This window comes from Melitaea cinxia, chromosome 4, assembly GCF_905220565.1.
Source record: "Melitaea cinxia chromosome 4, ilMelCinx1.1, whole genome shotgun sequence".
Lineage (NCBI taxonomy): Eukaryota > Metazoa > Arthropoda > Insecta > Lepidoptera > Nymphalidae > Melitaea > Melitaea cinxia.
In genome coordinates, this window is record NC_059397.1 from 7,802,238 (window position 1) to 7,853,837 (window position 51,600).

General features: G+C 32.4%; 7 protein-coding genes across 7 annotated transcripts in view; 3 read left to right on the forward strand and 4 right to left on the reverse strand.

Annotated features, from left to right (window-relative positions):
• Nucleotides 1–359: 359 nt before the first annotated feature.
• On the reverse strand, nt 360–10,496 carry LOC123670093 (histidine--tRNA ligase, cytoplasmic). Its single transcript, XM_045603601.1, has 9 exons — nt 10,215–10,496; nt 9,842–10,114; nt 8,958–9,170; nt 8,540–8,761; nt 8,013–8,219; nt 3,749–4,043; nt 3,392–3,492; nt 1,446–1,628; nt 360–1,006 (listed from the first exon to the last, which is right to left on the reverse strand). Exons 1-9 carry the CDS (start codon nt 10,305–10,307, stop codon nt 767–769), a joined length of 1,827 nt encoding a protein of 608 aa, XP_045459557.1. The 5' UTR covers nt 10,308–10,496; the 3' UTR covers nt 360–766.
• Nucleotides 10,497–11,609: 1,113 nt separating this feature from the next.
• On the forward strand, nt 11,610–15,993 carry LOC123670293 (vacuolar protein-sorting-associated protein 36). Its single transcript, XM_045603800.1, has 7 exons — nt 11,610–11,705; nt 11,776–11,971; nt 12,056–12,417; nt 13,066–13,230; nt 13,356–13,456; nt 13,645–13,759; nt 15,775–15,993. Exons 1-7 carry the CDS (start codon nt 11,610–11,612, stop codon nt 15,943–15,945), a joined length of 1,206 nt encoding a protein of 401 aa, XP_045459756.1. The 3' UTR covers nt 15,946–15,993.
• Nucleotides 15,994–16,025: 32 nt separating this feature from the next.
• Nucleotides 16,026–17,825, reverse strand: LOC123670094 (piRNA biogenesis protein EXD1-like). The gene is made up of 3 exons (XM_045603602.1): nt 17,172–17,825; nt 16,984–17,100; nt 16,026–16,904 (listed from the first exon to the last, which is right to left on the reverse strand). Exons 1-3 carry the CDS (start codon nt 17,757–17,759, stop codon nt 16,662–16,664), a joined length of 948 nt encoding a protein of 315 aa, XP_045459558.1. The 5' UTR covers nt 17,760–17,825; the 3' UTR covers nt 16,026–16,661.
• LOC123670095 (vacuolar ATPase assembly integral membrane protein VMA21 homolog) lies at nt 17,799–18,308 on the reverse strand. Its single transcript, XM_045603603.1, has 2 exons — nt 18,153–18,308; nt 17,799–18,050 (listed from the first exon to the last, which is right to left on the reverse strand). The coding sequence occupies exons 1-2, from the start codon at nt 18,171–18,173 to the stop codon at nt 17,799–17,801; spliced, it is 273 nt and encodes a 90-aa protein (XP_045459559.1). The 5' UTR covers nt 18,174–18,308.
• A 4,667-nt stretch (nt 18,309–22,975) lies between these two features.
• Nucleotides 22,976–26,000, forward strand: LOC123670294. The gene is made up of 6 exons (XM_045603801.1): nt 22,976–23,023; nt 24,827–24,927; nt 24,995–25,106; nt 25,173–25,259; nt 25,478–25,576; nt 25,652–26,000. Exons 1-6 carry the CDS (start codon nt 22,976–22,978, stop codon nt 25,961–25,963), a joined length of 759 nt encoding a protein of 252 aa, XP_045459757.1. The 3' UTR covers nt 25,964–26,000.
• A 2,630-nt stretch (nt 26,001–28,630) lies between these two features.
• LOC123670298 (cytosolic carboxypeptidase 2-like) lies at nt 28,631–34,764 on the reverse strand. The gene is given in 17 exon segments (XM_045603805.1): nt 28,631–28,931; nt 29,010–29,190; nt 29,676–29,854; nt 29,927–30,075; nt 30,163–30,345; nt 30,440–30,517; nt 30,595–30,721; nt 31,270–31,589; nt 31,665–31,824; nt 31,893–32,008; nt 32,458–32,622; nt 32,718–32,976; nt 33,059–33,205; nt 33,279–33,511; nt 34,053–34,205; nt 34,279–34,454; nt 34,566–34,764. Coding segments are annotated over 17 exon segments (3,126 nt in total).
• Nucleotides 34,765–41,157: 6,393 nt separating this feature from the next.
• LOC123670535 (glutamine-dependent NAD(+) synthetase) overlaps nt 41,158–51,600 on the forward strand; it is a 12,691-nt gene continuing 2,248 nt past the window's right edge. The window contains exons 1-10 of the mRNA XM_045604026.1: nt 41,158–41,375; nt 41,810–42,065; nt 42,143–42,288; nt 43,144–43,393; nt 43,479–43,683; nt 44,704–44,850; nt 46,446–46,594; nt 48,442–48,597; nt 49,474–49,688; nt 50,352–50,574. Of these exons, the coding sequence (XP_045459982.1) occupies nt 41,230–41,375; nt 41,810–42,065; nt 42,143–42,288; nt 43,144–43,393; nt 43,479–43,683; nt 44,704–44,850; nt 46,446–46,594; nt 48,442–48,597; nt 49,474–49,688; nt 50,352–50,574 (1,893 nt within the window). The 5' untranslated portion in view covers nt 41,158–41,229. The remainder of the gene's footprint in view (nt 41,376–41,809; nt 42,066–42,142; nt 42,289–43,143; nt 43,394–43,478; nt 43,684–44,703; nt 44,851–46,445; nt 46,595–48,441; nt 48,598–49,473; nt 49,689–50,351; nt 50,575–51,600) is intronic.

Consider the following 51,600-nt stretch of genomic DNA (forward strand, 5'->3'; position numbering starts at 1 on the left):
TTTTTTTTAAACCCTCGCCCGCCGTGCTTTCGCACGGAAGGGCGGAAGGGCTGCACTTCCCGCAGAGCCGAAGCCAAGCGTTACTCTAACCTCAAAGGTGGTAGGTTAATTTTTTCCGATTTAAAAATTGAACCTCAAATCTTCAACCACGATATCTCTGTAACAACGGCGTTTACACGAAAATAGTTGTCCGGGGGGGGGGGGTGCAAAACCCACACAGCCTTACACCCCCCACCCCCCCTTTCCCCCCAACACCATAAATTTCTTGCCGGCGATGTACATAATTACCTGGAAAACAATGTCATTATTTTTGTTATCCACAATTACAAATTACAGGAACTTAACAAAAAAAAAAATGATTCAACAAAAGCTTCATTATAAATGCGCATATAAATAAAATAGAATTGTAACATAGTCATGTATTGCTATCATATTATTTACGACCAAAATGTTTGAACGAAACATTGTTAAAAAGGATTTGATAAAGACAAGAAAATAATTAAACTTACTTAACTCAACCATGTATCATATACGAAGTATAACACAATTCACAAATACTTACAACATACCTAAACACGCTCGAACTATTCCAGACATTATCAAATAAATAAGTTAGTAAGTACTGACAAAAACAAAGCAAGAACAAATATTTAGGTTAAACAAATTTCGAGACAGATTGAAAAAATTAATTTTGAAAGATCCTCACTTTTAAAATATTTGTACAAATATTAATTTATTAAAATAAAAAATTGTTTACAAGTAAATATTATTTTGGTAGAGGTCCGTTCATGTCTTTTATGTCTAATACTTCAATTCTTGACTGAAGTTCTTGTACTAAGTTGTCTCTAGGGACTTCTTCCTCTTGTCTCGTTTTAATGTTTCGAATTTTAACAATACCACGTTTCAGTTCCGACTCGCCGAGGATTACTGCTAATGGTATACCATTTTCTTCACAGTGTTGTAGCTGATTTAGCATCTTAGGATTCTTTTTGTAGGATTGCTCGGTCTGAAAATGGTAACATTTTTCTTAGACTCTTTTTAAAAATAAACCTTCGTATAACTAAATTATAACAACACATACTTTATTTTTCAAGTTCAAATACTACATTAGTTCCAAAGTAGGAGAGTTTGTTCGTTTGTTTATTGGGATTTTCTGATCTTAAAGGTTGAGAGTAATTTTTTGTTCAACTAAATCGGCAAACGATCGTAGGACTTACCTGATGGTAACCGATTACCGTAGCTTATAGACATTTGAAACATCAGAAGCATCACAAGCGCGTGGCTGACCTTCCCCCAATTGCCACTAGGAGCTTTAGTCACCTTACTCGTCACAGGAACACTTCATGAAAGCAGTATTATTTCGATCTTCCTTAACGTTGAGGTGCTCCAGATTTTGAGCAGGATATTTCCTGCTGTGCCCCACCTTAGTTAAAAGTTATACTGACCTTGATTCCGGCGTTCCATAGCTCGGCGCAGATACGCAGTCTCTCATCGAGAAAGTTTTTCTGCGCGGACGCCACATAGACATCAACATCGCTGGTTCGTACGCTAATGTCTCCGGCAGCTAGCTTCGCCTCCAGAACAGAGAAAACACGCTCCACACCGATACTAACCCCCACACAGGGCACCTAAGACACACAATCCGAGATTTTTGACAGACTTAAAAAAAAGGAAGTCTCTCAACTCGATTATATCTTTTATGTGATTTTGATTTTTTTTTTTTTTTTTTTTTTATCTGGTGCTGGTGATTATTTTCGTGCGGAATATTAATTACTTATTAAAAAACATTAGCTTAGTTGTATTATATTACTTTGTTCCCAAATTAAACAAGCTCACAGTACTCTTAAATTTAACCCTCCCGATAAATTAAATATAATAGATATGTGTATACTATTCAATACTAAGGAATTACTATTTAATATTGTATGACTTTTATTTTCAATGTAAATTAACATTAATTATATAAAAATGCTCCTCCTTTTTTGAACGATACAATATACATATATTGTATCGTTCAAAAAAGGAGGAGGTTACTCAATTCGACCGTATATATATAACGCTTCAGCCTGTAATATCCCACTACTGGGCATAGGCCTCTTTCCCCATGTAGGAGAAGGATCAGAGCTTAATCCACCACGCTGCTCCAATGCGGGTTGGCGGATATATTGCCTACTATGAGTAACGATCGCTATCAGGTGTACATGGTAATAACCGGGACAGACGGCTTAACGTGCTCTCCGAGGCACGGTGGGGAGACCCTCAAGGACAGACCCACAGACCACGGCAAACATCTGTATGGCCAATATAAATGTTTGTCATGTGCAGGGATCGAACACGCGACCGCCAGCGCAACAACCACAAACCAGTGCTGTGACAGTTGCATTGCGCCAACGCTTGAAAAATATATACAAAACCATAAGTAAATCAAAATATAAGATTCATAAATTAAACGTTTACTTAAAAAAAATTACTTTCATACTGTTCATTCATTCAAATATTGAATGTCTTTGTACAATAAAAATACAAGTATTTATACAAAAAAATGTAAACCTTAATAAAATTAAATGAAATCTATAGGTACTAATATTGTAAAAAAGCAAACGTATGATTTTTTTGTTTGATTGTGATAGATAAATAAACTTATACCTGGTGAACAGACTTAAAAATTATTTAACCAAATGCTACTCACTAAGTGACATGGGTTATATTTTAGAATAAGAAAACGAAGCAGCCAAAATCGTGTAATCCACACGGACGAAGCCGCGAACGGAAATATAGTATAAAATATACTTATTACTCGAAATATCGTAATCATATTGTAACTATATTCTTTACATAACTTAATGATATATTTGACCTTAATACAAATAGATAAGTTGTTTAGACAACTTTAAAGTAGAGCTGTGCCACTATACTGCATTTGCTATCGATAGCAGTAGGTCAAGGTCAATAGTATTAATTTATTGTAACTATAATAAAGATAATAAAAATTGAGAAGATGTTTATAATTATGATATTTATTTTCTTTTATTTATTTATTTATTTTATACTTTATTGTACACCACAAATATATTACAAACAAAGCATAAATATAGTTACAGATAGTAAAGTTAAAATTTATATCAATATTATTAAAACTAGCTGTTTTTATTTAATACATTAATCAAAAGCATTTATGAATGCAGCAATACTGATTAACAATATAATTACTCAGAGGAGCAATTGCGCCATTATTTGAGAATGTGCTGGAACTAATTGACTTTCATTTTGTGACAGATATTTAAATATTTAGTACTTTAACGGTTTATGGGACAAGTTCTCAATATTTTGGTATTAACAGTAACCTAAGGATTTTTTTTTGTAAGAAACATGAATGAATCGTGTTTAATACCTGTTTATTCTTTGAGTCGAACATGCCAACAAGATTATCATATCTCCCTCCCCCAGCGATTGATCCAATTGTTTGTTCTTCATTTCCTATTTTAATTGGGTCTAAAACAAAATGAATTTTATTTAGAATCCAATTATTCTTTGAAATAAAAAATATTTAATAATAAATAAATCACACCATCATTATTAAAAAAGAACAAAGATGTTACATAATTGTTCATTTCTTTTTAAATAAATATTTTATATTTATATCAAAATTTTAAAGCATTTTTAAAACAAACTGACTTGACTTGACTGACTTGCCAATTTAATCAAATTAAGTAAAACATATAATGCTAAATATGCACAAGCTACTTACGTGTTAAAACAGCTTCATAAATAACACCAGTATAATAATCCAAGCCTCTTGCAAGGCTCAAATCAAACAATATTTTATCTTTTATTCCGAGAAGTTCACAATAATGCAGAAGTAGTTTTATTCCTTCGAGACCTTCAACCGCTCCTTTAGACTTAGTTAATTTTTCATCTTGTAAAAGTTTTTCAACTAATTCAATGCCACCATTCAATCGCACATATTCTCCAATACGATCGGCTGCATCAGGTGCAACACCTTTTTCATTGATCATTTCTGTGCGAACTTCTTCCCAGGGCGCCTGTTAGGGAAATTAATTTGATGTTATATTGCACAGGAAACAATATAAATAACACAAAGAGATATAACACCATTAAATATTACTAATTTTTTAATTTAAAACATTTGCAAATAAAAGCGAAACCACATATTAAGGGTTTACATATCGATGCCTAACAGCCAAAAAGGGTTAAGCGACATTTTTTGAGAAACTGAGTTATACAGGATGTGGCGTAAATAGTGGTCCACCGTTAAGGATTCGATAAACCAGGTAATTTACTATAACATATTACAATTTTATCCATTTTTACCCAAAGGTTCCGGAAATATTTTTATTTTTTATTTTTTTACGATATTTGTACCCCTTGTTACAAATTTGGTTGTAGTTTTAACAAATACCATTATTTTTTCATTTTGATTACTGGTAATTACTGCTGAACACTAGAGCTATCGTTAAATAACACGTTTTTAATGTAAATTTAAGGCTTTTGAAGAAAAAAATTGGTTTTACTCTACTTTAAACCCAAATTTTTAACATATCATGCTAATTCAAGAGCGATTTTTGTAAAAAAAATGTACTAAGCTGTCAGTGCCCATTCATTTAAAAATATGCCTACTAAATACCAATTTCAAAATGGTATCATAATAGCAGATCCTTTTGTTTAACAGAAAGATATCCAATTTTAATTGAAGAAAGGAAGATTTTCATTAAAATACATTTTAAAATTTAGTTGCGTTAATACTTATGATTTTTGTAAAAAAAGTAACTATACTGTCAGTGCCTATTCATTTTAAAATATTCCTACTAATAACAGATTTTAAAACGATTTGCCATCCCATTAATAAAAAAAATTATTGCAATTTTAATTGAAAAAGACTTAAAATAAAAATAAAAAATTACTACTGTTACAGAGTGATCTTGGCCTAACTTGTAAATTAGAACAAGGCATTAAAAAAAATAAGTCATACTGTCATCGTTGATTATTATTCTTTGCGATGATTACAAACACTCTAAAAATTACACTAAATGCTCGAAATGCCCCCATTCGCAGCTATACATGCTCTGCAACGTCGAATATACAGTGTTTGTAATCATGTCAAAGAATAATAATAAACGATGACAGTATGACTTGTTTTTAACCGACTTCCAAAAAAGGAGGAGGTTCTCAATTCGACTGTATTTTTTTTTATGTATGTTACATCAGAACCTTTGACCGTGTGGACCGATTTCGAGAATTTTTTTAATCGAAAGGTGGTGTGTGTCAATTGGGCCCATTTAAATTTATTTGAGATCTAACAACTACTTTTCGAGCTATATCTAATAATCCGTTTTTACTTGACGCTTTTTTCGTCGACCTACGGTGTATTATACCGCATAACTTTCTACTGGATGTACCGATTTTGATAATTATTTTTTTGTTGGAAAGGGGATATCCCTAGTTTGGTACCATGATAAGAAAACTAGGATCTGATGATGGGATCCCAGAGAAATCGAGGGAAACTCTCGAAAATCCGCAATAACTTTTTACTGGATGTACCGATTTTGATAATTTTTAATTTAATCGATTATCATGTGGTCACATATAAATTTTATTGAAATCTGATAACTACTTTTTGAGTAATCTTTGTATAACGCATAGTTACTTGACTATTTTTTCGTCGATCTACGTTGTATTACTCGTCGATGTAATTGAAGTCGATTTTTTTTTTCGTTTGTGAGCAAACACAATTATTTTTTAATGCCTTGTTCTAATTTACAAGTTAGGCCAAGATCACTCTGTAACAGTAGTAATTTTTTATTTTTATTTTAAGTCTTTTTCAATTAAAATTGCAATAATTTTTTTTATTAATGGGATGGCAAATCGTTTTAAAATCTGTTATTAGTAGGAATATTTTAAAATGAATAGGCACTGACAGTGTAGTTACTTTTTTTACAAAAATCATAAGTATTAACGCAACTAAATTTTAAAATGTATTTTAATGAAAATCTTCCTTTCTTCAATTAAAATTGGATATCTTTCTGTTAAACAAAAGGATCTGCTATTGTGATACCATTTTGAAATTGGTATTTAGTAGGCATATTTTTAAATGAATGGGCACTGACAGCTTAGTACATTTTTTTTACAAAAATCGCTCTTGAATTAGCATGATATGTTAAAAATTTGAGTTTAAAGTAGAGTAAAACCAATTTTTTTCTTCAAAAGCCTTAAATTTACATTAAAAACGTGTTATTTAACGATAGCTCTAGTGTTCAGCAGTAATTACCAGTAATCAAAATGAAAAAATAATGGTATTTGTTAAAACTACAACCAAATTTGTAACAAGGGGTACAAATATCGTAAAAAAATAAAAAATAAAAATATTTCCGGAACCTTTGGGTAAAAATGGATAAAATTGTAATATGTTATAGTAAATTACCTGGTTTATCGAATCCTTAACGGTGGACCACTATTTACGCCACACCCTGTATATATAGTTAGAATCGAATACAACTATATATATAAACTATATATATAACTCAGTTTCTCAAAAAATGTCGCTTAACCCTTTTTGGCTGTTAGGCATCGATATGATCCAAATTAATTTAAAAATTAATCAGCAATTCACTGTCCATCACTGCTGATCATAGCTTCCTACTATTAATAAGATTCCCAACATTCACAATCTTGGATCAATGTAGTGTCCAGCTCATCCACCTCAAGTCACTATTCCAATATTAGTAGCCCAACAACCACCATTTCTTTGAATTATGTACTTTGTCATGGCTACTTCACCTCCAGGACATCTTGAGCTCAGTTACACCGGTTCTTCTACAGATCTTATTCCAGATTCAATAGCGTATAATATGCACGCTGAGGCAAGCTCTCTCCATAGCCAACTCAATATTCCAGAATTCCTTTAAAGAACCAGTTAGCCACTATATTTCAGAAAATATAGCATCTCTAGCATTAAGAACTTTCGAAGACTGACCTTGAGATTATTACTACAGCCTATTGCAGTCCACTGCTGGACATAGGCCTCCACAAGTTCGCGTCAAAAATGGCGTAAACTTATGTGTGTTGCCCATAGTCACCACGCTGGGCAGGCGGTTTGGTGACCGCAGGGATTAAAAAAAAATTGTAATTTAGCTGTCCGAAAACTCAGTTATCCAAAATCCAGTTAAGCTGTAATCTGCGTTTTACTTCTATGTAGAAATTGGTCCTATCTAGTGGAATTGTTTGTACCAGATGTAATATAATTTGCCAATTTTGACGCCGGTTTTTCTCAAAAATTATTAGATGAGACGAGTCATAAGCAGGAAGCAGTCTTAGACTTGCATATGTTAATTTTTGGCCTTTGAAATTTTTTTAAGGTTATTTAGCTTAATTTGAAGTCCACACAAATAATTCAGTAGCTTAAAGACTTTCAAAACAGAAGATAAAAGTGCCGTGCACTTCATATTTTGACGTTTCTCTATATATTTTGATGTACAAGCACTTCAAAACTTGGATACTGTCACAATCAAATTCGCATCTCTTTAGTGACCTCATCATGGCATAATTTTTGTCCCAAAGCAATGGCTTGATAGATGCTATCAAAGTGGCAGTTTATACTATATATATGTTATAAAATATGAACTGTATGTAAGTCTTTTCGAGCATCTATTGTTTTTTACTGCTAACATGTATCTTCTACATGTAACATGTAGGAGATCTATGCCACCACTTTTAGAAACAGGTTTTAGAAACCTTGCTTTTATAAAAAACAAGACCTTCAAGGCATGTAAGGAGTATCTCTGATATAATCCACTCATGAATAACGGAATTGAACAATAACACAAGCTAAAGTGGTTGTCTTATTGAATCCAAGATTATTTGGGATTCTGTCATTACCTGCATTGTAACTAATTTAAAAAATATTATCTAATTCGAATTGATCTGTTCATTATCTATAAATTATGATACATTGATGTATTATTTTTAATTTCGAAATGAACAGAATAGCTCATTACCTTATCAAGTTTGTCAACAGTTGAACAAGTGGAGCGGAACTTATCATCTGGTACACCACAAGCGTCAAACATCCCATCAAGCAATCGTCTGTGATTAACCTTGAGGACATACTTTCCAATATCTAAGGCGTCCAATATCTCAGTGACTACTTTAAGACATTCAGAATCCGGCACCATCAAATCATATTGACCAGCAATATCAAAATCCTGTAAAATTTATGCTTTAAATTATTTAAGAAATATACCTATTAAGTTTTTTAAGATCTATTATGAACATGTATTATTTTTGAGAAATCATTTACATTTTTTAATATTTTACTTAAATGCATCCAAAAACCAATATTAATTATTTTATTAGTTAAGCGTTTTTCATAAGTTAATCTAACTTATAGAGTTTAAAATAGAAATTTAATTTAGTGTTAACTGATTTGTGTAATTTACTATTCAGTAAAACATAATTATTTTCTCTACAAAATTAACTTTAAGCTTTAAAATAACTTTAATTATTTTTAATAACACTGTCTTACACATTGATAGAACTCCCTGTACCTCCCCCTTGTCATAGCTGGATTATCTCTCCTGTACACCTTAGCAATGTGGTACCTTTTCAGAGTATTTATCTTGTTCATGGCCAAGTATCTGGCCAAAGGTACTGTTAAGTCATATCTTAGAGACAAAATCTCTCCACCCTGGTCTTTTAAATCATAAATCAGCTTTGAATCTTCACCATACTTTCCTGTTAGGACATCCTGTAAAAGAAAAAAAATTAATGAGGCCACTTTTAAGGATTAAATTCTAAGGTTTTATAGCAGATTCATTTTCCATAAAAGGGTTTTCTAACATAATAAATTGTATATAAAACCCACTAGTAGATCCAAAGGACAATCAACAAGTTATTCTCCATATAGTAATATTAATATAATATTTTAAGCAATTAAAATATACCTTCAATTCAAAAACTGGAGTATCAATACATTCAGCACCATGTCTCTTAAACACAGTGATAATTTTTTGCAACACATTATTACGAATTGTCATCTGCTGAGGATTGTAGTCCCTTGTCCCTTTTGCAGTCTTAAGAACAAACTTTGATGGTGCTGCATCTTCGGAGCCTAACTGAGCTTTTAAAGCCAGTAACTTTGACACCTCCTCTTGAATCTAGAATTTATTTAATTTTTCTTACACGTATCATTGATATACTCATTTTGTACTTTTTAAAGGTAAAAATTGAAAAAAGACCTTACAGACATCAAAAGGCATTCAGCAATCAGTTTATTACTAAAGATTAGTTTACACTGAGAAAAAACATACCTGAATTCAAAATGGGGATCAACTAAATCAAAAAATATAATAATAATAATAATAATAATAATATATATAACAAAAACAATAAAAATGCCAATTACAAGTACAAAAAATGTGCAATAGATATTAACAAAATAATACGACATTCTGTAATATAAGCCACAGCCGCCTGGTACCTTGAAATAAGATGTTGTTGCAATAGTTTTTGTTATACTGCTTCTTTCAATCGAGTTGTGCAACCATAGCTTTGTTGTGCTACTTTTTACAAGCTTCAATGCTTTATGCATAATGCTTGAGTTTTTTCCACTTCAAAAACTTCACAATATGATTCCTCGTCACCACTGTTTTTTTGAAACATTTACAAAAAAAAAAGGACTGTTAATGATTTTTATTAAAAAATTTTAAGCATGACAATTAGTGGTAACAAGCAACCATATGTGGAGGTTCATAGATCTCATAAACTAAACTAATAGCTTGCTCATAAAAGTGGTGCATACAACAGAAACTTATAACAAACTACCAACCTGGAGATCGATACTTTTTTCATTATTTATTTTACTTATCATACAATTTGAATATCTTTCTGGTAGTTGAGATCTCTCAGAGTCATTGAAACTCCGCATATGGTACCACCATCTCTTTATGTAAGGGTATTTTTGAAAATCTATTTTACTATCTAAACTACTATGTGTTTCTACGTCAATTTTACAAGGCATGTAGCCACATACGTAACTAAATTGAGACAGATGTTTATTTAATTGCTCGAGATCTCCATAGGGATTTTTGTTCGTCTTAACCTATAAAATGATGACCTATGTTAACTTTAATATGACGCAACTTACGATTAGGAAGGAATACATTGTATTGCAGACATTTCGATCATAATCAAGTGCTTACCTTATCATTTGATGCCTTAGTTGCTTTTAATTTTCTTACAAGATCACCCTGTTCTTTGATTTTTTGTAATAAAATTTCTTGAGACTCAGACATAATTGAAAAAATTAAATACAATGTGCAAAAATTATATCTAATAACCGCCACACACTCAAGGCTGAATTCAGCAATAGCAAAGGTAGCAATAGTGCTACTAACGTTCTAACAGTGAAATAATTGCAGGTTAACTTTTCCTCTCACGTCTAAACTCAAACCTTTCATTTCACTCATAAATTGCTCCAACACAAAAGTGATTGTCAAATATTCAAATGTCACTGTCGCTTGTCAAGGCTATTAAGGAGTAAATATTTCATATTTTGAAATAAATAAAATTAAGTTGTAATAGTTTAGTTATTAATAACTGTAGTCTTAGTATAACATTTACGGTCTTACTTATAAAAATCTCGCTATGCAATACTTAGCCACCTAACCCACCCCAGCCTGCAAAATAATGATACTTGTAATAAAAAAAATACTAATCGATAGATTTTCAATAGCTCAATTCAAAATTTCAACTACGTTGTCCTTTTAAATTGCTCGACTTAAACTATTTAATTAAAAATCAATAAATTCGTTGAAAAAAAAAATCATTTATCAATATTTTCAAACTCCTATATCTTTTGATGTATACAATATTTTAAATTGCTCAAAGTGTTAAAAAACTGCTCAAGTTGCATTTATAATTGCTCAAGTATAGTTTGGAACAGATCCACTTTCTTTAATTTTTAAATAAATATAAATAGTTCGAACAAATTTAACGTTTATATCATAAGCCACTATACACGCAAATTGGCACTATATACGCAAAGCGTATGGAGTGCCACCTCATAACTTTTAACTTTAAGAATCATTAAAATCGGTACTCCCAGTACCGATGTGTATTAGATATATATTTAATTATATAATATTCATTAAAATCGATTTGTCATTTTTTATTACGAAAAATTGATTATTATTTTAATATTTTCAAATAAATCGTTAATTATAAAATCGTTCACTTGGAAAAATAAACAATTATTTCAAAATTCGATTAATCTCACTTATTACTAATACCATGGAGCATAGACTAATACTAAACCGACTTATGTCATTATGTCAATTTTAAAAATGTCAAGACAGTGTTCATACAATTCATACTCTTTGCAATTCATAAATTAGAATTACAGTAAAGTTAGATTAAAAATTTTCCTTTCTCATAACTTCGATGAAAAAGCTTAAACTAAAGAATCTGTAATATAATATTACGTTAGATATATGTAACAAGAAATAATGTAACAAAATATTTTAATAAACTAATTTAAAAATCATTGATTGCTAAAAATCATATATTAATTTGTTCTATTTAAATAAAAGATTGATATGGATAGATTTGAATACATAGAAGCTCGCTTATTCGAAGGAGAAAATTATATTAAACGTGACAAAAATGTTAAAATCTATGACGGAGACGATAAGGTAAAATTATCGTATGTTTATGGGTATACTTAAATATGTACGTTATTCCTTATTAATACTCACATTCTAGACACAATTCGTTGACGGTGAAGTAGTACTAACGACACACAGAATTCTGTGGGGCAAGCCGGGTGATATACCAAAGGGATTTGTATGTTTGTCTCTACATTTATTTTACATATTCTGTATAGAAGAGGAAAGTGGTGGAATGTTCGGACTTGGTGGCCCGAAACGAATAATATTACATCTAGGACCAACAATTCCAGGTAACCTTTTAAATAATCACAATATATTTAAATTATATTCAAATTCTTCGATACAATTATTATTCACATTTACACGTTTTTAAGGTAAAAGGCCTGGCCCTGCCGTTGTAAGTCCGTACCATTTTATAAAATTTTCATTTAAAGATGGTATTGATACTGCCTTTTATAAAGCACTTAATGACGCAGTATCAGCTAAAGCGTGGGAAAGACCTCAACAAGCAGCTACTTCAGCCGATCTGTCACCACCAAGTTTGACTCCAAAACCCTCGGCAGCACCAGTCAATTCGAAAATTCGTTTAGGTATAGTTGGTATTGAAAGAAGTATAGAAGAACAACATAGAGCTACAGACCAGAGTATTAGTGTGGCTTTCCAAGATTTGAAAAAATTAATGGAAAAAGCTAAAGAAATGGTTACAATATCTAAGACAATTTCATCAAAAATAAGGGTACGTTTCAGATTTTGAGACCTCATTTATCATTAAAGTTAATTTCTTAAATATCTTATATACATTATTAATAGAACAATATTTTAATTCAAACATTCAAATAAAAATGAGACAATAAAAACAACAAAAAATATTACAAATCACACATTAAAATACCTAGACGTAGTAATTTTTATGGAAAACATAAGCTTGAATATATTATTCCTTTCTTAATAAATAGTTTGCTATCGAATTTAAAAGACCTACTTTTAGACCAACATATAGAGAGAGAATGAAATGGCTGCATTTATTATTATAATTATTATTATTCTTATCCACTTGATGTTAATTTTTTTTTTCTTTCTAATTATATTCACATATATAATCTATTATTGTATATTCTATAGCTTTATATAATAATAAAAAGTGAGCAAAATTACAAAAATAAAAACAGGAGATAAGTACAAAAGGCTGCCTTATCGCTAAGGAGCGATATCATATTTTTATATTAGTATATAATATTGCGTGTACTTTACTATTATTATTTTAGAAACACAGTGCACTGTTAAACTGTTTATTGTTTTTGCTGCACTGTTTATCACATAAATTGTATCTATTTTTTTCCTTTAAGTAAATAAATAAATAGATATAAATTGTTTTTTCTTACAGGAAAAACAAGGTGATATATCAGAAGATGATACTGTTAGATTCAAGGCTTATTTAATGAGCTTAGGTATTGACGATCCAGTCACAAGAGATGCATTTAGATCAGACTCAGATTATTATATAGGTTTAGCTCAACAGATATCGGATATGATGGTGGCAGTTTTGATTGTAAGTCTGCTGAAATTAAAAAACAAACATGTTTTTTTATTTCTGTTATTGGATATTTTTGCACAATAAGTGATTTTTGTTATATAATGAAAAAAGATTTTAGTAATCGTTTCCATTTATTTTAGGACTGTGGTGGAATAATGTCTCTAGCAGATGTATGGTGCAGAGTAAATAGAGCTAGAGGCTTGGAACTTATTTCACCTGAAGATTTGCTTAATGCTTGCAAGTGAGTAGAATATTAATAAATATTCTATGAGAAATGTCATAAAAAATTGTCTTTTTTGTATAGAAAGATTAAAGGCTTTTAAAATAATATTATACACTGCAACAGAGTCCTAACTGTGACTTCATTACAACTATAGCAATTTTAATATGACGACAACTCTAAAATTATACATACTTGCCTTGTTTCAGGTTGCTTCAAACAATCGATGCACCTATGTCTTTACGTAAATTCCCAAGTGGAGCTTGTGTTCTTCAGCTAAATAGTAACAGGGATGAGGAAATTGCAAAATCAACTAGTCAAATGGTACATGCACTTTTTTTTATATACAAAATAGTTGTGTGCTTGTAAATGAAAAAAGTAATAAAATATAGGTAGTTGAAAAGTGACCAAATAATATGCATTTATTAAGGATAACTCAAAAAGTACTCATCAGATCTTGATCAAATTTAAATCAGACAAAGTGACTAACACTAGCATTTGATAATAAAAAAAATCATCATAATACAACGTAGGTCGACGAAAAAATAGTCAAGTAAAAACGCATTATTAGATATAACTCGAAAAGTAGTTGTTAGATCTCAAATAAATTCAAGTGGGATCAAATGACACACACCACCTTTCGATTAAATTTTTTTGTCGAAATCTGTCCACCCAGTCAAAAGTTCTGAAGTAACATACATAAAAAAAATACAGTCGAATTGAGAGCCTCCTCCTTTTTTGGAAGTCGGTTAAAATAAATTAAAACCGCCAAAATTTGTTGGTCTACTTTCATCCAAAACTATGCAACTCACATTCACACACAGATTTTCTGGGGCATAATAAAATGCTATTTTATTCATATCGTAAATATTAGATTCATTCGTAATCTGAAAAAACTAAATCAATTAAAAAAAAACTTGTTTCATAAAATTGATTTTTTATTTTTATTTTAAATTTATTGACTGTTTTTATATAGCATACTTGAAATTTTTAACAAATTAATTATGTAATTATGTAATGTATGTATGTGCTGTGTGGCTACGGCACTAAAGAATTTAGCCACCCCCTCTCTTCCCGTGGGTGTCGTAAGAGGCGACTAAGGGATAACAAGGTTCCACAACCACCTTGGAACTTAAGAAGCCGACTGATGGCGGGATAACCATCCAACTGCTGGCTTTGAAATACACAGGCCGAAGACGGGCAGCAGCGTCTTCGGTGCGACAAAGCCAGTACTGCGGTCACCAACCCGCCTGCCCAGCGTGGTGACTATGGGCAAAACACATGAGTTCACGTTATTTTCGGCGTAAACTTGTGGAGGCCTATGTCCAGCAGTGGACTGTATAGGCTGTAATGATGATGTAATGATGAATTATGTAAAAAATATTTTATACCATAGTTATTAATTTTTATTATACATTAGAAAATGATCAAGATGGTATTTTGGTTTTTTTTTTTCGCTATTTTTAGTGTGAAATGGCTCTTAATACATATCACATTCACGCCAATATAAATTTAAAAGCGCATCCATAGAATATATTTTTATTATTATAATTTCTTCTATAATTTTATTGATAACTAGCTATGGCCCGCCGTTACCCCCGCGTTAATTTGAGAAAATAAAAGGTCCTAAAATATTATATAGCCTTCCTCGGAAAATGGACTATCAAACACAAAAAGTATTTTCAATTCGAACTAGTAGTTCTTAAGATTTGAGTGTTTAAACAAACAAACGCTTCTGTTTTATAATATTAGCATAGATACAATTCATATTGAATAACCAAAATACCAGCTATATGATATAATTATGATCATAATTAATGTGATATCTTTATATATCTTTTTAGCTGTTAAAAATGCATCATTTCGCATTGCACGCCGTATTTAACAACAAATATACCTATACGTCAATCCTTTTTTTATTTGCTGACATTCTACATTACTAAAATCTTAAATACGCCACTATCCGTATATTGTGGATATATCTTTTCGATTCGAAACCTTTATTCAAAAACATTTTTTTATTAGGAGAGTTTACCGTATCGACGGGATGAAAATTAAATGTTTGACAATTATGATACCCATGATTGTCACATTTTGTATTGGATTTTTTTTTTCAACAATTTTCCAATGTCTTTCATGTTTAATTATTGTATTATTCGGGACGGAGACAAATAGAACAAATCAAAAACCATGATAATCACTCAAGCCATTCTCGAGTTATAACTCTTTGTTTTCAACAAACCTGACTTTGTTCTATATATTAAGATTCTTTTATATTTTTTTTTTTATTATATTACTATGCTATCATTTAATTTGACAATTACGTTGTAAATTTTCAGCTTGAAGAAAATGGATTCCTAACTCCGGTGAAATTGTCACAAATTGCTAATGTTTCCGTCCTACTCGCTCGCGAGCGCCTTTTTACGACAGAACGCCTAGGCTTGGCGTGTCGGGACGAATCGATTGAAGGTTTAGCTTTTTACCCCAATTTGTTTCTTGAGAAAGTGTAAATAATATACATAAATAAATATATTACAATAAATATTTTTATAAAGTTATTTTTTTTTTTATTGTAAGAAAAACTGTTTCATTTTTAAGCTCAAATATACTTTATTAGCAAATTACTTATTCCACAAAAGCACAATGTAATTCTTAATCTATGAAAAAGGTGATGAAAGCACAATTCTATAAGCCTAAGCTTAACTTATCTGTAACTAACCACGATTGTAAACCATTTCTCAAAATATCTTTCTTATACTTTCATACTCACAGACATGAACAATCTTATTCTAAAAAAGCTTAGTAAGACAGTAAGTGATGCTTAAGTTATACATTTATATCTTGAAAATGATTTTATAGATATAGACTATAAAAATAATACAAATTTTAGTGCATTTTTTAATTTGTGAGAACTGTTATACAAAGAATTTGTGTTATTAATCACAGATGTGGGCGTAATTTTATTTTAAATAAATCTTAACATTTTTAAATATTTTAACAAATAATACTTTGGATACTGATTATTTTTGAACTTTGTCAGTAATTTTTTTTTAAATGCACTCAAATCGTAAATATATTTCTATTTTGCTAAAATTTGAAAATGATAATCTATATTGAAATCAACAAAAATTATGTTACTGGATTATACAATCTTTTTTAAACGAGGCAAAAGAAAAAAAAAAAAAGAAAAAATAAAGCCTAAGACTAAAATTTATTTTGTGGAATGTTAATATTCTATAGCATTTTTAAAATCCTTTGGTAATTGATATTGCTTGCCACACAGCTCCCAAGCTTTAAAATCATCACACAAGCGTAAATTTTCGACAAAACATTCAACGCCCCTTATAAAAGGTAGCATTATTTCATCATTAATCATTTCTGAAAGACGATGCAAGTAACATATATTCTTTGCAAGTGCCTCTTTGATACTATTAGCTAGTGGGCGCTCTGTACATTTTACAATGTCCAACTGAAATAACAAAAAAAAATGTTAAGACTTTTATACTTTAAATTTGTTTGTTTATTTTTAGGTAATTAATATAACTTACTTGTTCTTGGATAGTATTATGTTTCAAACCAAGGTGATTGTTAAGACACTCCGAGAGACTTTTTACATTGTTAGGTAAACGTCCAGTTTTATTTTTTGATATGATAAGATCGCCAACCTGAAAAAAATATTTTTTTGAGATAAATGTGACAAAAAATAACCTACAGTCAGAAAAGTTATTGAACCTACCTGAGTATCAAACACAGATTTCAGCTTAACATTATGTTTGTGGTATAAGCAATCAGATAGTTTTCTACAATCATGGACAATCTTTTTAGGAGTATCATCCTCAAGTATTTTTTTTAAGCCAGCTTCAAAAGCATGATACTGAAGAACTTGAATGTCAAATATATATATTTGTTGTGGTGTAGAGATGACCAAAAATGGCATCTTACATTTTCGACCCATATTTGCACCATCTGAACTTACGGCAACATAGTTATACTGATTCAAATCATTAATTGCCTCATGAAAAGTTTGATCAACTTGGTTTATATAAATATATTTTTTAGATATTTTTATAATGTCTTCACATTCTTTTTGTGTGATCTTTAAGTAAGTATGCTGATTAGTTTCTTGCAACTTTACAATATTTCTTACTTCTGAATCATAGTAGTGGCAAACTCCATCATTTAGTTCACCTTCCGGTAATTCTTTGACTTCGTAAAGTGATATCTTTGATTTATCATTATTCATGCTGTGAAACCTGCCTTCTACTATTTCGCTATTTTTAGTGTGAACTTGGATAAGTTCGCCTTTCATGTAAAGATTGTCCATTTTGTCCTCGACTTACTTCTAAAGTGTTGAATAAGTATTTTAATCTTTCTTCACTGGTTTAGCAGGCGGTTTATCGGTTTCACTGTATGCCCTATAAATATAGAGACCTAAAGTTACGTGTAAAACGACAACCGCTACTACAGCTGAATAAACGCTGCTCGTTACAGCCTCCAATCGCAACAAGCTATCGAAAAGCAAAATCTTTACTACAAAGAATGATAGCACTGGTACGATGATTATGAATAAACAGTACTTGATTACTGTCCGGAAAACTTGAAAATCGGGTAGTTCCTAAAATTAAAATAGGTTAATTTAACTTTTATTCACGACAAAATAAATGAAATGTATCGTTATTTTATTTGTTTATAAAAATTCATACATCTATTAACTTACATTTGCCTTTCCTTCAATCATTATAAGGGTAAAACAAAAATAAAAATAAAATTAAAATGACGAATTTTGACCTATCACTTTCATCAATAATCCAGAGACAGCTATGTAAGCTAGACTTTTATCACAGACTTTTATATACTCTTTGGCTAGACTACATATTTTATTACTGACATGTTACTGACATATAGACCGGACGTTGTCGCTGAACCTGGCGGCGTGACGGGCATGACGGACTAAAGATTAAAGAGTTTAAATTACATCGCTTAAAATTGTAATTAATAAAATAAGTTAATAAAATTTATGTTTTTAAAACAATTAAAGTAACACGTAGATATCTAAAATATTCCTTAATGCTATACAGCAGCTCCAAAGTGACAACGCTTTGGCGCAGCGGCAGTGGGGTAGCGTGGTTATTTAGGTATTTCAATTTAAAGTATACTAAAACTTACTTAGCTGAGTGACTACGACATATAGAATTTAGCCACCCACTTTCATCCCGTGGGTGTTGTAAAAGGCGACTAAGGGATAGATAAGTTCCAATAATAATAATAATAATAATAAAGCTTTATTTAATTCCATACAAAATTCATCAATCCTTATCTCAATTTGCCCAAATCAAAATTTCAATCAATTAAAAAAACAATACAAAATAATTAATAGTACTTATTAGATTAGTGATCATTATTAAAACATACTATTTCATGTAAAATAAATAAATTAATCTAATATATATAATTCTCGTGTCGCGGTGTTTGTATTTGAACTCCTCCGAAACGGCTTGACCGATTCTCATGAAATTTTGTGTGCATATCGGGTAGGTCTGAGAACCGAACAACATCTATTTTTCATCCCCCTAAATGTTAAGGGTAGTCCACCCCTTTTTTTAAATTTTAGATAAATTTATATTTTTTATTTTTTATGATAGAATATTAAAAAATACATACAACCCTAAATTTTCAACCTTCTACGATCAACCTTTATATTTTATTTGTTAATTATAAACTTTAATTTTTCTAGCAAGATTTTTATTTTTATTTTTTCATGACTTAGAATAAAAAAATATATATTTCTCTTAATTTTCAATCTTTCTACGATCAACCCCTATTTTCCCATCGCAATTTTTATTTCTTATTATTTTTAATAATTTCCTTTAATTATGATTTGCCTTCGCCGATCGATAACTATCAATGGATCAGTTATCCCCGCTAGATGTCTACATTACGTTGTCACCTCTCATCCAGCAAACATCACGGAGTAGGGATGAGAATACAGCCGGTCTTCTGTCTTACTCACTATACTGTTTTCGGCCATTTTTTTTTGGTTTTATTTGTGTATCGATCGTAGCAGTGACTGTTATACGTATTATTTTAATTTTTAAAGTTATGTTTAATAACCAAGTCGTACCGAGACTGGTATCGGTCTATGGTACCCTTCTCGAAGCTGTTCAGTATTATATTTACCTAGGCCATACCATCCAACTAGGCCGCAACAACTTCAAGAAAGAGGCCGATAGAAGGATTCGGTTAGTCTGGGCGGCGTTTGGCAGGCTTCGTCGAGTCTTCATTTCGAATATTCCGCAATGCTTGACAAAATTCCCCGAGTAATGCGTCCTGCCTGTGTTAACGATTGGTGATTGTGGAGCAGGCGGATTCTGGAGTAGAGACCGCGTCTTGGCGAACGCAGTGTAGGACGTCCTCCGGCCTGTTGGACCGACGATCTACGTAAGATTACCGGTTTGGGCTGGATAAGGATTGCGGAAAACCAGGATGCGGATATGTCGCGAACTTGGGGAGACCTATGTCCATAATATATCATTAAAAGAAAGGGATTCCCCGACTTCGCCTCAAAATAAGTAATGAAAAATTCCGTGCTCTTTTCAATCGGTCCGAAGTTGTAGTTGCGATAAAAATAATATAAAATGATTCAAATATTTACTAATTGTTTTTATTATTTAAATGTTATTCAATTTTGCCACCCCCTAAAAAGTGCCGCCCGGAGCCTGCTTTGACTGCTTTAAGAATTCGAAAGTTCCGTAATCCTTTTCGAGTTAAAGCCAACACGTAAATCTACTAAGAGATTATATATAAATATAAATATCTACAACGCACACACATGGTTGTCTATTCCTACAGTAAGCAACTTAATGCCTGTGTTATAGGTAATAGCCGATTGGTATAGCTACATTTTTTTTCGATATAAATACATATAAATACTTTATATGTAAATAAATATAATTATATTACACCCAGACTCGGGGTGGTAATCGAGCCCACAACCCTCGGAGCAGAAAGCAGGGTCGCTACAAACTGCTACAACTGCTTTTGTCGCTACAACTGCGCCTACGAGCTAGTCAAACATGTCTCAGAATTTCTTCTATAAGATACATTATGTTTGTTTATGACGTCTGTTGACTGACCAGCTCGAGATTAGTTATACCTACTCATCACATCATTATCATCATATCAGCCTATCATAGTCCACTATTGGACATAGGCCGCCACAAGTTCGAGTCAAAAATTGTTCCGTGAACTCATGTGTTTTGCCCATAGTCACCACGCTGGGCAGGCGGGTTGGTGACCGGAGGGTTAGCTTTATCACATCGAAGACGCTGCTGCCCGTCTTCGGCCTGTGTATTTCAAAGCCAGCAGTTGGATGGTTATCCCACCATCGGTCGGCTTTTACAGTTCCAAGGTGGTAGTTAAACTTGTTATCCCTTAGTCGCCTCTTACGACACCCACGGGAAGAGAGGAGATGAGTGGTGAGAATTATACCTGCTCAAAACCAACAAAGGGACTGGTCTACAAGTTTAGAGTCGCTCAACGTGCAATGTAACGGGCTATGCTTGGGGTTTCTCTCAAAGATAGGATTAAAAAAAATTACTTATAACTTATTTTCCTCATAATGTAATCTTCATCTACATAAAATATTTATTATTAAAAAAAAAAAAAAATTTAAGAGACAGAGGAATACTTAATTAAATACTTATTTCTGATATCTGACTTAAAAAATCTGTTGTGTGCCAACTTTAATGAAATCGAAAAAGTCCTCCATTTTCCTGTACTATTTGTATATTTATTAAGTGGGATAATTTGTGAATAATCCCAATTGTTTATTAAGTGACATCCTTTTTTGATTGAATGATTTATTTATAGAATGGTCCCATTACAAACTTAAATTTGTAAAAAAAAATACACTAAAAAAAATGAGACTATCCGCGAGAGAACGAAAGTAACCGACTTAGCCCACAGAATTAGCAAGTTGAAGTGGCAGTGGGCTGATCATCTGTGTCGCAAGGTCCTGGAGTGGAGACCGTGTCTTGGCAAACGCAGTTTGGGACGTCCCCTGGCCCGTTGGACCGATGATCTACGTAAGATTGTCGGTGTAGGCTGGATGAGAATTGCGGAAAACCGAGATGTCAGGCGCGAACTTGGGGAGGCCTATGTCCAGCAGTGGATTGCAGTAGACTGAGCTGATGATAATGAAAACTCAAAAATAGTTCAGAAGTTCTGGGCAGAAATTAAACACCACCAACTGATGACACCAACCCATTCGTTAAAAAAAAAAACAATTAAAAACTAAAACCTGACTACGACGAAAAAATTGTAGCACGTCACTTTATATTCTATAGAGGGTGCAGTCAATATAAAGTGTCCACTGGACATACCTTATAGCTTATAACGTATATCCAGTGGACAATTATGACGTATATATTGATACCTTATTTTTCTAAATAGGATAAGCAGTTTGAGAGATATCATACAACCCTCCTTTTGACTTTGCCATAGTCAGGAAAAAAACAAGAATTTTTTTAGAATAAACCTTTACTTTTGTACATCTACCCTAAAAGTCTTTTTGTATATCTTAAGGTGCCATCAGGGGCCATCCATAAATTACGTTACATGATTTATTTTTGCAATTTTACACATATAAACTTTTATTTATAAAATTAAAACCTTAGTTTCGACATTATTTTTATTTCTATTTAACTAACAATTACTAACGGCTTAACGTACTCTCCAAGGCACGGTGGAGAGACCCACAAGAACTGCACAAACAGCCAGACCACGACAAACATCTGTATGGCCAATACAAATGTTTGTCATGTGCGGGTATCGAACCCGCAAGCACTGGTGCAATAGCCACAAACCAGTCCTGTGACAGTTGCGCCAACGCGTCATTTATAAGAAAGTTAAAATAAATAAAATAAAGCAAGTCTCTAGTGTAGGTTAAGAGAAAAAAGCCCGACGAAAAAAAATCTCGGTACTCTTTTAAAATTTAAAGTCAACAAGAGAAAGACAAGAAAGACAAAGTCAGACAAAACGAAAAATGCAACAGCATGACCATGAAACGATTAGCACAAACACGAGACAGCCAATCGTGTATGTCGAAATCACCACTAACTATTTAGTGATCATAGCCGTAGCGTTTTTTCCGCTGGGAAATGCATTTACGTACTAGCTCCACCACCCGGAGGCGACGGGAATATGGGGCTCCCGCTGTGGTCAAACAGAGCACGGACTACCTACTAAAACCCAGCAATGCCCTCATCGTAATTGTGGGGAGCCACGGGATCGCTAACGCATGCAACCGTGACGCCCCGACGGTAGGCCTGCCTGTGCAGGCCACCTTCGCTTATAGAGTGCTCACGGGCATCGACAGCGCTCTATCGTCCACGTAAGGGGAGGGAAAAGAGCATCATCTCTGTTTCAGAGGGTGAAGGAATGGAGTGCGTGGTGGTGTTTTCTTCCCGCCGGTCGTCTCCCGCGTAACGCATCAGCGTAGGCGTCCGCTTCGCGCTCACGCTCCGAAGCCTCCTGAGCGCTATGACCTCTTCGCAGAAGGAGGCCACGGCCAACCAGCACCTCTCGTTGGTAAGCATGGAACGGACGATGGTTGACGGGAGGTCACAGCCTACAATGTCAATAAATAAATAAACAAAAGTTGGGGTAGCTTCCCTCCTTGCGATTTGATGCAGGAACTTACCGAAGCAGTCATAGACACTATTGATGGATGTTGTAATAAGCTTTACTACATAAAGTTCACTAGTAATTTTTTTAAACTTCAGTAAAGGCAGAATTTGGAAATCAGAATCTTATTATATGTTAAAATAAAAATTCATATAAAGGAACGACTTTTTTTCCTGAGTCGGCATTTAGGAATAAATGTTATTGAGTTGTTTCAGAATGTTCTATTTGAGTCATGCCGATCACTACGACAAAAAATGCCAATTTTTCCACCTATGATAGCAATATTATTACTCATAGTAGGAAATATATCCGCTTGTAATAGATTAAAGGTGGATGTTGCCTGTAAATTGATTTTAACGAGAATATTATGTGTATTTACTTTTTAATATCTACAGTATTCATTTAGTATATTTGTAAAATCTTTATTGCAGTTCTGAAACTAAGTATTCCTATTATAGGTACATGAAATTAACAATATAACCTTATTTAGTACTCTCACTTTACGGTATAATGAACATGAATAGTGTGATAATTTTATAAACGATTGTATTTTTGCAATTGCAATATTAGGGTACCGTCGGCGTCGTATCAAATATATTTCGTACTCACTCGGATATTTACATTTGATTTTATATTTACAATCTTTTAATGGTTGATATAATCATATTATGATACTTTTGTTTGCAGGTTTTCCTACAGTTATTATTAATAATAACTAGGTTATACTTAAATAGGTATTATGAGTTAAGATAGGACCGTTCGACATTGTCGAATTTCATTCATTTGTCGAGTATTTCGAAATAAAAGAGTTGTCGAATTACTAAAAATGTTCACGCATAAGAACGAAACCTATTGTTTGTGCTGGCATTCGTGCAGTGATAGGTTATTGTTAAAGTTCGATTTTTTTTAAGAGTAGGTATTTGTCTTACTTAGATTTATAATGTTTTGTATGCTTTTGTAGTTTTTATCAAGGGTTGATGGATAATATTCTTGGCCGATTAAACTTGGTTTGCGATTTTAGCTTCGTGGACATTTGTCATGTTTTCTAACTAGTGATAAGTACTAAAACAATTTAAATAGAAATATAAGCTATTTAAATTTGCCTCAAGTGTTTTGTAAATATTTCCAGTTCTTCCTTTTTTCAACACGTTTATAAATTTTATGTTATCGTTTCAAACGGAACCAGTGCGAAATGAAAATTTTGTGTACTTATCGATATGAAAGTATACATATTTTTCCATTTAGTTGTACTACATAAATATTATATTGGTTTGGTTTGTTATTTGACATACAGTTTTATGTAGGATAGGTCATTCAAAACTTTTACTTCTCGTACGTTTTCCAGAATAAAATGATAAAAACTGTCCATTATAGTATAATATTAACACTTCTTGTAAGTATTTTTATCTCTTTTTTAATTATTTTTTTTAAACTCATTGCTTTTTTTAAATAAAAAAGTAAGTAATATGTAATAAGTTTTAAATTGCCATATTATTCCCGTTTTTATTATTTCTAACAGATTGGGATTTATGGTACAATTTTAGATCTAAACGAGGTGCAAAAAAATATTTTGCAATGGAAGAATAACTTGCTAAATTTTAGCGAGGTCAGATGTTTCTATTGTTATTTTTTTGTTTCAAATTATTTTTAATTTTATTTTATAAATTATTTACTTAACTATTCATAACTATTTGGTTCTATTCATAGGTAGGTGTCTCTACAAACGGCATTTTTGATTTAACCGATGTGAAAAATAAAATTTTACAATGGAAAACCCAAAAAATTGCTGCCCTATGTCCTTCGAACGGGTAAGATTATTATAACTGATGATGATGTGCAAAATGTTCTTTATTCTTTATTTTCGTTTTGTTTTAGAGCAAAATTACAAAATTTGCTGAATCTTGCTTGTAGTACTGCGCAACCAACTAATGTTACAGTTCGCGACACTTGTATATCATGTTTTGCCAGAGTTACAGCAATGCCGGAGGTGATATTTAGATCAATAATAGTATTTTTAATACGACTCCAAATAATTCAGCAATAATTTTTATAGGGACCCCAAGAGTTGAGCGCGCTGAGTGCTTGTGCTGGACAATATTTTACAAATACATCATATGCAACATGCGCAACAAACGTAATGGTAAGTAATTACTTTTTATGATTAATGCTATTTTACGGAATTTTTATGTTAAGTACTTACTTTTTTCTGTTTGATCAGATTGTTCTGTTTTTATTTTATTTACAATAATATTAGTACAAATAAATAAATAAACAAATAAGATTAGATGAAAATTATAAATTTTTGTGTTAATTGACTAATAATTTTATAGTTAATAAGCTTTTAATTTCACTATCTAGGCACTGTCTACTTCAGCTTTAAATGTTCAACCATCTGGTTGCTATATGGGCTATTGTGATTTTGCACGTTGCTTAAGACGAGTTAACTCTGTGAATTTGGTAAGTGTATGTTATCAAATATATAATACTCATATACTAATTTTTTAAGAAAATTTATTTATCATATTATTTTAGATAACGCAATGTACTAGAGAGGCTAGAACTGGCGTCAACATAACGCTCGACGCTGACAATGTACGGTTTTTTACGAATGTAACATCATGTATTCTCGCCAAGACGAGGTGTGGTACGTTTAATCCTATAACCGGAGATCCTCAAACACCAGGATATACTACTTCGGGGCTAAGAGTCAGCAATGCCCTTCAGTTTTCTGAAGCTGGTGAAATTAGAGTATTGGCTTTTTCAGCAAACACGCCGGTGTCAGCCTCTTTTTGCGCCTTAACAACCAACTTAACTCAAACTAATTGGCTTACAAATAATTGTTAATAGGTTTTAAAATCAAATATACCACTACTGTTTATATTTATAAAATTTAATATAAAAACAAAACTGGCGCAGAATAAAACAAATAATAATAGTAAAAAAAAAACAACAACAGCAATAAAATAATGGCGAATTAATTTGAAGGTACGAGTATAAAGAAATTTGCTGGACTGAAATTTAGTTTAATTCATACTTCACATGTTGCTTGCTTTATCAACGCAGAGTTTAAGTTGTTGAAGTTAGACTTATGAATTCTAGTTAGTAGTAACACTTTTCAAATTGGTATTGCATAATTTTACACTATTAACCCCACTCTGTTTTGTAATGGAGAACCACTAGAAAAAGTCAGCAAATACAAATATTTAGGATGCTGGGTCGACGATACGGGGAGCCACGGTCTGGAAATAAGGTGCCGCATAGAACAAGCCCGTAATGCTTTCTTTCGGCTTAAACCACTTCTATGCAATAACAAGCTGAACATCGAGCTACGAGTACGATTAGCACGCTGTTACGTTTTCTCCATTCTCTTGTATGGTGTTGAAGCATGGACCCTCACCGAATCGACCTGTAAGAAGGTTGAAGCTTTCGAAATGTGGGTATACAGGAGAATGTTAAGGATATCCTGGAGAGATAAAATAAAGAACGTAACTGTGCTAAGTCGTGTGAAAAAGAAAGCGGAAGTTGTGTACGCGGTTAAGAAGAGAAAGCTTGAATACTTCGGCCACATCATGAGAAACTCTAAGTACCAGCTGCTTCGACTTATTATCCAGGGCAAGATCCAAGGCAAGCGCAGTGTGGGTCGTAGAAGAACATCTTGGCTAAAAAATCTACGCCAATGGTTTGGGAAAAGCACCCGTTCGTTATTCAGGGCTGCGGTATCAAGGATACAAGTTGCCAGAATGATCGCCGAACTTCGTGAGAAGATGGCACTTTAAGAAGAAGAAGACACTATTGGGTATTTTTACATAAAAAAATCTTTGTGTGCGTTTTAGTGTAATTAACTCAACTTAAATTTTTGATCTCTCATAAAAAAATTTGAGTACAACAGCAGAGGAAATAGATATTATGTATAAACGAACATGTATAGTCCCAAGTATGCGTACTTAATTTATTGGACCACGTAATGCAATGCGATGGTCACGGTCTTATACTCAGATTGGGCAGCGTCGTGGGGTACGTCGGCTTAATGGTTTACAGTCGCCAGAGGTACGACGATCGCTGGGTGAGCTGTGTAACGAAGACAAAATAGCATTCTGTATCTTTTTTATCACACGTCACGCATTTATGTTTTAAAATATAACCAATTAAAATGAAGCATCACCACTGCATCACGTGACCGCACACAGCGATAGAAGTGACGTACAGCGGCGTTGACGCGAACGAAAAGTTATGACATTATCGTACTAAAAATCTCTCACCATTGAAATTCAAATTAGTTTCCTGCCTGTATATAAAACCGTGGCAATGGTGACACTTGACAGTACGGTACGAACAGAATCAAGCAGAAATTAAGTCAAAATATTACTATTCGTCAGTAGCCGCTAAAAGAAATCTGAAATCACTTTGAAATAGTAGTATATCGAAACGTGTAATTATTTTGAAGTATAGAGTTGTCGAATTTATTTGATCTTTAGTATAATTGTTTTCAAAAACAACGTAATACTTGACACAACTTGAAAATTTCAATTATATAGTGTTCATTATAAAATATTTTTATCAATTAGTATACTGCTGGATAAAAATGGGCTTAATTATTATTATATCACAAAAAATTGAACCGTTTATCTTGCCTACAATATGTAATGTTACTGCTTCATCTTTGTTAAAGATGGCGTTAAAATGGGAGTTAATTGTTATCTAAAAACGTAACATGGTTTAGTCAGAGTTGCGTTAATGTAAGATTATAAATATACTTAGTAACGTTAGCAATGGATTATATAAATTAAGGCACTTTAAAAATATTGGTTACCATGCAGTGTAATATTTATTTACTAAGAGAATTACTGCATTGCGACGTAGATAGAGCGGATGCTTAAAGGAAAAAATGTACCTAGCAGAAAAATAATTGTCAATGTCAAAATCAATGTCATTTTTTTAATTGTAAATTTGTAAACTTCAGTCTTCACAACTGAAAAGTATAGTTTTAAAAAAATTATTAAATAATATTACTGAAAAGTGTATATTGAAATACTGAAATCAAGAAGAAAAAAAAGTTAGCGAACCTTATTTCTTGAAGCTATTTTCATCGTACATAGTAAATTGTAAGTATTTATATTAAAAGGTTAACAAAGTTCTTCATTTAAAATATTCGCAAACTAATGCCTATATTTTATATTTCCTTATGCGTATATATTTTTAAATTTAGCATTTTCTGATAATTTGATATAGTATTTATGTTAAGCAAACTGTCGTACATATATATACATGAAAAGTTAGTAGTAGCTGTATTTTTTGGGCTAATTAATATTACATTTATAACAAATTAATAGCTTAAAGAAAAAAAAAAATGGAATGATACCAAGAGGTTTATGTTAATTGTACAAAAAAAAAGTTTTTAGAAGTTGTACTTTGCAATAATGTTTTTTGATTCTATAGTGTGTACTTTAAATGCTATATTACATACACGCTGTTGAAGAATTAAATCGAAAATTTTATAAAAGTACAAATATTTTAGTTTCTATTCTTAGTCTCTGTGTGGGTCTTTTGCAATTTATTTTTAACTAATTTAGATTTTTTCTTGACTTTCTTTGTATTTCTAAGAGATTCATCAGAATCAGAGTTATCAGTTATAACATTTGGTATTGGCTTCCGACTAGACTTCTTAGTTTGTATAGCTGTTGCAACAAAAGCACTTTTTCTAAATGTTGATTGTGCAACTCTGTTTTGTATTATTGGTTGTGAATTTCTAGGAACATCTGTAAAACTAGTATTGTTAGTAAGTGTTGAGTTTTCTGATTTTGTATGTTTTAACCTGAAAAAAAACAAAAAAATTATCATTAACATCAAATATTTCTTCATATTTTGTATGAAAATTGAAATATATACACACTTTCCCTTTTTTTTAATTGTTTTTAATTTACTAACTGGTTCAATAATTTCATCAGAATTTGTAACTTTAATTGTAATCTTTTTAGATTTTACTTTCTTTTTCTTTTTTTCTTCTTTGCTTTTCTTTTTTTCACCCTCTAATTCTTCTAATTTCTTAGAACATGACCTGTTACAGATACATTGTTTATGCTTATAGTTTAGAAGCTTTATAATAAGTAATGATGACGAAATAAATTTATGGAATGCAAATATAATTATATTTTTTATATAAATACTAATTTGTATATTTATAATTTTCTGTTAATTTTGTAAGTATAAAAGTTTGTGACGATGTAATAGTAAAATTGTGGACAATCATTACTATTTTATTCTAAAACTAGCTGTGCCCCCAATTTCATCCGTGTGGAATTAAAAAAATGTTGTGTAGTTTGGCAAAACTAAAAAATAAACAAATTCCTAAAATAAAAGTAGCCTAAGTTACTCCTTATTACATCAGCTGTCTGCTAGTAAAAGTCCCGTCGAAATCGGTCTAGCCGTTTCAGAGATTAGCCGAAAAAACAGACAGACAGATAGATTTATTTTAGGTTAGGTTTTTGGTCTTATTTTAGGTAAAAATCAAATATCATATTTTGTAATGAAATTGTGTTATGTAAATCTTAATTAAAATACCTAAGTAAAGCTTCACTGTCTGTAAAGTAAGAGTTCATGGCAAAACTGGAAATGCCCCAAGACAAGGGACCTTTTTCATCATCCTGAACCCCGGTCCACACATTTTTCCTTAAAGAATTTAGTTTCACTTGTAATTCCGATGGCTGTGTGTGTCTACATTTAATTTCAGATAAACTCCTGCAATACAACATCCATATGTACTATATCTCTTAAAAATATTTACTTACTTTATGTATTAATGTATTGTACTTAGGGGGTGGTAAACGTTGGAATTGATGCCATGATGCCGGATTTAAAGGTCTTTTATTAAATGGTTCGGTTGTCATTGATACACTTCTCGGTCTTCTACATTTAGATGATTTTTTTTCACGATCAGAATTAAATGGTGAATCACTTGTCTGCAAAAAGAGATACATTAATAAACAGAAATTAAGTAAAACAAAATAAAATTATTATATTAAATATTAAAAAGATATATAAGTTACTGGTGCTGGAAAAATTTTTAATTCAGGAGGCATTTTTTTCTTTCTTCTTGCTTTGACTTTCGAAGATGAATGTATTAGTTTACGCACTCGTCGAATAGGGCTAAGATTTCCTTCAAATGAGTCACAATCTGATGATGCATCTGTCATAGCATCTGATGTTAAATCTATAGTAGCTCTTGATACCTGAATTTTTTTTAAATACATTTATTATGTATTAAGAATTTTACCTTCATAAATCATACAATAATTATGTTATAATTATATTGAAATTATATACCTGTAATGTTTCCCTTTTTGTTTTTTTCTTTTCAATTTTATTGATTTTTTCCAATACTATTCGTTGCCTTTGTGGTTTCTGGAGCATAAATATTAGGTCTTATATTTGAATACAATTTAATGTTACTATTAGTACTTCTACTTTCTATCACTTACATCAACTGTATTTTTATTAATATCCGGAAGAATCGGAGATGGTGGCGGCGCAAGTTGGTGAGTGACCTCATAAGGTTCTTTCGTAACACATGCCTCGGAACTGCTGCTTGATGTATCTCCTTCGTCACTATAAAAATTTTGGTTACTAATATGAAAAATATACTATTTGTTTAATCGTTATAATTTTGGTCTCTATATGTTAAATTATTGATCATTGAATCAAATCTCTATTATGCTCTTTCTAAATATATATCTATATTATCTAATTTATAATACACAATTTTGTGATATTTGTTTTCGAGTAATTTATTTATTTATTCAATGAGAAACACCAACAGAGTTACGTTTTAAAGAAAATTACAAGCAGCTAAATAATATTACAAATAGTGTACTTGTGATCAGCATGCAATGTAAATTTTTGCTTTAAATATGTAACGAAGGAGACTTACATCTAAGATACAGGATATGCCTAGTTTAGATGTATCGTTGCAAAATAAAGAAATGTATAAATGTATAATAAAAAATAAAAAAAAACTATGCTTAGGTGTTAAGTATACATATAATACTCTTTACGACAATTAAAACATGCACTTTAGACAAAAAAGTCGTGCTATTCTAAAATTTTAAGCATTGAAAAGAACATAAAAGGTTCATAATGGTATAGTACGTATATACCTTGAGTAATCAGAAAGATCGATATTTGTTGGCTCATCAGCATTCGATCCTTCCTTTAAAAGGCGTGTTACAATTTTTGTTCGCAATCTCTCTTTGCTTGGATCTTCGTCATAGAAGTCTAGTAATGTTTCACAAAATGTACGGCCAAGACTCTCGTAATCCTGTGTAGAAAAATGTGTTGACATTCTACTACCCATTTCTGATCCACCGAAAGATGCTTCCATTGTGTAACTGTTTGCTACTCCCAACATCCAAATTACCACTCTAGCAGTTCCTTCTTTACTACGTTGTATTCGAAATTTGCAATTTTCAAATGAAAACTGGAATTGTCACAAAAAAAAATTTGTTAAACAAATGTAATATATACAACTGAATATGTATATCTCAAAAGTCACCTTGTCGGCAGCATTCTTATGTAACATTAAAGGAAAAACTTGCTCTTGTAATCGCTTGTCAGAATTTTTGCGGCTTTCACATCCGTAAATGAAAATGTTATGTTTTCTTGAATGAGCGTGTAAATCCACATACATAGCCACGCCGCATTCTTCCTGTAATCTATTCTTAATCAGGCTTAGAATTAAAAAAAAAATATATAATTACATTTTATTGAATAATGTATATACCTTCGTATCATAACTTTTGTGTGCCAAACAGGTGGATATGTTTCTCTTATGACGGTTCTGTATTGTCTATTTAAATCTTTTCCGGTTAGAGAACAACGATTATTACCAACAATAACCTGTAATTATTATTATTATTATTATTTTGTTTATAAATTGACGCCGCGTTGGCGCAACGGTTACAGCCATGGATTGTAACTGTTGCGCTGGCGGTTGCGGGTTCGATCCCCGCACATGACAAACATTTGTATTAGCCATACAGTTGTCTGCCGCGGTCTGGGTGTTTATGCAGTCCTTGTGGGTGTCCCCACCGTGCCTCGGAGAGCACGTTAAGCCGTCGGTTCCGGTTGTTATCATATACACCTAATAGCGATCGTTACTCATAGTAGGGAATATATCCGCCAACCCGCATTGAAGTAGCGTGGTAGATTAAGCTCTGATCCTTTTCCTACATGGGGAAAGAGGCCTGATGCCCAGTAGTGGGATATCACAGGCTGAAGCGTTACAAACTAGATTACTTCATATAACTTAACCTATACTGATCCTTGCTATAATTTAATTTACTTACTCCGTCAGGATTTAACATCGGCACAAGCTTGAATATAAATTTCTCTCTCAATTCTCGCGCTTGATTCGAGTCTCCGGTTAGGTAATCCATAAATCCTTTCATCATCCACGATGAAGGTGTTTCTCCAGGATGGACACGAGCCGTAATTATTACAGCTTTTTTCTTCTTTTTGAGAATGGAAAACGACATTAAAATTTAGGTTTGTTACGTAATACTAGGTATATTATTTTAATTTAAAAAATTTAGAATAAAATAATTACCTTGGGTTCCATTTCGTTGGAATTTTGTGGCGCAGTAATGGTTAAATAATACACATTGTTACCGGCTAAAGTTCGACATAAAAGTCGTAGTTTTGAGTACGTTGATTTTACTGGATGTGCTTGCAGTCTAGAAAGATACTCTTGTAAATCTGAATATGTGTATGGATAACAATGTGCAATATATACAGCGTCGTCTGTGTGGGGAAATTCTAGATTAAATGTCAATGTGTAACTTGGGTTTTGGTCTTCTTCTTCGGACCTAGAGTTAAGTTCCTTATTAGTATTTATATATTGAATGTAATTTTATTTAGAATAATTTTTCTATTTATAAAATACTTTACGTGGAATCATTCTTGTAGTAAGCGATGTTATCGCCGCAACGTCGCCAACCGATCGAATGTAATTGGGCGTCCTTCGTTGAGTACAGTAAAGGTCGCATGCCATCGTTATATAAACTTTCGGGTTTTGACAAATTTACGATTGAAAACCTAAAATATATAATATTAATGAGTTTTTTATGGCAATTGATAACTTTGAAAAGTGTCTGCGTCACTGCTTTACCTGTACATCGTTTGTTTTTTAGTGTTAGACACCCTAAAGTAAAACCATTGCATGTGTCTATTAGTATAGAGATCAGTACGGAGGTGGAGCTCGTAGTAAGCAGACGTTATTTTAATTGCTTTCGCTAAATTTCCGCTTTCAAAACGCGATTCGAACCGTAATTCATCGTCACCCCCTGCACTCGTACACGCCGATAAATACAAGCGAGAGCCTCCTACCGACGATCGACTAAACTGTAATAATTTTATTTAATTCAATAAATATATTTTTGGTTTTAATAGAAGCATAACAACTAATATATTTTTGATATTGATTAAAACATTATTACTAACAATAGGTATATGGGCTTGGCTTTTTTTTTCAATTATCGCAGGGGAACCTATTTACGGGTGATATCCAGGATGCCCGGGTAGGCATTCCTAGACCGTATGTCGCCTTCAGCACTTGGGGGTGCAATACCGATCAAACCCCTTCAACCGCTTTCTTGCTTTCGCTTTTTGGAGGGTCCCGGATCTGCAGGCAATAGGATCCCTCCAGCGACAGGCTGGCCTTGGCGAAAAGGCCAGACTTCTCCTCCATGGGGACTGTCCGGCTCACCTCTGAACAATCCCGACGACGCCGTGTCTAACAGGACCAGGTTCCCATCCCATCCCCATCAAATCCCCTCCGAGAACTGTCGTCAGATCGCGACGCAGCGCCGCATATGGGCTTGGCCTGAGCTAAACAATTTCAAAAACAAACTTGATAGAATTATTAAAAACTTTGTAAACTTACATAATTTACTGCGCTCATAGGATAGTATTGAAAGATCACCGTTCCAGCTTCTTCTCCAACAGGCTGTGGCTTCAGTTCTTTCCCAGTCGAAACATAATATGGTTCTGGAGATGCAGGGCTCCATATTAAATGTTGTATTCGTTCCTCTACAACCTTCACAAAAAATATTAATTGTTGTATGCAAAGATTAAAAAAGTATACTTATATAAGTGAGTATGTTCTTCACCTGACATTCTGATGGCCATCGTGGCGCCTGTTGTGGACAGTCAAGCTCTTTAGGAAGTGCGAATAAATCGCGCGGTTCCTTTAATTTTGCTGTTGTTCTAAATGTTTTTATGTCGGTGTTTATTTCTAGCTGATTTGTTTTAATATTATTTTGAAGAAAGTTGGATATGAATGTTCCTGTAAAATATTTTTTTTTACAGTGACTTATTAGTTATAAAATTTTAAACATTTTGAAAATCCTTGCGATGTATTTATTATCATGTTATATTATCTCGTCGTTAAGATTACCTTTGTTACATATTGGGAAAAGAGAAGCTTGTAAACTTTTTACTTGGTCTATATTTGCTATCAATAAATTATCTTGTAATACAGGATCCCTAGTAGGTAATGTCAGAGTAATCGTTGTGTTGTCGATGTAGTTCTGCTCTTCCTGTTCTATCATCATAACGTTCTCTTGCACGCACTCAAGTTGTTTCCACCATAACATTTTGGTTAAATTTATTATATACAGTTGCTAAGCTACATATATCATCCTTATCGCCCCCACCTTAAATGTTATTAAATATTCTGTCTCCATGGTTGCAGAACTATTTAGATTGATAAGAATCGACAGATTTTAACTGCATGAAACTAGCGAATGAAACGGCGCACGGAAGCACACTGACGTTTTCGTACCGGGGCCAAAATTATCGTTATACAGAGACGAAAGCCTTACTGATGTCATGCTCCGATCGTTTTACTATTATCTAGTGATTGGTGACGTCATAGGGGTAGGAGTTACTGACTAACAGTCGAATCTGAATACATTACCGTTAAAGACACCGAGTGGACGTGTTGTTTTTGAAAACATTAGTCTAACATTTTCGTTATAATAGCTCTCTCTCATCAATAGTTCTGTTTCAGATCAAAATTCCACTTAACTTTAGTTAGTTGATTAGTTTTTTTACACTGTTTATTAATAAATACCTTGTTTTATGGATAGTGCTATTTATATTAAAACTATATAAATAATAATATTTATATATTTTATAATATTTACAATTAACCCAAAATTTATTCAAAAGTATTAAGTTTGAAATTTTTTAAATTTAATTTTTTAGTATGCATATGTTTGCTGTTTAATAAAACTGTTTTTCATGTATACTGTGTGATAGCCACTTTACTCACCTCTTCCATCTTCATTGGTAATTCCTTTTTCAATTTTATCAGAATATATTTGTATCTTTGACATTTTTATCACAAATTATCTTATTTATTTCACTATTAACATTTTTTGTAGTTAATTAAAAACCCCCGTGGTTTAACTGAAGTTATTCATAAAATTACAAATTGAAAAGTTATCAACTCTCGTTTATTTAATAAACATGAATAACTTCAGCTTAAATATCCTACAGAAATATTATACAAACGTTGTATTTATTTAACACTTACAAAAAATCTCACACACGTTAGTAAATAAAATAATACAGCTTCATTAAAAACTGACTAAAAAAAATACTTTGTATTTTCTTATCTTTGTTCTTACTTTTTAGTAATTAAGTCTCTCAAAGTGTAATAACTTGCCGCCTCGACGAAAGGCTGATAGAGGACTGCTATTCCTCGTAATGTGAAGTTATAAAGAAATGTTTTAACTTCGTTATGACCTACGATTAAGTTTTTAAAATTTTTATGATACTACCAATGATGATCAACTATAACATTATATCAAATATATAAATATAAACGTTATTAGATTACATACAATAATGTTCTCTATTTTAAATACACGTTTACTTTTAATAATAGAATGTATTAACAACATATTACGACTTCGTTTGGTCGAATAAATTTTAGCGCTAATTCCAATTTTTTTAGAAAGTATGATGGCTTGGTTGAAATTAGCGACATACAAGAAATAGTCAAAAATCTTATACATTGTATTAATGATACGAGTGCCGTGTAATATTTTATAATTTGCAGTATTTATTTAGTAAACAAGAATATGAATACATTTTAAGGCTATATAAAACATTCGGTTTAGTTACCTTGTCGCATATTGTAGGTATTAATGTTAAAGATAAGAAACACTGTTCAGATAGATAAAATTAATGAATACTTCGTTACAGCCAGTTTCAATATTCGTTATATCTCTGTGTTTGCTTATCTCTGAGACAGAATTTTGAAGTAAGCTGCGTACAAATTGCGTATCGCTAGTAGGCAAAACCAGAGAAAGCTAGATTATTGTAAACGGTCGTTAGGCAATAATAGTAGTATATATATTATTTTTTCTTGATAGGTTTTTCATTAAAATGTTATTCTAGCTGTTTGGTAAATTCAACTAGTTATTAAATTTTAAAGTTTTGATCTATGTTAAAAATATGGTACAGTGGTTAAGTAAAAGAAAAACTATTTGATGAATTTTAAACGGTATTGTCATATCTAATTTATGTATATATTGTAGTCGTCAAGACAACGACCTAATAAGTATATCGATTTTACGTACTTCAGTAACAGTGAATCAAAGAAAAATCTACTTGCTGGTGAGAAATAATAGCGATTGAATACTTTGATGATTGTGTTTGCTCTCAAACGAAAAAAACCGACTTCAATTACCGACAAGTAATACACTGTAAGTAAACAAAAAAAAAAGTCAAGTAAATACGCGCTATCAAAGATTACTCAAAAATTAGTGATCAGTTCTCGATCAAATTAAATAGGATTATATGACAATCATTAGCTTTCAATTAAAGTAAGAATCATCAAAATACCCAGTGTAAAGTTATGCGGTTTACGACGTAGGTCGACGAAAGAATAGTTAAGTAATTAAATATAACTCTAAAAGTACTTGTCAGATCGCATTTAACTTTAAATGGTACCAAATGACACGCAACACCTTTGAATTAAAACGAAATTCATCGAAATCGGTCCACCCAGTCAAAAGTTCTGATGTAACATACATAAAATTTTACAATCGAATTGAGAACCTCCTTTTTTGGCAGTCCGTTAAAAGGTGATTTTTACTGTAATTCTCTCTCTGCATAAAGTCAAATAGTATGGTTTAAAGTGTTTTTGTTTATATGTTGTACGAAATATTAAGATATTTTTTAAGCGAAATTTCTATGAGGGTAAAATTTTTACGGATGGAACGGCAACGTTTTGTCCATGGCGCTGGACCGGAAACCTAAAGCTTTAGATTTGTATAAGTATAAACGAGAGTTAAAAATAAGTTTGCCAAAGAAGGTGCACTTTTTTTTTTAAATTTTCATGTTGTTTGAAATTTGCGCATGCATGTTATTCATTTTAAAATTTTCTAGCAGTTTGTCAAGCAATTGCTGGCTCTTAATTATAAAATTTGCTCTACTTGTTAGTTATTCGGTGACAACGTAATGTTATTGTAACATCGACCTGGTTTAATAATATAGACAAAAATTATTATAAAAGTTTAAATGATGATTGAGCTTGATTATAAAACAGCTGCTGACTTCATTTTGACCCACTTCAAACGTTCAGATTTCATTTTAACTTGTAGATTTGTCGAGGACTGATGACAATACACTAATTTTATAAGGTTTTCTACTTTTTACTTTAGTTTATTTATAAAAGCGTGTTTTTTTTGTTTTTTTTTTTAAACTATTATTATTATTGTCAAAACAATGTATATGAATACAGTAGATAAATTTATGAGACATTTTCTTCGATATAATGACAATCAACTTTTTTTAAACTTTGTCTTATGTTACACATTTGTCCGTGTCAAGCAAGTTTAAGTTGTTTTTTTTTTAATACTATACCTCTAACACGCAAGCTAGAGAAATAAGGTGTTGTTTGCTTCGACCCATACTCTACTACAGACATACATAGACAGATATGTATACTCTACTACAGTTCTCGCTTTCATGCTGCTCGTACTTTCTTGCTTCATACTATAGCTTTCTATCAATCGTCATCTGACACCCGAAGGGTGGGTTCCCACACATGTTACTAAAATCTTATTTTTTATTTAGATTAGGTCAAGAATGTATTGTAGTTTAGTGGCTGCACATATTCTAAAATTACTATTATTTAGAAACTATTTTTTTTGCTGCAATGAAAATGAAAGTGAAACTATTATTAGTTCATATTCTAATCTTACATACTATTTTCCTTTATTTTAAACGGGAAGAGAGGGGGTGATTAATGCAAATTATAATCTAACAACATTTAATTTTCTTATCCTATTAGATTAAATATCTTATGCTGTTAAGGTATATCTACAACATATTTGCTTGTCACTTCAGTGCCATACTGTTTATTCTACATTTTAAAACTCTTATGAAGGGCAAGGAAAAATTAATACCGCTGACCACTAGCCAGTAGCCGCGTTGCCCTTAAAACCACTTTGTGTTTCGCTTTTAGTTTCCAGTAGATGCACGCTGTATGTTGACGTTCCTGTATTCTTGCAAGATCATTGTTACAAAGCAAGCTTATACGTTTCCCTCGGAGCAAAGACGACCGCAGATTGGGCTCTATAATTTAAAGTAACTGTGTAGCCCATTGCATCCTTAGCAATACACTACCAAGGACCGCGCTAAGTCGTCCCATATTCTTCCAATCGAGCATTCATTGTTCAATGCGACCCAGTCGATGCAATCCGCCTTCAGGCCCCGCACTGGCTGCATGCATTTACTGGTTTCTTGCAAAACTTCCTATTATGCCCATATTGCTTACATCTGGCATATTGGACCAGCGGGGGCTAGTCCTCAGCCTTCACCCTCTGGAGGTCAATGGAAAAATAGCCCCCTATGTATGATCCTATTTTAGAGGTTGGGTGAAGTTTCAGGGAGAATATAGGCAGTCAGTGGGTTTTTCGCCTTACCTCATTAGGTATATAACTCCCACCCTGTCGCTTTCATGGTCAAGATCGCCGAAGAGCTACCGTTTCTGGTTCCTCAGGGCTTTGATGTCCTCATCGTTGTTTATCGACAGGACTCCCTTTCGAACCAGAACCCTGTCCCAAACTTCCTCGAAGAAAAAAAAACGCCAATAACTTCTGTAAAAAGAGAGAAGTTCAATATCTCCTAAACAGCTGATCGAATGCAAGCGTGTGACGGCTCTCCACAATGGACTCGCGAGTCACTATCTAATTCTGGTCCGAAAACAGGGATCGGGGTCAACTCTATGTAGAACCTTATTCGTTTTAGCGCACAGATCTTTCCGTAGCAGTTATGCAGTATATGCAAGAAAAACCAGTTTTCTGCTTCGGAAAGTAGCCAATTTATAGCTAAAATAAAATTTTGCTTATGGTCACCAATATGGCCGCTAGGGAGTTCTTAATTTTGGGTTCGCTGTGTCTCACTTAAATATACGCTTCAGCCTGTATTATCCCACTACTGGGCCACATAAGCCTCTTTCCCCATATAGGAGAAGGATCAGAGCTTAATCCACCCCGCTGCTCCAATGTGGGTTGGTGGACATATTCCCTACTATGAGTAACGATCGCTATCAGGTGTACATGAAATAATAAATAATAAAAAGAAAACTATTACTGTGCCGAAAATTGTAAATTAAAGACCTGTGCAGATTTAATAAAGCTAGATCGAATTTAATAAATTTAGAGGCATTCTCACTTTAAATTTGGAAATAATAAAAAAAAAAAAATTAAATTAAGCTAAAATTTGGAAATCGAATATCTCTGAAAGTACTCACTTTTAAACTACGCCTGATATGTCAGTGTGTTTGACTCGTCACGGGTCTGGGTCTATTGATGCGTATCACGTCCGCCGTTCACCCCGGCAAGCACGTGGCCACGTAACAGTTCTTTTTTTTGCCGATTTATCAGCGTTCAAACGGGAGAAAAATCTGACAGTAGTGTCGAATTTCAGTTAAAGGGAGTTGAAATCGTTCAATTATACCAAATCGCGTTATTATTATCGTTTTTGTGCGTAGACCTTTTGACCGGGTCGTAGGGCGTAGGGCGAGGTGATTGGCCGGAACCTTGTACAGCCTGGCACGGATCGATTTCTTCATATCCCTAGACTGTCTGCCTGTCTTGTGCCACTCATCAATGAATTAAGTAGTAACTATATTTTACTATATTATATTATGGAACTACTTATGATTTTAATTACAAGTACCTGGGAGACCGAGCTTAGCTCGGTATTTTTAGTAAATCGTGTTTTTTGGAAATCATATTTAAATACGAATTACATATTTATAAAATATGTACTATTTTTTAACGACAATGATAAAAAATATAAATAAATATAAAAAATTAAAAATAAAAAAATAATAATGATAAAATATGAATAATATTTTTCGATTTTACATACATTATTAAATAAAAAATAACGAGTGCAATTAAAAAATAAAAGAAAAAATAATAATCGACCGAGGGTTTGAACCGTGGTCTTGTCGGTCGGTCGCGACCGGCCGATTTCCCACCTAAACTATTACAACTTTACTGACAATTGCGAAATTTACCTTCGTATTCTAACGATATTTTAATAAAGCATTATAAATAAATATTATTTAGTATTAGCTGTGCCTTGCAGTTTCACTTGTGTTAATTTTGGGAATAATATACAAAAATATAATGTAGCCTATAGTCTTCCTTGGTAAATGGACTATCCAACATATAATAATATATATATAATATCCAATACAGAATATATATATATATATATATATATATATATATATATATATATATATATATATATATATATATATAACGGATATACAAGAATTGCTCGTTTTATAGTATATTTTTGTACCATACTTAGTTTAGTTTAGTAGTTTTTTAATTATAATTATTGTCTGTCATAGCTATTGTGTACGAAATATTTGCCAAGTCAAAAAGAGGAAATAGCGCTTGACATCGAGAGCCTCTGACTTCTAACTGACTGAGTAATCTATTTCTATATTTCACAGTTTTAGACCCTATGTACCTATATGAACATTTTTTAAAATTGTTGTTTCAGGATAAATCTTCAACATGGGTCGTAAAGTTGTAGTAGCGGCATGTACATTAAACCAATGGGCATTAGACTTTGAAGGAAATTTAAATAGAATCTTGCAATCTATTCAAGAAGCTAAAGAAATGGGTGCTCTTTATAGGACAGGACCTGAGTTAGAAATATGGTACGTTACGCTTCAGCCTGTAATATGTATGCCCCACTACTGGGCATAGGCCTCTTTCCCCATGTAGGAGAAGGATTAGAGCTTAATCCACCACGCTGCTCCAATGCGGGTTGGCGAATATCTTAATATATATAAATCTCGTGTCACAATGTTTGTCCTCAATGGACTCCTAAACTACTTAACCGATTTTAGTCAAATTTGCACACCGTGTGCAGTTTGATCCAACTTAAAAGATAGGCTATATTTTATTTTGATATATTATGTTATTATTATATTTCAGAAAAAAATAAGGTGATACGAAGTTCGCCAGGTCAGCTAGTATATTATATATTACTATCTACTAAATCGACAAACAATGAAACGTAATAGTGTTAATAAATTGAAATTTAAAAAAAAATCTATTAAATAGTTATTTAAGAAATTTTATTTTATAGCGGGTATAGTTGTGAGGATCACTTCCATGAGCCAGACACATTTCTTCATAGCTGGCAAGTGCTTGCGGAACTACTTAAATCTGCAACATGCAAGGACATGCTCATAGATGTTGGCATGCCGGTCCAGCATCGAAATGTCTCATATAATTGTCGGGTGGTGTTTCTGAATAAGAAAATTTTACTTATTAGACCAAAGATGATATTATGCGAAGATGGAAACTATAGAGAGACACGATGGTTTTCTGGCTGGAAAAAAGTAAGCCATTGAACATTAAGGTTGTGTTTACTTTAGGTTTTTTTTTTTAAATAGATTAATTTCTTTTTATTTTCCAGGAAAGACAAGTAGAAGATTATTATTTACCTAGAATGATTACTGCTATTACGAGTCAAAACACAGTACCGATTGGTGATGCAGTAATATCTACAAGAGATACGTGTATAGGTTTTGAAATATGCGAAGAATTGTGGAATCCTCAAAGGTTGATAAAATTATTACTACACAAAAGCTTTTTATTTCACGTGCATGAGTAAAACTAATATTAAAAGAACGTGGAACATCTTACAATACTGTTTATTGGAAATCACTAGACCATTGGCGCAGTTTGCAGACTGCTTTCTGCTCTGGGGGATGGGGGGTTCGTATCCCGCCTTGAGTCTGAATGTTTTATATGTGTATTTATTTATATATAAATATTATTTATGTTTTTATTGAAAAAAATCTAGCTATATCATCCGGCTGTTATCTATAACACAATCATTAAGATACTTACTGTAGAAACAGATGAGCGTATGTGGATATAAATATAAGGTGTTTGACTCCTAACTGCGTTCCTTTGAATGGGGGGTTCTGTAGGCGTTATGGATCACGTTCCACGGCAAAAAAAAACCTAGCCCTTTTTAAAATTTTACTTTGTGTTAATATACAAGCTATTTTGGCCAGATACTTCTGCATAACCTTCCAATGCTATTTTTCTTAGCCCTAAAAACGTCGATAAAGTAAAATAATAATACTAATTACCGCATACAACTAAATAACCGCATATGGAAACGAATTATTTTTCTCGTAGAATGTCTTTAATTGTAAATTATAGACGTACTTACGCGCTAATAAAAGGTATCATGCGAAATGGACTCGTAGATACGACAAAATAGATCGCCTATTTAAGTGGAGTCAAATGTAAAAAAAGGACTAGGATTTATTTCTCACGTGAAATGTGACCTACAATATCTACACCCTCATTTGAAAGAACGCAGTTAGGAGTTGAACATTCTGTATGTATATTTATTTATGTTTGGAAATAGCTCCTGTGCCAATAAGTTTAATTTTTTTACAGTCGTCATATACCGTTAAGTCTTGATGGCGTAGAAATAATATCGAATGGTTCAGGCAGTTACATGGAACTTAGGAAAGCATATGTAACAGTTGATCTTGTGAAAAGTGCTACATTTAAGAGTGGTGGTGCTTACTTATTTAGTAATTTACGAGGGTGTGATGGGCAAAGGATTTATTTTAATGGGTGTTCTTGTGTGGCTGTTAATGGTGAGATTGTTAGCCGTGGACTACAATTCGCACTACACGACGTTGTAAGTATTTTTTATATTTTTGTATTCATTTACTTGAAATTAATCTATGTCTCTAATCTAATATGGTGTATAATTAAATTTTCAGGAAGTGATAACAGCAACAATCGATTTAGAAGATATACGTTCATATCGCACGCAAATGAGGTCGCGATCGCACTTAGCCGCTTCAAATACTCCGTTTCCACGAATATTCGCTGATTTCTCACTATCCGATGACGAAGACATGTACCTTACTGTCAGTCTACCCATTGAGTGGAAGTACCTTACGCCCGAAGAAGAAATAGAACTGGGTACTATACTTAATTCAAATTATTATTTCACTAGTAAGACAGATTTACATTATTAGAACCTGGTCAACAACGGTAGGTTTTTGAAAACTATTTATATGACTGATGTATAGTACATATCAATCTATATATATAAGAAGCTAACAAGGCTGTGTAGCAAATTAATTACACCTAATGAAGCAATTTAAACAAAAAACAACGCAAAGTTTAATTGTATAGTAAAAAAACCACCTTGAATATGTATGTAATACGTAAGGATTATTTTTGACCCGTTTTATCGATTTCAAGTTATACTGCCGTATTTTGTATAACCTACATTTATTTTTTATTGTAATAAATTATAATAACCGACAAACATAACTTTAAATCTTTATCCAAAATAGAGATCTCGTTGGGTTTGATAGCCGAAAAATATTTCGAAACCGTGAATCGTTGAGATATGCTACTTGCCTTCAGTTATTAACTGGTTTATGTTACAAAAAAATGCTCACATATAATTAGTTGATCGAAATTTATACGCACTAAGCGATTCGCTAGTACATTCTTGATCCGTACGGTCAAAGAATGGAACTCTCTACCAGCGTCTATGTTTCCCGAAAGCTATGACCTGGGGATCTTTAAGTCGCGAGTGAATAGGTTACTTCTAGGTAAACGGGCTCCATCTTAGACCGCATTTTCACTTATCATCAGGTGAAATAGCTGTCAAACGCCATCTATGTATAAAAAAAATCTTCAATCAACTATTTATTTTTCCTTAATATTAAACCTTTATTAAATACGACAATGTGGATATGTCTCACCGGTCACTCACAAGGCTTATCTGCGTAGGCTGTATTATATACTGAAGCTTTATAAGAAGGCGAAACGTGCTTATACGTGTTGGTTTCACCTCATCTGGGGAGTTTGATGGTAAAAAAAATATTTTATACTTTTGTTTTTTGATACCGTTACACGTTAGGTAACTTTAATAGCAACATTTAGCAGCTAGTAAGTTATTTAATTATTAAAAATGTTTTATTTCAGGTCCAGCGTGCTGGTTATGGGATTACTTAAGAAGGTCGGGTCAGGGAGGGTTTTTCCTTCCTCTAAGCGGAGGGGTGGATTCTACTAGTACAGCATGTATTGTTTTCTCAATGTGTACACAGATTTGTGATGCTGTTCAAAAGGGAGGTAAGTTCTGAATTAATTGTGATTCAACTGTTTTAAGTATTTTGTATCTAGTTATTTAGTTCAACTCTACCTATTTTGTATTTATTTATTTATTTATTTACTCTTTATTGTACACCACAATATGCAAGTACAAAATAATAATAACACAGATAACTTAAGAATGTGTGGTACAAGAGGTGGTCTTATGGCTAGTTAGCAATTTCTTCCAGACAACCCGAAATATGATTGAGTATTATTTATTTGAGAGATCGGGTCGATGGTGTAGTTATATTATAATAAACTTACATACAAATATCAACACATTAATACTTACAAGCAATACATATATACATTAGAATAATTTAAGAAACTAATAAATATAATAACAGTATCTCATAGCATTTACAGTCAATAACGCCATAAAAATAAAAAATAATAAAAATTTACTTATTTTTAAGTTATTGGATCTTAGTTTAGATATTATTTTTTACACCTGTGCTTATAATGTGTTATTACAACTGAAAGTCATTAAAATTTTTATTTAATTGAATTTGCTACTGATTACTTTCTATTAATCATTACTTTTAATTTATTGTAACAAAATTAAAAAACCAATAGCAAAGAAGATAATTGTGTTTGCTCGCAAACGAAAAAAAAAAACGACTTCAATTACATCGACGAGTAATACAACGTAGATCGACGAAAAAATAGTCAAGTAACTACGCGTTATCAAAGATTACTCAAAAAGTAGTTATCAGATCACAATAAAATTTATATGTGACCACATGACAAACATCAGCTTTCGATTAAATTAAAAATTATTAAAATCGGTACACCCAGTAAAAAGTTATTGCGGATTTTCAAGAGTTTCCCTCGATTTCTCTGGGATCCCATCATCAGATCCTGGTTTCCTTATCATGGTACTAAACTAGGGATATCTTCTTTCCAACAAAAAAAGAATTACCAAAATCGGTATATCCAGTAGAAAGTTATGCGGTATAATACAACGTAGGTCGACGAAAAAAGCGTCAAGTAAAACGCATTATTAGATATAACTCGAAAAGTAGTTGTTAGATCTCAAATAAATTTAAATGAGACCAATTGACACACACCACCTTTCGATTAAAAAAAAATGTCGATATCGGTCCACACGGTCAAAAGTTCTAATGTAACATACATAAAAAAAAATACAATAATATGTGCTGTGTGGCTACGGCACTAAAGAATTTAGCCACCCCCTCTCTTCCCGTGGGTGTCGTAAGAGGCGACTAAGAGATAACAAGGTTCCACAACCACCTTGGAACTTAAGAAGCCGACCGATGGCGGGATAACCATCCAACTGCTGGCTTTGAAATACACAGGCCGAAGACGGGCAGCAGCGTCTTCGGTGCGACAAAGCCAGTACTGCGGTCACCAACCCGCCTGCCCAGCGTGGTGACTATGGGCAAAACACATGAGTTCACGTTATTTTTGGCGTAAACTTGTGGAGGCCTATGTCCAGCAGTGGACTGTATAGGCTGTAATAATGATGAAAAAAAAATACAGTCGAATTGAGAACCTCCTCCTTTTTTGGAAGTCGGTTAAAAAAATGTTATAGTGAATTTATCTGTTGACAGAAAGCCAAGTTTTGTATGACGTGAGAAAAATTCTCTGTCAATCGGATTACACGCCGACCGATCCTATGGAGTTGTGTAACAGGTTACTGGTGACGTGTTACATGGCGTCAGAGAACTCTAGCCAAGAGACCAAGTTACGAGCCTCACAGGTAAAAATAATATGACGACTTTAAACCACGAATAAGCAACAATATAGGAAATATGTACAAAAGGCGGCCCTATCCCTAAAGAGCGATCTCTGGTACCTGGTATATTTATGGTATGGTACAGTTTTTATATGCATAAATATAACGAAAATAAAAAAAAAAACGCAAAAAATGCTTCAGCGTTTATTGAATTATTTACTGTCTCTTGAGTAAACATTTCAGGTACTGAATTATTTATTCAGATTTTAACATTACTTATGTAGGTTTTTTTATTTTTCTACAGTTACCTATATAAAATTTAAAAGAAAATATGTTAATAAAATTTCTAAGTTGTTATCATTAATAACATAACAACTTAGAAAGCAACATAATATGAAAATTATAAAAGAAATGTAAAGTATCAAACTACAACTAGCAGGCGTTGAGAACATTACCATGTCAACAAATCTAATGACCATCAAAACATATCGCGAGGGATTTCGTTGTATTTTGATGTACTCTACATCATTTAAATAATTGTTGAATAGAATGCAGACGTTGAGAATATTACCATGTCAACAAATCTAATGACCATCAAAACATATCGCGAGCGATTTCGTTGTGTTTTGATGTACTCTACATCATTTAAATAATTGTTGAATAGAATGCAGACGTTGAGAATATTACCATGTCAACAAATCTAATGACCATCAAAACATATCGCGAGCGATTTCGTTGTGTTTTGATGTACTCTACATCATTTAAATAATTGTTGAATAGAATGCAGACGTTGAGAATATTACCATGTCAACAAATCTAATGACCATCAAAACATATCGCGAGCGATTTCGTTGTGTTTTGATGTACTCTACATCATTTAAATAATTGTTGAATAGAATGCAGCCGTTGAGAATATTACCATGTCAACAAATCTAATGACCATCAAAACATATCGCGAGGGATTTCGTTGTATTTTGATGTACTCTACATCATTTAAATAATTGTTGAATAGAATGCAGACGTTGAGAATATTACCATGTCAACAAATCTAATGACCATCAAAACATATCGCGAGCGATTTCGTTGTGTTTTGATGTACTCTACATCATTTAAATAATTGTTGAATAGAATGCAGCCGTTGAGAATATTACCATGTCAACAAATCTAATGACCATCAAAACATATCGCGAGCGATTTCGTTGTGTTTTGATGTACTCTACATCATTTAAATAATTGTTGAATAGAATGCAGCCGTTGAGAATATTACCATGTCAACAAATCTAATGACCATCAAAACATATCGCGAGCGATTTCGTTGTGTTTTGATGTACTCTACATCATTTAAATAATTGTTGAATAGAATGCAGACGTTGAGAATATTACCATGTCAACAAATCTAATGACCATCAAAACATATCGCGAGCGATTTCGTTGTGTTTTGATGTACTCTACATCATTTAAATAATTGTTGAATAGAATGCAGCCGTTGAGAATATTACCATGTCAACAAATCTAATGACCATCAAAACATATCGCGAGCGATTTCGTTGTGTTTTGATGTACTCTACATCATTTAAATAATTGTTGAATAGAATGCAGCCGTTGAGAATATTACCATGTCAACAAATCTAATGACCATCAAAACATATCGCGAGCGATTTCGTTGTGTTTTGATGTACTCTACATCATTTAAATAATTGTTGAATAGAATGCAGCCGTTGAGAATATTACCATGTCAACAAATCTAATGACCATCAAAACATATCGCGAGCGATTTCGTTGTGTTTTGATGTACTCTACATCATTTAAATAATTGTTGAATAGAATAGTTTTACGAAAGAAAATCTTTACAAAAACCTTGTTCTTTCCAGCTTTCCAGTCAAATAGGTAGTTATCATTTTCCCATAGTGATTGATTCGGCTGTGAGTGCCGTTATTGGTATATTTACAACTGCGACTGGACTTGTTCCCAAGTTTAGAAGTAAGGGAGGCTGCCCTAGACAAAATCTTGCCTTGCAGAATATACAGGTAACAACATTTATACTAATATTGTAATTAATATTGAATTGAATTTTTTTTTTTGTGTTGGATAGTCCGTTTACCGAAAAAGGCTGTATAATAGTTTAGTACGTTTTTTTTTCTCAAATAACTGCGAGTGAAATTGCGGGGCATAGGTAATGAGTATATATGTCTAGAATAAGTCGTGAGATAGGATGGGCTAATCGGGGGTTATTACAATGTGGTTTGTTAGCATTGATAAGAGAGTCGTTTATTAAAATGCTAAATTTATTTCAAATTCTTAATTCCTTCCTTCATTTTTTATGTCATATAGGCTTTACCTACTCTTTGTTACTCTACATATATTTTAACGAAAAATTGTAAATATTTATGTACTACACGTGTACAGTTTAACCTCGTGTGCGCGAAAGTGACATGCGACTTCACAATTCGTAAATATCGACAAATCAGTCTCTCTCTCTCTCTCCCCCCCCCCTCTCCCTTTGTGTTTGACTACTCTTACGAGCGTTGCAGAGATCGATGTCCAAATTTTACTGTCCTAACTTTACTATTAAATAATTTGCACTATATTGTTTTGAGCCACATGTCAATTGTTAATTTTGAATTATGCTTCATTAATTTTTTTTTATCTATATAAATTAAGCATTTAAAAAATAAATGCTACTAGTGCGGACTTATACCGTAAACCTTTGATGAGAATCTACGTGTTCGATTTACTAAACTAACACAGCTCTATTACGGCACTGTGAACTGATACTCCATCAATATTATTAAAGCGAAAGTTTATGTAAGATTAATTAATTAATTAATTAATGTTTGTCGCTCTTTCGTAAAACAATTAGTAAAACAATTGATGTGATTATTTTTAAATATAATGTATTTTAGGCACGTCTTCGGATGGTTCTATCGTACCTGTTCGCTCAATTGATGCTGTGGGTGCGAGGGAGGCCAGGCGGTTTGCTTGTGTTGGGATCTTCTAATGTGGATGAAGCGTTAAGAGGGTATATGACCAAGTACGATTGTTCGAGTGCCGACATTAATCCTATTGGTGGAATATCTAAGACTGATTTAAAATCGTTTTTGCAATACGCTAAAAGCCGGTAAGAATTATATGTATTATTTTCTTTGTTATAATGCTAGTAATAAATTTACTAAAAATGAAACAATTACCTTTTGTTACTTAGTCTTTACTGCAACGTGTAATGCCTAAATATTTTTAGGCTGACTCTTGTACTCGTAACTGCATTAAAATATTACCTTATTTAGTCAGACCTACAGTATCGCAGGATTAATTTTACATCCACAAGTTCTAAAAATACTGTATTATTTTAATATAATATTAAGAAAACTAACACATAACTGGACGTGCTCTTAACTTATATTAATACCATTTGCTTGGAGTTTGAAATGTCTACTACCATACTATATCACAATGAAACCTCCTAAGTCTTTTGAAATTGTTTTCTAATGTTTACGCGAATTTTACTCATTTAATGAAACAACTTTTTTCGGATTTTATCGCGGTTTATTATTATCTTTTGATTCCCGACGTTTCGGATACTTTACAGCAACCATGGTCACGGGGGGACTCTCTTTTGAAATTCTTAAATATCTATAATCGCTAATCAGTAGTTTAGCAGCGCAGCAAATTCAGTTCTTAACCTTCTTAGAAACAAGGTCCATCGGGCATATTTTCCGGCTTTTACAATACAGTTATGGATTATCAAAATTGTTAATATTTCCAATATGTATTTTTGTTTCAGTTTCTTCTTGCCATCTCTGTCTGAAATATTACAAGCGGCACCCACAGCTGAATTAGAACCCCTAACCGACGGTCAGATTACACAAACAGACGAACAAGACATGGGTATGACGTATGCAGAATTGTCGGAATTCGGTCGCCTTAGGAAAACCTATCATTGTGGGCCGTTTAGTATGTTCCAGAAACTTGTACGCGAATGGAGCAATAAATGTTCTCCACACGAGGTACGTGAAGCATAAACTTTGTACCCCTTTTTAGGAAAATTGCGCGGACGGAGGAGTATGAAATTTCGCACACTTATAGTTTATATAGAGAAAGTACAGAATGCTAACATTTTTCTTATGACAAACAATATAGTCCATTACATAGTATAAAGTTGTAAATTGCACCGTGTGCTTGTTATATGTTACAAATGTTTCCTTTTTAAACGGGTTGTCTGTAAGAAATCACTATCAGTCATAAAGATCGCCTTTGCACTTTATTCAATGTGTTTTTTTCTCTTTTTTTAATGTTCTTGTAAGTGTGCAATAAAGTAAAAATAAAGTAAATTTTTTTTTATTATGCTTAAAAAATACAAAAAAATCAATAAAAAAAATATTACACACAATACCGTGTATTTGATACACACATGCATATATACTCTTTTATTTAAGGAATTCGAAATTCGAATTTCGACCACTGGGCGACCACTAGTAAATATAAATTATTATAATTATATTAAACAAAGTTGGATTTGTTCGAACACTTATAACTCGAGAACGGCTGGACCGATTTTCATGATTTTAATTTGTTGTATTTTTCTCCGTTCTGTATATAGCAGTGTGTATAGCAGAATAACAATTAAAAACATTGGAATCGAATATATAAAATTCTCGTGTCGCGGTGTTTGTAGTTAAACTCCTCCGAAACGGCTTGACCGATTCTCATGAAATTTTGTGTACATATTGAGTAGGTCTGAGAATCGAACAACATCTATTTTTTTATCCCCCTAAATGTTAAGGGTAGTCCACCCCTAATTTTTTTTTTAATTTTTAGATAAATTATTTATTTTTTATTTTATTATGATTTGGCGTTGAAAAATACAAAGAACCCTAAATTTTCACCATTCTACCAGCAACCCCTATTTTTAAATAGCCTTTAGCAGCAAGACAATGTTTGCCGAGTCAGCTAGTATTGACAAAAAAAAGAAAAAATCCAATACAAGATGTTCATGGGTTTCGTAACTGTCCCCTCAAATTAAAGAACGTATT

What these genes read in the sequence shown, in the direction of transcription:
- LOC123670293 (XM_045603800.1), top strand. Translation starts at nt 11,610, where the DNA reads ATGGATAGATTTGAATACATAGAAGCTCGCTTATTCGAAGGAGAAAAT. An exon ending in TCTATGACGGAGACGATAAG is followed by an intron (nt 11,706 to 11,775) that starts GTAAAATTATCG and finishes CTCACATTCTAG; the next exon opens with ACACAATTCGTTGACGGTGA. An exon ending in TGATGGTGGCAGTTTTGATT is followed by an intron (nt 13,231 to 13,355) that starts GTAAGTCTGCTG and finishes CATTTATTTTAG; the next exon opens with GACTGTGGTGGAATAATGTC.
- LOC123670093 (XM_045603601.1), bottom strand. Translation starts at nt 10,307, where the DNA reads ATGTCTGAGTCTCAAGAAATTTTATTACAAAAAATCAAAGAACAGGGT. An exon ending in ACAGGGAGTTCTATCAATGT is followed by an intron (nt 8,220 to 8,539) that starts GTAAGACAGTGT and finishes TAAATTTTACAG; the next exon opens with GATTTTGATATTGCTGGTCA. An exon ending in TTATGAAGCTGTTTTAACAC is followed by an intron (nt 3,493 to 3,748) that starts GTAAGTAGCTTG and finishes ATTTTGTTTTAG; the next exon opens with ACCCAATTAAAATAGGAAAT.
- LOC123670294 (XM_045603801.1), top strand. Translation starts at nt 22,976, where the DNA reads ATGACCTCTTCGCAGAAGGAGGCCACGGCCAACCAGCACCTCTCGTTG. An exon ending in GAGTTACAGCAATGCCGGAG is followed by an intron (nt 25,107 to 25,172) that starts GTGATATTTAGA and finishes TAATTTTTATAG; the next exon opens with GGACCCCAAGAGTTGAGCGC. An exon ending in GAGTTAACTCTGTGAATTTG is followed by an intron (nt 25,577 to 25,651) that starts GTAAGTGTATGT and finishes ATATTATTTTAG; the next exon opens with ATAACGCAATGTACTAGAGA.
- LOC123670094 (XM_045603602.1), bottom strand. Translation starts at nt 17,759, where the DNA reads ATGGACAATCTTTACATGAAAGGCGAACTTATCCAAGTTCACACTAAA. An exon ending in AATCTGTGTTTGATACTCAG is followed by an intron (nt 17,101 to 17,171) that starts GTAGGTTCAATA and finishes TATTTTTTTCAG; the next exon opens with GTTGGCGATCTTATCATATC. An exon ending in ATAATACTATCCAAGAACAA is followed by an intron (nt 16,905 to 16,983) that starts GTAAGTTATATT and finishes TTGTTATTTCAG; the next exon opens with TTGGACATTGTAAAATGTAC.
- LOC123670095 (XM_045603603.1), bottom strand. Translation starts at nt 18,173, where the DNA reads ATGATTGAAGGAAAGGCAAAT. An exon ending in TGATTGAAGGAAAGGCAAAT is followed by an intron (nt 18,051 to 18,152) that starts GTAAGTTAATAG and finishes TTTTAATTTTAG; the next exon opens with GAACTACCCGATTTTCAAGT.